At 39.5% G+C, this 70,509-nt stretch overlaps 3 protein-coding genes and 3 pseudogenes across 3 annotated transcripts in view; 5 read left to right on the forward strand and 1 right to left on the reverse strand.

The window, feature by feature from the left end:
* The window catches only part of LOC104445127 (scopoletin glucosyltransferase), a 2,162-nt gene extending 1,299 nt beyond the window's left edge, over positions 1–863 (reverse strand). The window contains exon 1 of the mRNA XM_010058942.3: positions 1–863. This exon is cut by the window's left edge and continues 1,299 nt beyond it. Coding sequence (XP_010057244.2) covers positions 1–659 — 659 coding nt within the window. The 5' untranslated portion in view covers positions 660–863.
* Positions 864–4,508: 3,645 nt separating this feature from the next.
* Positions 4,509–7,208, forward strand: LOC120288496 (annotated as a pseudogene).
* A 1,881-nt stretch (positions 7,209–9,089) lies between these two features.
* LOC120288497 (scopoletin glucosyltransferase-like) lies at positions 9,090–9,812 on the forward strand. Its single transcript, XM_039302516.1, has one exon. The coding sequence runs from the start codon at positions 9,090–9,092 to the stop codon at positions 9,810–9,812; it is 723 nt and encodes a 240-aa protein (XP_039158450.1).
* Positions 9,813–13,273: 3,461 nt separating this feature from the next.
* On the forward strand, positions 13,274–14,925 carry LOC104445126 (scopoletin glucosyltransferase). The gene has a single exon (XM_010058941.3). The coding sequence runs from the start codon at positions 13,363–13,365 to the stop codon at positions 14,812–14,814; it is 1,452 nt and encodes a 483-aa protein (XP_010057243.3). The 5' UTR covers positions 13,274–13,362; the 3' UTR covers positions 14,815–14,925.
* A 16,409-nt stretch (positions 14,926–31,334) lies between these two features.
* On the forward strand, positions 31,335–49,244 carry LOC104420495 (annotated as a pseudogene).
* Positions 49,245–49,511: 267 nt separating this feature from the next.
* On the forward strand, positions 49,512–59,915 carry LOC120288498 (annotated as a pseudogene).
* The last annotated feature ends 10,594 nt before the right edge of the window (positions 59,916–70,509 follow it).

Genomic DNA, 70,509 nt, shown 5'->3' on the forward strand with positions numbered 1-70,509 from the left:
CTGTTCATGACGACTCCGAAGCTCGTCTTCTCTGAATCCTTCACCGCGTTGAAGAACTTGGCGAGCTCGTTCTCTTCCCTGACCAAGTCCTGCATTTGCATCTTGCACAATGTGATTTCTCCGGGGAAGTTGGGAATGATGAAGGGCTCTGAATCGCAGGACACCTTCTTGTGAGGCTGATAGAGCCTCACACATTCTATCCCCGCCATGGAGAAGGCACTCGTCCCATGGAAAACGAGCCTAGGAATGCCGAACTTGGCTGCAATCTCGGTTGTCCAGGGGAGGAATATGTCTGAGATCAGACAATCGGGGGCGAGTTTCTCTATCAGCAGCTCGATCTGTCGGTCGAGCATCATGACAGCTCTCATAAATGTCATGCGCATTTCCATCGTAGTGATCTTGCTCAGACTGCCACAATCTTCTGGCAAGCCGACATCTTTCAGGGGCAATGTCACCGTGACGACATTGATGTCGAAGCCCAAATCCTTGGGTTTCGCGATGGATCTCAAGAAGGTGGGCTCGTCATGGGGGGTGGCGATGAGGGTGGACTTGCAGCCTCTCATGGCGAACATTTTGGCCATGTCGATCATTGGGATCATGTGGCCCGGAGCCATGAAGGGGAAGAAGAAAATGTGAAGCTGATGGCTTTCACTACCCATTTGGCCACAAAGGAGAACTCTCTGCAACAAGAACGTATTCAGGAATGAGGCCGGTGAAGCGCGAGAAGGATTCAGTAGAGACGCTGTTGACTTTTGAAAGCTGAGGTTTGTTTAAAGATTTCAAAGCTGGGACAAATATATAAGGAGGGGTTTTGGGGGTAAAGAATAGAGGGATGAGAGAAAGGCAAGTTCGATTTCTCTCCAGTAAAATATTGCTTAAATGGCGACCAGAAAGATGAGAGGGTAGGACAATCACTGAAAGAGAGAGGCAAGTTCGAGGCATTTACTCACTTGTCGACTTCTGCAGAGACGTCATGCATGACTAGTTGCGCAAAGATGGGCCTTCCTTCAGAATTGGCTACGCGACATCCAATTTAGAAGGTTCCTCACATTTTTTGTGCATGGAAATCTCACTTCGGATAATCAAATACGTGATCGATGAAGCTCGAAACTTGCTCCTGTCTCGTTCCAATTGCAGCGGGAAACGCGGTATCACCTTCAAAATTTGGCGTGGCTCGCCGACTTCACTTAAATGAATGTTTTAAGAAGTTTTTGAATTAAAGCGGTGTTTATAAAGTTTTGGAACTGAATTTATCATTTACAAAAAATTTTGCTCTTAATTTAAAAAAAATCAGAAATTCGACGAAAGAGCAACATGAACCGATAGTTAAAATCATAAGAGAAAAGACCACTAAAGACCCCAAACTTTGTCTAAAGTGACAAATTTATTCCATATTTTTTTGTGACATAAAAAATTCTAAACTTTACAAATTGTGACACATTTATCCAATTAAGGGCATTTTCGTCTTATTCTTTCTGTTTTTCCTTTTTTCTTCTTCTTCTCTCTTCCCTCCGCCGGCCATGGCAGAGGGAAGAGAGAATAAAAAAAAAGAAAATATTTTAAAATGTAAAAAGACCAAAATGCCTTATAATTTAGGGTAAATGTGTCATACGAATGAAAGTAGTTTTTTGTGTCACAAAAAAAAGTTTGGGGTAAATATATCATGGTTGGCAAATTTCGGGGTTTTTCATGTCATAAAAAAAGTTTGAGGTAAATTTGTCACTTTTAGTAAAATTTGGAGTTTTTGGTGGTTTTTTCCCGAATCATAAAGTAAATGCTCCAACTTTGCCATTATTTTTCTTTGTTTCGCTGGTCTCCAAAGCCAAATAATGGAGCAAACGTTCTCTCCAAATAATTTCCTTAAAAATTACGTAAATCTATATATTTCCCTAAAAAGAAAGAGAAGTAAAATTTTGTTCACCTCTTGCAACTTCGCATTTGTTTGTTTCTTTTGGGATTGGACAACAGGGATTGGGGTCTTGTGGAAATGGACTACTTCTATAGCAGAAAATGGACGGATTATGTGACATTCTTCGGTACATAAATTATGCACCGCACAATTTTAGATTATCTTTTGCATGAGAACTTAAAAAAAAAAATCATTTTAGTGCTAAAACTTATGAGATCAATTTAGTCTCAAAACATTTTGGTAAGTCACATCAGATTTTTTCATCACCGCAATAACTTAAGTGATCACTATAAAACTTAAATGATCATTTGAAAAGTTTTAACACTAAAATGAGTACTTTACAATAGTTAATACTGTCCTTATCTTGCATGCAAGCCTCTAATCACATTGACCCAATTGCAAGAGTGGAGGTAAGTTACCTTATGCTACAAAAACAATTTTAAAATTGTTTGGAGTTTCACATTCATTCGTGCAGAGTACGAGAACGCCATTTTTATCGTTAAAGGTAATGGGTCACACACCAAGGATGGTAGGCAACAATGCAGAAAAAGAACATGGTGGCACTCCAAGTCCTGATCCTCAAATACATATCGATTGGAGGGTTCGGACCCATTGTGAGTGGAACTCAACATAAGAAGGAATATGTCACACACCAAATTCTACAGAAGTGAGGGAGTGACAAAGCCATCTATTCCCTAAAGGACGTAATCTCACTTATATCCAAAATATCCAACTTCCAAAAGTTCATGCGATAACACTCTCACTATGAAGGCCACTAACTGAAGAACTCGAAAAACATAATAAGAAGAAGGAATGAGTTACTATGACCTAGTGAGTAATACATTTTTTCTAGCAAATCGAACAATTACTATACATATTTAAAATACAAACGTAACTTACTTCCACCAAATCCGAAATTTAACAAACTTTCAAGACCAAAATTCGATATTTCTTACTTTAACATAATATATTCATAATAATAGTACTCAAGATAATAAAAATCAAACACCAATGGTTCAGCCCATTGGTTGATCTCATAAAAACATATAACGATGGTCCATTTCGTCAGCTAAACTTATGTTCAAGTATCTAGCCATAGTCACGCATAATGCCTTGTGACAAGGTGACCACGATTCTCCCCTAATTAGATCTCCACTTATTATTAGCCGATAGCTTAGTCCACAAGGATAATATAAACTAATATGCTTATATCCACAAAAAGCCCCTTATCGGGCTCACAGCGATATTGAACACCCAATCATCATCCTTCAGTACTAGAAATCAAAACCATAAACAATCTCACATATCAAAATACATTTCATAGATCAATCACCAAAAACTTTTACAACTCAACTCCTTTGCCAGAAATACTTTCATAAAGCATTCTTAAATCATTTCAAGATTCATCTTATAAACTGGTTTTATAAACCGAATCAAACCAAATGCATGTCATAAAACATTTCACAAACACACACACACACACACACACACACACACACACACACACACACACACACACATATATATATATATATATATATATTTTTCTCAACTTTATTTATCAAACATAATATATATTTTCACCAAACAATTTTCACACCATTCACAAATATCAAAACGTAGTAAATGCTCGATCCCAATTTTATGCAACAAACATGTTTATTCATAACTCATTAAATATCAAATCTTTATCATTTTGAAGACATGAATTTAAAAATTCTTAGGAGAATTAGTATCATTCACCTGGGAAAAGCTAAAAGCCAAAGTTGGCACACTTGCATTCCTATCAATTAATCGAAAACGATATTAAGAACTGAGTAATATACAACTCTAACAAACAGCTTGACTAAGCCATGTTCAACCATCAACGAATTGTCCTAAGCGCTTTGAAGAAACTTGGTGCATTTGTCTTTTGTTGTTACATGTATTATATGTTATGCTTAACCCACACGCAAAACTTTGAAATGTCATTCCAAACAAACCATATTTTGAAATCGACTTTCATCAAACCCCACCGCTTCACAACGCCCTAGACTACAATTTTCGCAAAATTTGCAGCTCCAAAAACTCCTTAATCGAATCTTGTAGTTCAAAATTTAAATAACTCTAGATTTGTGCCCCAACTTCCAAAATTACTCCAATTAGATGAAACATCGGCTTCAATACTTACTAGGTATTGCGATTTGTAGTTAATTAGGCTAGTCGAGGTGTTCGGATTGGCTACGCATGAAAAATTTTCCTTCTTCTCTTCTTCCCCCTTTTTTCCTTCTTCACGGTCGACATTCTCTCTCTCTCTCTTTTTTTTCCTTCTTTTGCTTCTTCTGTCCACTGCCTTGACTTCACGCGAGATAAGTGGCGAAGATTGAATGAAGATGGGCTGAGATTGTCTATTAAGACATGGGCCTGGGCTTGATGGGCCCATGTATTATGGAATATGTGATGGGGTGCAGACAATGACCGGGCCCGTGTCATCTGAGCAGTTCTATAGCAACAAGTAGGGGACCGATGTGCTCAAGGTCGGATTGGCAGAGGGGTTAAACTAAAGTGGTCGGAGATAGCTTGAGAGGAGACGCTGTTCAGAAGGCAGTGAAGTCGAATTATGGTGGGTGAAGAGGCCGAGGGAATGGGAAGAAGAGTAAAAGTGCACAAGGAAATGGCAAGAGAGGCTGTCGAAGTAGGTGGATCATCCTACAAAGATTTGACTTCTTTGATTCAAGAACTGAGATTGCATAGAGCAGCTCCTGAACAAAAGTGGTGGCCTCCTCTTATGTCATGTTCGTATTATTATGAAATTGGTCAAAGAGATGAACATGTTCTTGATTCACAAGGGCGCGATAACTGGCCATTCATATGAACTTGTTTCCCTTCTGTCCTGAACAGCACATATTCCTTCCAGCAATGTGAATATATTTGCCCTGCCTACTGTATATGAAAGGCAGATTACTAATTACTTGAGGACGTGCATAAACGAGGGGAAAAACAATTTACGTTAACCAAAATTCCTACTGTATATGAGAGGCAGATTACTAATTACTTGAGTACGTTCATAAACAAAGGGAAAAACAATTTATGTTGACCAAAATTCCAATGTAACTTTCAACTGGATTTTTCGTATTGTGTCTTCTTCTTATTCTCTTGTCAAACTTAAGTAAGAATTTATCATCTTATGGGGTGCTACAAACTAAGCCTTCTATGTTCCTTACCTTGTCTATTAGACAATAATGGAATTTTATAGTCAATAGATTTTAGTTATCGTTTTTCAGGCCGGCGATTGTTAGAACTTTTTTTCTGCTATTCGTTTAAATTATGGGAAATTTGCTGCTGAGAAATTTTCTCTTGTTGTTGGAACTGCGTCGAGTCAAAATGTCAATACATAAATCATGCATTTTCTGGTACTCCACACATAGGCAGGACACGCTGATGGTGATAGAGTGGGTCCTGACTACTTTTTCCCATTTTATATCCTTCAAGACTGAAAAGTCCCAGATCAGAAAAATTACGTAAAACAAGCAAATGATCTTCACGAATCATGCAGGCTTCTCTAGAATTCAGGTCAGCCTATAGAAACTTCAATGCCTTATTTCTCCTCATTGTAACTGTAGAATAAAAATATCCTTGATGAAGATTCTTTTGAAATACCTGACCAGCCACTTAGCATGGATTGCTATGTTCCTTCTGGTCACACCATTAATCTGTATATTTCCTTCATTAGGAAACATTATATTCCCTTGCTGGGTAAGAAATTTTCGGTGCTTCCTCACAGATGTGTACATGAGGATATGTGATTCTGAGAGAGTTGGCTTATCCTTTCAAGGACTTGTCTTCTCATCCGGTATCCTGTGATGCTTTCCTCAATGTACGGTCATAGACACATACTTCAAATTAAAGTACGTTAGCCAGCTTCATAAAACTCTGCAATCTGCATAGACGAAGCAAAGCCTCTATCTTTTTCCCTCTATATAGAGAATGAAAGTAACCGACTGCATATTTTATTTCTCCCATTGGTGCTTCAAGGCCACATGATACCCATGATGGACATGGCCAAAACCTTTGCAACTAGTGGTGCAAAAGTCACCATCGTCACCACCCCAATCTGTTTGACCCTTTTTTCCAGGCAAATTGAAAGAGTCCATCAGTTGGGTCTGGATTTCAACATCCAGACCATCAAATTAGGGTTGCCAGAAGGTTGGGAGAATTTGGATGCAGCCACTTGGAGCCAAAATCAGGCGGAATTGTTGGATAGATTCTGGAAGGTCCTGAGACTGCTCCGGGAGCCGGTCTTGCATATCCTGGAAGAACATAGACCGGATTGTCTAGTAGCAGATTTATTCTTTCCATGGGCTACCAATGTTGCTGCTCAGTTGAAAATTCCCAGGCTAGCCTTTGGAGGGACAAGTTTCTTTGCCATGTGCACGATGAGTCATCGCACTATATCAACCTCACAAGAGAGTTTCATCTGAATCAGAAACTTTCATTGTGCCTCACCTCCCCGGAGAAATAAAGCTGACAAAAACTCAGCTACCGGAATATTTAAGGCAAGAACTTGATACAGATTTTTCCAAGTTAGCAAAAGAAATAGTTGAATCAGAGCTAAAGGGCTATGGAAGCATTTTCAACAGCTTTTACGAACTGGAAAAGGATTATGCCGATTATTACAGGAATGTCTAGGGAAGGAAGGCCTGGCATATCGGTCCTGTCTCACTCTGCAATAGAGATACTGTAGATAAAGCACTGAGGGGTATGGAAACATCCATCAGCCAGCACGAATCCTTAAAATGGTTAGATTCAAAAAAGCCCAACTCATTTATCTACGCATGTTTCGGCAGCTTGACCAAATTCAGTCCTCAACAGCTGGTAGAATTGGCAAAGGGGCTTGAGGCATCTCGACAAGATTTCATATGGATTGTGAGGAAAGATAAAAAATGAAGAACAGGATTGGTTACCAGATGGTTTCGAAGAAAGAATGGATGGGAAGGGCCTAATCATAAGAGGGTGGGCGCCCCAAGTGTTGATTCAAGATCACGAGTCGGTTGGTGGATTCGTGACTCACTGTGGATGGAACTCAGTAATGGAAGGAGTATGTGCTGGTGTGCCAATGGTCACATGGCCGATGTTTGCTGAGCAATTCTATAACGATAAGCTGGTCACTCAAGTGCTACAGATCGGGATTGGCGTTGGATCTAAACAGTACGCCGATTTTGGAACTGGTGCAGATTTTGGAAGGAGACTTGAGGATGTCTCAAGCTTCATTGACCATGTATTGATTATCCAAAGTGAGTTTTCCATGCACAGAAAGTAGGGAACCTTCCAAATTGGAAGTCCCGTGGCCAATTCTGATGGGAGGCCCATCTTTGTGCAAATGGTCATGCATGACGTCACTGCACAACTCGACAAGTGAGTGAGTTGCCTCTTTCGATGATTGTCCTATAACTTGCATGCTTGACGTAAGATCTTGACGAGAAGACATATCTATTCCACTCACCTTTGTGGTCACCATTTAAATAATGTTTGACTAGAAGAAATCAAACTTGACCCCGCTCTTTACTTCCAAGTTGGATAAGTACACTAATCATACCAAAAGACGGCGTTCACTTTGGTGTCAAAGTTTCGCCGGATCACTTAAGTGCCAAATCGGAGAAAAGACGATCGGTTTGGTGTCAAATGAAATTCCGTGATTACGTGGCTTTATATTTTTAAAAAAATTCAATAAACCCTTTAAACGACGTTGTTTTTTGTCCTACTTAAGAAAACGACGTCGTTTTGCCGTCTTATGTGGATGGCTTAGAAATAACGACGCTGTATAGCTCATTTGTGATTGAAATTAGGGTTTTTTTTTGTTCATCCTCGCCAACCTAGCTTGCTCGGCCACGTCGCTTAGCCACTGTGCTCGGCCACCATCGTTCGGCCAAGAAGTGATGGGAAAATAGGAGGCGAGGGCGGAGGAGGAGGAGGAAGAAGGGGGGTTGAAGGTGCAAAGAGAGAGAAGACGAGGAGTGCGAGGGAAACAAGGAGGGCGCAGATGGAGATGGTGGATTGGGCTCTGTTCAGAGAGTGGCTGGTGCTGGTGTTGTTCTTTGGGAAAGAAGACGCCGCTGCCATGGCTTCTCTCTCTGCTAGTGTTGTTCTTCGGGGAAGAAGACGATGCCACCATGGCTTCTCTCTCTCGATTTGGGGATTTAGGGTTTCGACTTGGGGTTTAAGATGCCAAACGACGTCGTTTGGTGGTTTATACGCTAACTGGACTCTTTGGCGAGCCACATCAATATAAGAAATTAATAAAAAAAAAAGCAAAGAAATTAATTAAAAAAAACCACGTCGGATTTCCAGCCGATCAGATCGACCTTGACACCAAAGTTTCAAATTTTTTGGCACTTAAGAGTGATCCGATGGAAACTTTTGGCACCAAAGTGCGCCGTAGGCAACTTATGGCATAATTAGTGTACTTATCCCTTCTAAGCCCCTCCTTATGTATTTGTCCCAAGTTCGAAGTTTTAAACAAACCTCAGCTTTCAAAAGTCAACAGCATCACTACTAAATCTTTCTCGCTTTCAAAAGTCAACAGCATCACTACTAAATCTTTCTGAATCAATCCTGAATACGTTCCTGTAGCAGAACACTCTCCTGAGAGGCCTATGGGTAGTGAAAGCCATCAGCTGCATATTTTCTTCTTCCCTTACCTGGCTCGGGGCCACATGATCCTGATGATTGACATGGCCAAAATGTTCACCATGAGAGGCTGCAGGTCCACCCTCATCGCCACCCCCCATGATGAGCCCACCTGCTTGAAATCCATCGCGAAACCAAGGATTTGGGCTTCGACATCAAAGTCGTCGCAGTGACATTGCTCCTGAAAGAGGTCGGCTTGCCAGAAGACTGACAATCTGAACAAGGTCACCATGGAAATGCACAAGCAATTCATGAGAGCCATCATGATGCTGAACCGACAGGTCGAGCTGCTAATAGAGAAACTCACCCCCGATTGTCTAATCTCGGACATGTTCTTCCCCTGGACAACCGAGATTGCTGCCAAGTGTGGCATTCCGAGGCTCGTTTTCCATGGGACAAGTGCCTTCATGGCAGGCGAAGAATGCGTGAAGCTCTATGAGCCTCACAAGAAGGTGTCCTGCGATTCAGAGCCCTTCGTCATCCCCAACTTCCCCGGAGAAATCACGTTGTCCAGATGCGGTCGCCTGACTTTGTCAGGGAAGAGACCGAGTTCACCAAGTTCTACAACATGGTGAAGGAATCGGAGAAGAGAAGCTTCGGAATCGTCATGGACAGCTTCTACGAGCTCGAGCCGGCTTACGCTGACCTTTACAGGACAATCCTCGGGAGACGATCCTGGCTTGTCGGCCCATTCTCGCTGTGCAATAAGGAGATTGAGGACAAAGCACAGAGGGGCAACCAAGCACTTTTTGACCAGCACGAGTGCCTTAAGTGGCTTGACTCGAAGCAACCCAACTCGGTGATCTACATTTGCTTTGGTAGCATCGCGAATTTCAATGAGGCTCAGCTCCATGAGATCGCTGTCGGGCTAGAAGCATTAGGGCAACAGTTCATCCGGGTGGTGAAGAAGGACCCTAATGTGGAAGAAGGCAAGGAAGAGAGGTTGCCTGATGGGTACGAATCAAGAATCCGAAACAAGGGTCTCATCATAAGGGGCTGGGCTCCTCAGGCACTGATTCTCGATCATGAGGCGATCAGGAGGTTTGTGATGCATTGTGGGTGGAACTCAATCCTGGAGGCGGTCACGGCTGGCTTGCCAATGGTGATGTGGCCAGTCACGGCAGAGCAATTCTACAATAAGAAGCTCGTGACGCAAGTGTTCTGTTGGTATTTGCGGAAGCGTGTGTTTGATGTGTGTGCAAAGGAGTGTTTTGTGTGTGAACTATCAAGAGAGTAAAAGAACTAAGGAACAATGTGAGCAAGGAATGGTTGGGCAAAGTAATAATAGGAATGTGTAAAAGAAAGTGACAGCAAACAAGTACAAAGGAACAAAAAAGAACTATCACATGGCCGATGTTTGCTGAGCAATTCTATAACGAAAAGTTGGTCACTCAAGTGCTAGGGATCGGGATTGGCGTTGGATCCAAACAGTTCGCTGAGTTCGGAATTGATGCAGACATTGTGAGCAGAGATGACATCGAGAAGGCAGTGAGACGAGTTATGGTGGGCGAAGAGGCTGAGGAAATGAGAAGAAAGGCAAGAGTGCCTGGCGAAATGGCCAGGAAGGCTATTGGGGAAGGTGGATCATCTGACTCAGATTGACTTCGTTAATCGAAGAACTAATGCAGCACAAAGCTGCTCGTGAATATAAATAAAGCCTATTCTAGTGTCCCGTTATGTTCGAGTCGTGAATGTTTTATCGATTCTTTCATTGCGCCGATAATATGTGCCATGCTTTCATTTTAGGAGTTTTACTGCTGTTATGTTCCGTTCCCGCATTATTTCCTAGCATCCTTGGTGTATGATGCAACACATTTAGCAATAAAGAGTAGATGCTATTTGGGCGAGAAAAGTCGCATTCTCGCTCTGTGCCTGGATGAGTGTAAACACAAACAATTTTGTCATTAAAATTGTCTTTGTAGCCGAGAACGGCTTACTGCGGCTGTTGGAAGGAGATATGAATTTTCTAGCCAAAAATAAATAAATAAATAAATAAGACATGAATTTGAATGTGTTAGGAGCTTCATTGACCACGAATTAATTATCCAAAACGACTTTTCCTTGCACCGTAAGAAACGAAATTCCAAAACCAATGTTCCCGTTCAATCCTGATGCAAGACCTATCTTGCGTAATTGGTCTTCAATGAACTAGGATCTGTCATTGTATTGTAATGTTCAGATAGTTACCTCTTTGAATGATTGGCCTGTAAACTTGCCACTTGCCACAACTCGAAGGATAATAACATGGATGGGCTCGTTCTAGACCTCACCTCAAAGTTCTCTCTATGTTAGAATATTTAAATAATAAACCACGCTTTATCTAAAAACTTAAGCTTTTTGAGCAGTTGGTAGTGGTCCCACAAATTTTCACATAATATCATAGGAGAAAGTCTTAAATTCAAATCTTTCTAGGGTCCATTTACTTCCCTAATTAAAAATTTTCACGCTTATTATAAGGCAAAAGATTAGATTAAGTGTGGAGGGAAGCGTTAAAATATTTAAATAATAAATCATGCATTCATCTAATTTTTTTTTATAAAAATAGCTTGTAGCAATTTCATAAAATCTTACACTCTACATAGAGAAAGAAGATTCTAGCATGCTTGACGTGAGAGTGTCTGATCTTTGACTAGAAGACACACATTCAACTCATCTTTTTCTTAATGCCTCCAAATCCGGACTCAGTTTTTTGTACTATTTTACGATCCCAAAATTCTTGGCAAACCCGGAATCTGGTCACCATTTGAATGGGAACTTTTACAAGACATCTAAAGCGTAGAAGAGATCAGACTTGTCTTTATCCTATAACAAACCTCGGCTTTCAAAGGGCGACAGCATCGCAACCAAACCTTTTCTTGTGCTTCATCACCATCATTCCTGAATACGTTCCTGCTGCAATAGTTCTCCTGAGAGGCCAAATGGGTAGTGAAAGCCATCAGCTTCACGTTTTCTTCTTCCCTTTCATCGTTCCAGGCCCCAAGATTGCAATGATCGACATGTCCAAACTGTTCGCCATGAGAGGCTGCAAGTCCACCCTCTTTGCAAACCCCCCATGACGAGCGCAACTTCCGAAATCCATTGTTAAACCCAAGGATTTGGCCTTCGACAATGACGTTGTCAAGGTGCAATTGTCCCTGAAAGAGGTCGGCTTGCCAGAAGACTGACAATCTGAACAAGAGTTTCCTCGTAACCATAGTCGGGTTTGAAGGTATTTTCGGGCCCAAAGCAAATTGACGATTTCATTCTGTCATCGACTTGAGTCAACAATCGTTGACATCAAGAAACTTAAAACCTGTTCATGGATTACGTACCTTCATAATCAAACGAGAACCAGACAGGAAATAAAGCCTCCTTTCATCCTCTTCCATTGGGCCTTAAAGGTCTTGACCTGTACACGGTATTGATTTCGCCCCCCGAAGTACGGTATTGATTGCTTGGGCCTAATTACCCTGACCATCACCAGATCAAACCATTAGGTCTTGAGGACTCGTCTGGTAGATGATTTAGAAGGAAATTTCGGAATTCAGATAGGATTCTAGCATGTATTGTTTTGGCCATCATTGATGTAATTCTTAGCATGCTTGTGTTAGAAGCATATGTGGGTGGACCAAACATACTTTTCTCCTTTGTGTCACGGGAATCCATAAACATTGTCAAATTAATTGCTATTTGAGTCATTTGACGATCCATGCACACTCGGAGTCCAATTTTCCTAAGTTTGTTACTTTTGTCTCGATGCTGTATTAAAATTCCCAAGACGAAATTTCTTGGACTCTATCTGGTGAGTAATCCATCAAAAGGCTAAAAGCTGAGGCTGCTCCATGATCTCAACGTCATTCTACATGAACATCGTGACTCAGTATAATAAAGGCAGGATATGAATAAGGATAATGAGTGCTTCCACCACCAACCAAGCATAATAAGCAACTTTTTAGCGTGATTGAATAGATTCAATTGTCCAGTTAAAAAAAATGACCTTTAGGAGACGGAGGCCAGAAAAAAAGTTGGTGCCAATTAACATAACAGATTGGGGGAGTTGTCACTTGTAGCTAGTTTATAGACCGACTTTTGGTAAAGTTGCCTCTCGATGGGAAGGCATAGCATATGCACAAATATGCCCATTTTATGTGCACGACGAGTCATCAATCATGACTGGAAAAGTACTCAACTAGTCGGTAGTTCAAGACCCCCCCTGGTTGATTGGCTAGCATCCCTTTCTCATGACGTCGGACAAGCCACTCTTCTTGACCATCCGCCGCCTAAGACTTACACAGCTGGCATTTCTTGCTTCCCACGTATGACGAGTGACTTCAACACTATTCCTAGAGACTTGAGCTATTTTATATTTTGTTGGTAAAAGATATTTTTAATGCATCCGCACGATTGAACAGCACCAACTCATACTCGACACACCCTGCGTTATTTATTAACGAAAATGCTTCACGTGTCCTTGACCAACGAATTTACCCCCTTCATAATTGTTCGTGCCTAATCCATTTATCAATTTAAATAGGAAGGAGTCAAGTATCTTGGGGACCAAGGCCCCTTTCAGCCCTTTTCACGGTAAAAGTCAGAAAAGTGTCAGATTATCTTGGAGACCAAGTATTCTTTCAGCCCTTTCCGCGAATAAGGCAGACTTGGTGTTCCTATCCTGTATCCTAATGGTGCCCAAGTCTATATATGGCTATAGACGTATGCTCGGAAACAAACACGTTAGCCGGCTTCACTACAACTCTGCTATCTCCATAGAGACGAAGCAAAGCCTGGATCATTCTTTTTCCCTCTCTATGGAGACCGAAAGTAACCGACTTCATATATCCTTTCTGCCATTACCGGCTCAAGGCCACATGATACCCATGATAGACATCGCCAAAGCCTTTGCGACTCGGGGCGCAAAAATCACCGTCATCACCTCCCCTGCTTTTGCGGCCATTTTTTCGAAGCAGATCGAAAGAGCCAATCAGTTGGGTTTGGAATTCCACGTCCAAACCGTCAAATTCCCATCGACTGAGGTAGGGATGCCAGAAGGTTGGGAGAATACTGATGCAACGGCTTACAGCCAAAATCTGCCCAAATTCGCTGAGGCCCTGAGCTTGCTCCGGGAACCGGTCTTGCATATCCTGGAAAAACATAGACCGGATTGTCTAGTAACAGATTTTTTCTTTGCATGGGCTACCGACGTTGCCGCTCGGTTGAAAATTCCCAGGCTAGTCTTTGGAGGGACAAGCATCATTGCTGTGTGCGCGGAGGAAGTTATCGCACGACATCAACCACACAAGGGAGTTTCGTGTGATTCAGAGACTTTCCTTATGCCTCACCTCCCTGGAGATATAAAGCTGACAAGGAATCAGCTGGCGGAGCATATAAGACGACCAGTTGAAAATGATTTTACCAAGCATGCAGGAAAAGCGTTCGAAGCAGAGGTAAAGAGCTTCGGAAGCATTTTCAACAGCTTTTATGAACTCGAAAAGGATTATGCCGATTATTACAGGAATTTCTTGGGAAGGAAGGCCTGGCATGTCGGTCCAGTCTCGCTCTGCAATAGCGATACTGCAGATAAAGTGCAGAGGGGTAAGGAAGCATCCATCAGCAGGCACGAATGCTTAAGATGGCTAGATTCGAAAATGCCCAACTCGGTTGTCTACGTGTGTTTCGGCAGCTTGACAAGATTCAGTTCTCAACAGCTGGTAGAAATAGCGAAGGGGCTTGAGGCATCTCAACAAGATTTCTTATGGATTGTGAAGGGAGATAAAAGTCAAGAACAAGATTGGCTACCAGAAGGGTTTGAAGAAAGAATGGATGGGAAAGGCCTAATCATAAGAGGGTGGGCACCCCAACTGTTGATTCTCGATCACGAGTCGATCGGTGGATTTGTGACTCACTGTGGATGGAACTCGACGCTGGAAAGCATATCTGCTGGTGTGCCAATGGTCACGTGGCCGATGTTTGCCGATCAATTCTATAATGAAAAATTGGTTGTTGAAGTGCTAGGGATTGGGGCCAGCGTTGGATCTAAATCGTTCGCCATGTTTGGAGAAGGTGCCGATTTAGTAAGCAGAGATGACATCGACAAGGTGGTGAGACGAGTTATGGCGGGTGAAGAGGCAGAGGTCATGAGAAGAAGGGCGAAAGTGATTCGCGAAATGGCCAGGAAGGCTGTTGCGGAAGGTGGATCATCTGACTCAGATTTGACTTCGCTAATCGAAGAACTCAAGCAGCACAAAGCTGCTCGCGAATAAAAATGAAGCCTAGTCTAGTGTATCGTTATGTTTTAGTCCTGAATCTTTCCTCCTTTCTTTTGTTGCGTTAGATGATCAATAAAGAATATGTCACGCCATGCTTTCATATTACGAGTGACTGCTGTATTGTTCAATTCCGGCATTATTGCCTAACGTCGCTGGTGTTTGATGCAATACCTTTACCGATAAAGGACGAAATGCTATTTGGGTGAGAAAAGCGGTGCCCTTGCTGTCTGCACGAACGAAAATGGAAACACAGACGGTTCTGTTTAGGAAAATTGTTTATGTGGCTGAGAATTAGCTTGCTGCTGCTGCAGTTGGAAGGAGACATGAACATGTTTCAAGCTTCATAGACCACGTATTATTATTTAGAAATTCTAATGGGAGGCCTGCTTGTGTAAATGGTCATGCATGACGTCTCTACTTGTAACTTTAAGGTTTCCAATGAGCTAGGTTCCCTCGTGCTATTGCAGAATTCGACAAGTAAACTAGTTACCTCTTTCGATGATTGGCCTATGCCTTGCACGCTTGCGGGAGGAGATTATGTGATCTTGAGTAGAAGGCATACACATTCCACTCATCTTTTTCTTAATCCCTCCAAATATTGACTCAGCCTTTTTGTTCTCCTTTGCTACCCCAAAGTTCTTGGCGAGCAAGGAGTCTGGTCGCCATTCAATTCGTGATTTTTACAAGACATCTAAAGCATAGAAGAAACCAAACTTGTCTCTCTCATCACCTTTTTTCTTTATTCCAATACCCCTCCTTATCATTATATCATATCACCGGAAAAGCGAGGCATCTTTTTAAAATGATTATACTTTTTTTTTTTGGCATAATGATGCAATGGTATAATTAATACCTTCTTTACCAAATGAAGAAGTTGCGGTCCATAGTCATAAATAATACTTTTTTTTTTCCCAAAGGAAGAGGTTGTGGATTTTTTTTAAGTACGGTAATATAAAATTGTCAAATCATGTTGGATGCCATGCCATAACTCTTATCTTCTTGATGCAAGAGACAAAATCTTAGCCAACCTAACTTGTATTATCGTAAAAAAAAGAAGAAGAAAACTTGTATTATCATAAATAAATAAAAAATTGTATTATCATCCGACTAAAAAAATGTATTATAAATTATTATAAAAAGGGCAAATAAAACGCCTTAATTATTAATGATCATAATGTATTGGTTTGTACTGATTTGAGCATTTGGGTACGTCCGTTGCTTTTAAGCTAACAAACAGTCAAGATAAAATTTCTCCAGCATTTTTTTTTTTGCTCATATTTTCTAGTTGGAAGCGGGCTCAATTGTCTCAATTAGGGGTGAGCAGCGGTTTAGGGTCGACCCTGGACCGACCCTGGACCGGCCCGACCGGCCCAACCCTGTCGGTCTTGGTCCGGTTCCTAAGGGGACTGGGTCGGTCCTTGGTCTTGAAATTCCAAGACCAACACTGTGCGGGTTGGTTCTCGGTCCTGAGAGTTTTGGGTCGGTCCAATCCTGGACCAACCCCGTATATTATATTATATTATATTATATTATTTATAATTCTTTTATATATTTAAACCTAAGTAAAATTTATGTTATATTATATTATATATAATTCTTTTATATATTCAAACCTAAGTAAAATGATCTTAAAGTTGTTGACTCCTCATGCTCATAGTCATGGACAGACGGCATCCAATTCCAAAAGGCGTGAAGTTTACGTTGTAAAGGTCTTCACGGCCTCCTCTTCCATAGTCTAGACTCCAGAGTACATTCTTCACCGTGAGGACCAAGGACTCCTCATAGTCATGGACTCGCGACATCCAAAATGGCACGAAGTTTATGCCGTAAATCTCCTCACGGCTTTCTTCCCTAAAGTACGTTCTCTTCCATTTTGTCTTCTTTGTTCTTCAATTTGCCAAAATCAAAAGTAGCAACATCCCGCTCGCCTCTAGTTGCCCGCGCCGCTCACCTTTGACTGTGTGCGCTGCTCGTGCCGCTCGCCACTCACCACTCACCCTTTGCTGTCATCGCTGGCCTCGCTAAACGCTCGCCACTCACCACTCACCGCTAGTCTTGCTCAACGCTCGCCGCTTGCTGCTGGCCTCACTAAACGCTTGCCGCTTGCCAGTTGACGCTCACCCCACTCAACGCTTGATGCTTGTGCTTGCCACTCGCGCCGGTCGCCTCACTTATTGCCGAGTAAATCAAAAGGAAAAAAGAAGAAGCCCTAATTAGAAACCCTAATGCTCAACTTGCCCTTGCTTTCCAAACACAACTTGACTAGTGATATCTATTTTGTGCTTCATTTGAGATCTTGTATTGGTATTTATAATTTAGTTGCACAATGCCGCATTATCGATGGATGTGTAATTTGAATTTGTAGATTTACTTTTTTATGGAGTATAAAAAACAAGACAAAATAAATTATCGATCGGTCCCGGATTGACCCTGGAACTGGACCGAACCCATTGGGTCGGTCCGGTCCTTGGTCCCAGGCTCAGTAGGGTCGGTCCTCGGTCCTAAAAATTGAGGACTGACATTATACGGGTTGGTCCTAGGGTTAGGGGGTGGCCCGGACCAACCCGGACCATGCTCACCCCTAGTCTCAATTATGAAGAGAAAATCCACTGTCTTTATTAATTTTGTTTGAATTTGAATTGCTGCTTTTTTGGTGGTCTTAGGTGTTAGAATCTACAACAAGCGGACCGGAGAAGATCGGAACAATTTACCATTTTTGGGGAGGCAATAGAGGATAAGGGACTCCTGCAGAAGTTTGACTAGCTATTTTGCAAACTTGTCATGGCTGAGTTGATCAATCTGAAATCTAAGCAATGGAATGTACGTAAGCTATCAATGCTTTTTGAAGAGAATCTAGTACACGAAATTCTCGGTGTTTCGCTTAGCCCTATTGCAGGAACTGATAAGCAAATATGGACTATGAATAAATCAGGATCTTACACAATCAAAAGTGGATATAACAAAATTTATACAGCAGGCACCCAAAGCAACAAAAGCCATGCCTCCACATCATACCAGCCTCTGAAAACATTATAGAACATGATATGGCATCTCCATACCCACCCGAAGATCAGATTTTTCATGTGGAGTTTATGCAGTAATGCGCTTCTCACAAAGGAAAACCTATACGTAAGAAAAATGTTACCTAACCCAATCTGCCCCGTATGCCATCGATCGCTGGAAACTCTAGAGCATCTCTTCATCTTGTGCAACTAGATGAAAGATATATGATCAGATCTAAGACTTAAAATTGATTCCTCCCCTTAGCATCTAACTAGAATCGACAAATGGATACTAGATATTCTCATCGAAGGCTGTGACCCATCGTCAAAGGAGCTGCTTGTTGGGACCCTTTGGCTAATCTGGAAGAAGCGAAACACCATGGTCTTCCAAGACCGGACAACGAATCCAGGGGATATAATAGAAGCAGCACGTGTAGAAAACAAACTATTCAGAAGGTGGAACCCAAAAGCGAGAAATCAAATTAAAAAGGTAACCGAGCTACCTTTGTGATGGGTTCCACCTGAGAAGGGAGTCCTGAAATACAATGTCGATGGCTCATGGTCCGGCGACTCACTTGAGGGATCCGTAGTTGGAATCTGCAGGAACTCCGAAGGTATTGTCACCGATGGGTTCGCCATGAAAGCTCACGCCTCTTTAGCACATGCAATTATAAAAAAGACAAGCACTACTTACTTAAGAATACAGAATAAGCTCAACTAAACTAAGCCTATTCGGTGACAAACAACTTTGTGAGCCAACAAAAAGCTCGCCCAAAGCAGCCATTTACTATTGTGCACCGAACCAAGGTAGCTCATACAACAAATTTGGTAAAGTCATATCTCTTTATACCGAAGCTCGATTCAAGCCAGCTTCTCAACAAAAGAAAGCTCTTTCGATGTACTATGAAACCCTAAAATTTTCTGACCCGAGATATGGCCAGCTGTTAAATATAAAGGAACAAGAGTTGAAGAAGAAGAACGGCAACAGCACGTGTTGAAAAACAATAAACAAAAGAAAGCAGAGGACCTGGCGATGCAACAAACTACAAAGAAATAATGATCAACGGTGAAGAACTCATGATGAAGACCAACTTGGATCGACATCAATGGAGGAGATGCCTGAAGTGGAGAATGACATGGATCGCCAAGATATATAAAACTAACACGTGTGCTATGAGGTGTAATCTGTTAGTTGTATTCTGTTTTCCTTATGAACTATATTCGGTTTTATCTGTTACTAGGGAAAATAGTACTTCTTCTTCTATAATAAGGAGACGTGAGGGTAGAGTGACGGTAGATAGAGAAAGAGAGAGAGATATCCTCCATGAATGCTCTGCATCACAGTATCAAATGAAAGCTTCGAAGGAATGATCAATGGCTGAAGGTTTCAATGTAGAAGATACAAGTAAGATAGAGTAGAGGAGGTAGAACAGAGGATCTTTATTCATTGTTGTTTCAAATACTTTGTACGACAATGATACTTTGATACAATGAAATACGAAGCACTTCCAGAATTGATTACTCTATCCTAGATTCTATTCTTCATCTCCATCTGCATTTGTTCATCTTCATATTTTCGGCTGGTTCTCCATCTTCACATGGTATCAGAGCTCTAGTTGATTTACTATATCTGATGGAAATTTTTATTCAGAAGTTGCTATTCATGTCAAAATGGAGAACTTGTAGCAACAGCAACTTCAAGTCTTACGGTAAACATGTAAGGATTCATCAGTATCACTGATATCTTCTCTCTCAAGCTGAAAGTTTGTGACAATGGCAATAAGAACACCAAAGTATCCTTTCCCAATACATGTGAACATCTCGAATTTTGTCACAATCAAACTTGCCGAAGATAATTTTCTGTTGTGGCAAGCTCAGGTCCAAAGATTTCTGAAAATCTAAGAGCTCTTTGGTTTCATTAATGGTGATATTCTTTCACCTCCTCGAATGCTGCAAAATGATGTTGAAGGTTGTGAATCTGAACTTGTTAATCCTGACTATGCTGACTGGACAAGAATAGATCAATTGGTATCGTCTTGGATCAGTGGAGCTGTCACTAAGAGTATTTTGAGCCTTAATTGGCTTAGAGACATCTTTTGAAGTATGGCAGACACTTCTAAAGAGATTTACACAGAAATCAATTGCTAGGGAATTTGAACTTAGAGGAAAACTACAATCCTGCTAGAAGCTTGATCAAACTCTCTCTGTCTATCTCAGAGAATACAAATCTATATGTGATCAGTTGAATGCAATAAGCAAACCTGTGGATGAAATAACCAAAATTTTTGGCGTGCTGGAAGGTTTAGGCCCTGAATATGAAAATCTTCGAACTACCATATATTGTTTAAAGCCTCAACCTGATTATGATGAGGTTATTGCTCAGCTAGAAAGGTTTGAGTCAAGGATGAAGACTTATTCTAGAAGTCAGTTCAATCCCAATTTGGCCTATTTTGGGCAGAGACAATCTCAGATGCAGCCTAAAGAGAATACTGATGGAGAATATATTTCTCAAACCTCTAGATTTATAGCTCAAAGAGGAAGTTACGGGGGTGGCCGCGATTATGGTCGTGGCGGGCTAGCTGCTAATGATAGAGGTCGAGGATTTGGTTATGCTGAAAGAAATCAGAATTATAGAGGAGAAGTACCAATTCAAGGGCAAGGAGATCAACATTTCAGACAAAGAAATACCTTCTCTGCAGCTAATCAGGGATTTCGACCCTATGCCACTTACTCTCAAAGGTACAAGAATACCAAATCTTATCCTTCTTTCTCATTAAACTCAAGTAAAAATCTGCAGGATGAGAAAGACACAGGTATTGCTAGATTGGAATGCCAAATATGTAAACGACCTGGGCATGATGCTCTCCGTTGTTGGTATCACTTTGACAACTCTTATCAAGTAGAAGATATTCTAGCAGCTCTGACAGCAATGCATATTGAAGATCCAAAAGGAAGTGAATGGTACCCTGATACTGGTGCTACAGCCCACATCAGTACTAATCTCGGTATTCTTCATACATTTTCTAAATACCATGGACCCGATACTGTGATGGTAGGAAATGGATCGTGTTTACCTGTTACACATATTGGTAACACCTGTCTAAATACAGAAGGTAATAACATTACCTCTTAATGATGTTCTCATAGTACCAGAAATAAAGAAGAATCTTCTTTCTGTTTCTAAGCTCACAGATGACTATCCTTGCTCATTTATCTTTGACAAACTTGGTGTTTATGTAAAGGACAACAATACCAAAGTAACAGTCAAGCTCGGAAGGAAGACTAGAGGCCTCTATCAAGTTGATCCACAGACTACAACAGCTTTCTTTACTCAAAGGCAGAAAACTGTGGATGAAGACATATGGCACCAGAGGCTGGCTCATACAAATTCTCAGATAGTGAAACATCTACAACATCAGAAGCTGATCCACTTTAATTCAACTTCTTCGAATGTTTGCAACAGCTGTCAAATAGCAAAAAGTACAGCTCTATCCTTTCCATTATCAGATTCTACATCGAATTTGCCATTAGAAAAGATTCACTATGACATTTGGGGACCCTTACCAGTTAATTCTTTTCAGAAGTTTAGATACTATGTGATTTTTGTTGACAGTTTCTCACGATATAGCTGGCTATATCCCATGAAGTTGAAGTCTGAGTTCTATGATATCTTTGTTCAATTTCAGAAATTAGTTGAGAAACAATACAATCATCAAATCAAAATTTTCCAAAGTGATGGAGGAGGGGAGTTTGTAAGTAACAGATTCCAATGTCATCTGCAGAATTGTGGCATAAAACAACATCTATCCAGTCCACACACTCCAGAATAGAATGGGGTTTCAGAGAGAAAACATCGACACATTGTAGAACTGGGATTAGCCATGTTATATCACTCCAAGGTTCCACTAAAATTTTGGGTGGATGCCTTTGTCACAGCAAATTATCTTGTAAATATACTTCCAACACCAAAACTAAAGATGGATACACCCTATAACAAGATTCATAATATTTAGCCACAGTATGACCATTTAAGGGTGTTTGGTTGTGCATGTTATCCATGCTTAAGACCATACACAAAACACAAATTTGATCCTCGATCCCTTACCTGTGTATTTCTGGGATACAGTGAACTGCATAAAGGGTATAGATGTCTTGTACTTCCTGATAATCACATATATATCAGTAGGCATGTGGTTTTTGATGAAACACTTTTTCCTTTCACAAAGAGGGTGATCAACGAGTATGGACAGTATACACCTTTATATAGACAATGGATTGGAGAAGTTCAATTGCTCGAACCTCCAAGTACTGACACAACAAACAATAGCTCTCTTCATCAGTCAGCATGCAAAAGTCAGTATCATCCTATTATGGATAGTTATTACAATGAACAGATGCCACAAGCTACTTCATCAGCACCAATGCAGAATGACTTCATCACAGAAACACAACTAGTATCTGGTTCTTCATCTTCACAAAATGTACTACCTACTAATATTAGCCCTGAACCAGAACAACACAATCCTGGCCTATCCTCTTCTCAAAGTAATCATGTTGTTCATCATATGCAGACTCGACTCAAATTAGGTTTTATCAAGCCAAATCCAAAATATGCTTGTTTGGCTGAGTATCGAGTTCCCATGGAACCAAGATCCATTAAGTCAGCATTGGCTGATAAAGCCTGGTACAGTGCAATGCAAGAAGAAATGAGTGCTCTGTATGACAATCACACCTGGACACTGGTACCAAGAACAAACCAGATGAATGTCGTAGGCTGTAAGTGGGTCTTTAAGACCAAACTGGCACCTGATGGTAGTCTAGACAGGCTAAAGGCTCAACTAGTAGCTAAAGGCTTTCATCAAGAAGCAGGACTTGACATTACTGAGACTTTCAGCCCTGTTGTGAAACATGCAACAATTCGCATAGTACTGTCCATAGCTCTAACGAAACAATGGCCAATACATCAACTTGATGTGAAAAATGCCTTTCTTCATGGAGACTTGAATGAAACTGTCTATATGGAATAGCCTCCTGGCTTCATACATCCTCAAAAATCAAGTTATGTATGTCTACTTCACAAGTCCTTATATGGCCTTCGACAAGCTCCAAGAGCCTGGTTCGATAAGTTCAGCAACTTTCTTCTTGAAATTGGTTTTTTTTGTAGCATAGCTGATCCCTCCTTGTTTGTTCTTCATACTGAGTCACATACAGTATTGTTGCTGCTATATGTCGATGCTATCATCTTGACAGGTAGCTCACCTCAACTTTTAACCATATTGATTCAGAATCTCAGTCTTCGGTTCCATATGAAGGACCTTGGATATCTTCACTACTTCTTAGGCATTGAAGCCAAACGCACCTTACAGAATTTATTTCTATGCCAAACAAAATATGCTGTTGACTTACTCAAACGAGCTCATAGGACATATTGCAAACCAATCTCAACACCCTTGCCACTTCAATCAGTTCTCATGGCCAATGCTGAAACTCAGCTAACAGATCCTGTTGAATACATAAGCTTGGTAGGTGGTCTTCAATACTTAATAATAACTCGACCGGATCTAGCTTTTGCAACAAATCTTCTCTGTCAAAAGATGCAACATCCAACAGTGGCAGACTTTCATCAATTAAAAAGAGTCCTTCGATATGTCAAAGGGACTGTCCACCTTGGATTCTATCTCCACTCCAGGAGTTCAACAAGTCTCTATGGTTTTTCAGATGTTGACTGGGCAGGGTGTCCTACCACTTGACAATCTACTACAGGTTTCTGCACTTTTCTTGGCTCTAATTTGATTTCTTGGTCAGCCAAGAAGCAATCCACTATTTCAAGGTCCTCCATAGAAGCAGAGTATCGGGCACTAGCTTCTACAACAGCTGAACTAACTTGGATCAGCTTTGTATTACGTGATATTAGTATTCCTCTTGTAGCAACTACATCTTTATTTTGTGACAACAAATCAGCTATTTCCCTCACAACAAATCCAATATTGCATGCTCACACAAAGCACATCGAAGTTGATTTTCACTTCGTTCGTGAAAAGGTGTCTTCTGGTTCTATTAAGGTCCAACATATTCCTAGCCATCTTCAGTTAGCTGATATTTTCACTAAATCCCTCTCCCGATCAGCTCATATGTCTCTTCGCACCAAATTGGGAATGGGATCCTTCACCCTTCCCAATTTGAGGGGGGATGTTAAATATAAAGGAACAAGAGTTGAAGAAGAAGAACGGCAACGGCACGTGTTGAAAAACAATAAACAAAAGAAAGCAAAGGACCTGGCGATGCAACAAACTACAAAGAAATAATGATCAACGGTGAAGAACTCATGATGAAGACCAACTTGGATCGACATCAATGAAGGAGATGCCTGAAGTGGAGAATGACATGGATCGCCAAGATATATAAAACTAACACGTGTGCTATGAGGTGTAATCTGTTAATTGTATTCTGTTTTCCTTATGAACTATATTTGATTTTATCTGTTACTAGGGAAAATAGTACTTCTTCTTCTATAATAAGGAGACATGAGGGTAGAGTGACGGTAGATAGAGAAAGAGAGAGAGATATCCTCCATGAATGCTCTGCATCACAGTATCAAATGAAAGCTTCGAAGGAATGATCAATGGCTGAAGGTTTCGATGTAGAAGATACAAGTAAGATAGAGCAGAGGAGGTAGAACAGAGGATCTTTATTCATTGTTGTTTCAAATACTTTGTACTACAATGATACTTTGATACAATGAAATACGAAGCACTTCCAGAATTGATTACTCTATCCTAGATTCTATTCTTCATCTCCATCTGCATTTGTTCATCTTCATATTTCCGTCTGGTTCTCCATCTTCACACCAGCAACCTCTTTCTTCTCCCTTCTTTCTCCCCTCCTCGGTTTCTCTGTGTTCACACTCTTTGTTTTTTTTCTTTTCTAACGGTGGCTTCTGCAGGAGAAGAAGAATTCTTGACATTTACTTGGGCTGAGAAGGGGTTGAGTTGGGCCTCTAATTGCTTGCCCAACCACTAGGTCCTTAATTGTATTATTTGGGCCCAAATATTACATACTCAGCAAGCTTTCCTGTGTGACCTTTAATAATTAAAAAAAAAAAAAACGGGAGAACTTTCCTTCGTTATTGGACTTGAACTAACTACCAAAATCCTACTGATACGTCGACCAAGGATCTGGATCGACTGATGCCGATAGCAGGTGGCTTGGCTTGAAGGCATATGTCATCGGAGAAACTTCAAGTGTCCAAGATAAGGATGCCTTCGATGGAAATCCGAAGAGGCTAATCAGCATGAGTTAAAACAATAGTCCGATGTTTTCTAGACCTGACGGCATTGTTAGAAGGAGTGAAGTCAAGGACAGGTGTATTTACGAGGCAAAAGTTAAATCCATCAGAAAGTACTTGAAAGACGAAGAATCATCCGGATTCGGCAAGAGGAGTCGCTAAGCCTTTCAACATTATTCAACTTAGCTAGATCATTAGTTTCTTCGGGAAAAAAGGGACTAAAAAAGACCCTAGGTTTTTTCTCATGCATTGCTAATTGTGCATTAGTAATAGCCCTGTAAAGAGTGGAGGGGATCACGATACCTAATGCCCCAGACCAGCCATCGACAAGGAAGGAGGCCAAGCTTATGGAGTCCCTAGAAACCTTTATGGAAGGATGACAAAAAATAAATGGATAATAACACAAACGATTCATGAATTTTGATTTAATATGTAACATGGTCCCTAAAATTTTAATTTATTTATCTAGGAACTTTTTATATTTGTTCAACTTAGTTCTTAATTATACGAAAACGTCCAATGTTATCATTCCATTAAACATAAACAACATCGTACATTTTCATATAGTTTAAGGACTAAATTAAATATGTGTCAAAAGTTCAAGGCTGAACAAATCGAAAGATTATAAATCATATTGTACATTTGGCTAAAGTTCATGAATTATATTATACATTGGGTCAAATTTAGGGATTATTTATGTCATTTTTTCAGAGGTAAACTGAGAAAGTCAATATAATAAAAGGGTAGTATTATCCTAAGACGAACTATAAAGATCATTTGGACGACAGATTATCAAAATGGTTCCAACGTGGCATGAGCATCCTTAATATAATGGGAAATGCCAGCAATTACTATAAGATCAGAGAGAGTAATCCACACTGGCCACCTAGAAAAAAGAAGCTCCTATTAGGCCAGGTTCAAGTTTCAAGTCAAAACAACAAAATTCCAGAGCAAAATAAATTCGAATTTGCTTCCGGAGAGGAGCCATTTGGGGTTTCATCCTCAATTGCCACTAAGGAGATTTGGCATGTAAATTTGGGAGGGCCCTAATTTCTTTTTTCCTGACCAAGTACGCTCCAAAACAAAATCCTCATGATCAGAAAGTTTTTCTTGTTGAGAACGAGGAAAGCAAACGGTGAAAGAGTAAGGAATGGGAGGGGATTTGAAATATGGTCCAAGAGTAAATTGCCGATTTGTTGAGAAATTGAATAGAAAGCCTACCGTATTCATCCAGCTCCTTGAGTTTGGTAAAACGACTCAGCTAATATGTCTTGCAATAACATTCAAAGCATCATTTAACCCTGACAACAGCAGCCATGGAGATTGAGGATGTGTTTTTTCCATGAAAAATGAATGAATTGAAAAATATTTTCTTAAAATAATTGTTTATATCACTTACAAAAGATGAATAAACGAAAAATATATTTTCATGGATGAAAATATTTAGTTATAAATTATTACCAATGATAGAAAAATTATTAATTAATTATTTTAAGCGATATAAGTGATCAATTAGGAAAATGATTTTCAAATCATTTATTTTTTATAGAATAAAAGACAATTTGAAGAAAAATTTAAGTTTAGGGAAAATTTGAACTCTAAAGATATTGAGATTTGAGCAAGAGGTTGAGAACAAAATGACTAAGGATAAAAGTAAAGTACGACTTGGTTGGAGCTCATTTATTGATGAAATTGAATTTGACACCTAGTTAGCAACGATCTTGACAATTCATTGGGAGCTTATCGAAGAGAACTACTTCAACAATGAGTTGGAAGAGTTGTTGATGGAAGGAAGGTGTTTCAACAATGATCCAATATTGTCGATTTAACTAGTTTTATCTATTTCGCGAAAAATGAATGATTTGAAAAATATTATCTTAAAAATGAACAAACAAAAAATATTTTTATCATCTACCAAAATATTTAATATAATTTGTTGTTAGTAATAAATATATCTTTCATTAATTAATTATTTCATTTATGAAAAAATTGTTTAAATTATTTATTTTTCGTGAGTTAGATGACATTAGAACTAAAGATAAAAGAAGGACACCCCTGACTTCTCGGATGACAGCAATAATTGTATCCGACTTGTGTGAATGAGCAATGTATACCCACTATAATCAAGCCCCTTGATACACACCCGATTGCGAACTTTTCAGTTATCTCAATTCGTGCCTGTTATCATTTCATCTTGTTTCATGCTTATTGGTTCCTAAAAAAGTACTATTTCTTGCATTTTAAATATAACCAAGACTTCGGATACCTTTCCTTCACTAAAAACATTAGGATAATGGTATAAATTATCCTTAAACTTTAACTCAATGTGCAATATGATCTATGAACTTTACCTTAATGTGTAATGTGATTCATGGACTTTTGATTATTTAATGTGGTTCCTAAATTTTTGACATATGTTCTATTTAGTATTTAAACTCTATGAAAATATTGAATATCGTCGTTTCACTAATTCAAGTTTAGGGACAATATAAAAAAAATTATATAGTTCAAGAATTAAATTGAACATATACAAAAAAATTCAATGATCACAATGAACAATTAAAATTTTGGGGACCATGTTACACATTTGGTCAAAGTTCAAGGGGACCATTTATGTCATTTCCCCAAAACTTTATGATAAAGAAAGTATTTTTCCTAGAAACTTTTTTTAGAAAATTATTTAGTTTTCATTTGTTTGGTAATTTAGGGAAAGTGATTTCTTTTTTATCAGAACGACTAATCTAAAATTGTTATCAGTCCATAGACAACGTTTTCCATCAATTGATAAGTTTTCTATCGTCCAAGCATCGAAAAGTTGGAAAACCATATTCTGAAAACAGTGTTCCTTCAAACAGACGCACCCCTTCATTTATCTCTATTTTCAAAGCCACACAAAAAAAATCCTTATCTTGAATCTACGCAAAAAAGATCGAAGTCATCCTTTTGGTGTGTATTTACTTTCTGAATGAAGCACGAAATGGGTTTATACGCATAACCATTTCCAATTTTGTATGAATATTAGAACTATCTATGTCTAAAGTCCTAAAAGTTGCGATTGTTCATCCCCATGTTGTAGGAATGTTGTTTCAGTGTTTAGCTTGCAAATTGCATTATTTAATAGCTTATAATCAATTAGCAAGGTTTATAAAAAGAGTAATCTTCTTTGCAATGTTTCAAATGTGAAGCACTGAATGAACCTAAAATAGTATCTCAACTAATGAAACGGTATGATTCCCAATTTATAATATTTTGCATGAGAGGAAACTTGCTGCATTCTATTTTCCACTTTCATACAATATGTAAAAAGGGAAAAGATAAATTGAGGCTTCATTTGTTTCACGAAAATTAAATGATTTGAAAAACATTTTCTTTTAAAACAATTGCATGTATCACTTGAAATAATTAGCAGACGAAATATGTTTTCATAATGGAATGCAATTTATATTTAACCGTTTTTGTGAACTTTGAAAATATCTTATATTCATTCATTTTTGTAATTCATACAAATGATTATTTTTAGAGAAATATTTTCCAGATTATTCATTTTTTGTAAAATAAACGCACCCTAAGTAAAGTATTAAGGATTAGAAAACTTGAAGTGGTCAAAAATGCATATGTACATAACCTGCAAATACCATTTAAGATATCTCTTCATAGATCAAGTTATCAATGTTAAGAGAGTGTAATCCACGATCGTACACCTAATTCAGAACCTTGTTTTAGTTGCTTACCCTGATACAGCTCATGATACCGACACTGAATTTCCCATTGATGACATTAGTTTTAGTCGAAGATCGCAAACCGAAAGTGAATCTTATCAGCTCTTGCACGGAAAGACAACGCTCTGGTCGTGCTCGTGGCTGTTTGGAACCATCATTTCTTCAACATGCCGTCAGGAAAATGACGATAATGCCCCGTGCTTGGTTAGGAGATTTGGAGTTCGATGAGACGTCACTCTCACAGTCCGCGATCAAGATCCGCACGATCAAAGGGGAGATGATTTTGGAATTCGATAGCTATTTCTTTTTTAGCAAATAGAAATAGTTGGTAACGACCTTTTTTTATATTACGCGAATCAATTCTAACGCTTTTTCCCCCCTAGAAACATGAATGTTGGAGATATAATTAATTTTTTTAAATCTAATTAATGTAGAAGGTAATGGTTCTTTAGTATTGTGAAGAGAATTGGAAGAGAATGAAGGTTTGTGATTATATGCTTCAATTACAAAGACGGGTTCTATTCACCCTTCTTATTATATATATATATATATGTGTAATTTGTGAAAAATTACAAGTCATATTTGAAAATCTGTCATCCTAGCTCACAAATTTTTGAAGTTTTCATATGTCCACTTTTAGTTAGTCTCTTTAAACACAACAAATTTTTTAAGGTACCTTAGCGTACTATACCTCAACTTCTTTATGATTATTTCATACTTAATTACGTCTAAATTGATTTTACGGTGTTTTCTATATCTAATGAAGATAAATTGACAATGTATGGTACATGTACATCCACAATCTTGAAATTGCTCTCTCAAGCATGCTATATCTTATATGACCAATTAAACAGATGGTCTAGGTAGTCGGACTTGGGTTGATAATGATAACTAATTAGCAGCTTCATTTTTTTTATGACCTGGGAACCCCCGTACAATTAGCAGCTCCATTTGTCAACAAAGACTATAGAAAATAGGTTAATACCCCGAAAAATCTCAAACTGGTACATTTATGATAAATTTACGCATAAACTATTTTTTTGACCACTAAAAACTCAAAACTAGTATACTTTTGACAAATTTACCTCAAACTGATACACTTGTGACAAATTTACCTCATGTTAGTTTTCATTAAATTTTACTATCAAATTATTAAGTTAAATGACACGTGACAATTGACTAGTATAACAATTTAAAATTTTACGCTCCGTTTATCACAGTTGATTTTTTTGTGATATTAATCCAATTTAACGAAGAGTATATTCATCACAAATTTACTAGTTTGGGGCTTTTTACAGTTAAATAAATTAGTTTGGGGTAAAATATCAGTTTATGATTTTTTATGGTCAATCGAGGTAAATTTATCACAAGTATACTAATTTGAAATTTTTCACGATCAAAAATATAATTTTGAGTAAATTTATTACAGATATAAAGTTTTTAGGATATTAAAGTTGCTGAAGTCAAATTAACGGATACTCTTGTTCCTAGTAGAACCAAGTCTAGGTCAACAGATGTAACCGCCATACACCATTAGCATATGTGTCGGGGCCAGCGCGCACGGAGTGAGCTTTTGGAAATGACGTCACAGTGGCCATCACCCTGATGTGACGTTTTCCTTATCATCCGTCATTTCGCTCGTTATTTTATCACGATTATCGCGAAGAAAAAGGACGACCTTCTCTGCGATTATCAATGAAAGATGTCATGTGCGCACTCTCCAGTCTCAACGATGTGAATGCTCTCTATAAAAGTCCTTCAAAATTTCTTTTTTGCGGGCTGCGTGCCCGGCCGCAATCGGCCTCTTTTCCCCCGTTTCCACTTGAGCTGCAGGCGTGTTAAGATACCGGATAACCAGTTTTTAATCCTTCTCGATCCTGTTATTAAATTGAGCATCGTATCGACTAGGACCCTGCGTTTTTTTAGGATCTTGGAACGGTGATGCGTTTGTAGATCCATGGATATATAGAAAATGCTGAGCATGTTTTTGAAATGTCTGATCAAATAAAAAAAAAGTTAAAATATTTTGATATGACTTTTGTTGGCATAATGAAATTGAATATGGTTAATGAATTTTTTGAAGACATTTGTTGGGAAACTAGTCAAGCGAGTTGTTGAGTTTGGAAGTACTAATCTTTTGATATCAAGTAAACTGAAGCTTGTAAGATCTGATTTTCTTTTTATCGCAATTCGTTAACGGTTAGTCGTCAAGCAGTTAAATAAAAAATACTTATCACTTTCAAAATTTCTTTTTTTTTTTTTTTACGGTTAAATCGGAGACAAAATTATTATCTTATTTTGTACAATTGATAAGTGCACTGAGGGTACCCGTTGATAAGATTTTTTTTTTTTTTGGTTAAGCATGTTCAATAATTTCTCATTGAGATGATGACCATTGAAGAATTTTGAGTATGTGCATTAAAAAGGAAAAGAGAACTGAAAAAATAAACATGAATTCCTGTAACGTGCCTATAAAAAGATGGGAGAATCAGATGTTCACTCTCAAGCTGCTTGCACCACATCCTAAATCCTCTCTCTCTCTTTCTCTCTCTCGCTGGTGCATTCATCAATGGCGGACGAAGTGGAGATGTTCTTCTTTCCCTTCATGGGAGGAGGCCACCAGATCCCCATGATCGACATCGCCCGCCTCTTCGCCTCCCACGGCGTCAAGTCCACCATTGTTGCTGCCCCTAACAACGCCCTCTCCTTCCAACGCTCCATCGCCCGAGACCAGGACTCCGGTCGACCAATCTCCATCCACCCCCTCGACTTGCCCCCAGGCTCCGAGCTGCCCGACTCCGACATGTCCGCCGCCCACTTCACCGACACCTGCATGCTCTAAGAGCCCCTCAAGCTCTTGCTCGTTGAGAGACGACCAGATTGCATCGTCGTTGACACATTCCACGGCTGTTTGGCCGATGTCGTCGACGAGGTGGGAGTTCCCAGGATCGTCTTCATTAGGAACGGCTGCTTCTTGCGGTGTGCTCAAGAACCCGAATCTGTTTATCATGTTAAGTTCGGGCAACTGAACAAGTTTACCCCGAAACAGTACCTTTGCACGGCAGGTCTTTGGGCTTCCGGCTATTCGTACATTCAGGTGCATGGGAAAACCTTGGATATGGTTGAATCCGAATACGACCCGTTTGAGAGTGTTGAGAAGGGCACCGCCTCTCTCTCTCTCTGGATTTTTCCAGAGTACTCTCTCTCTCTATTACTCTAGATCTCTCTCGTTACTCCTCCAGATTTCTCTCCCTCTCTCCAGACAATTCTCAGCCGCAATTGCTGACCCAAGTTGCAATAAAATAATGAGGAAGAAGACAAATTTGGTGTGGGAAGTCGGTGGATGTGTGCCGACTTTACACCCTATAAATAGGGGTTCTTGCCCCTTGTGGGAGTGTGTGTGAAGTAAGTGTGAGGGGTTTTGTGTGCGTGAGTGAAGTGTGTACGTGAGTGTGTGAGTGTGTGGAGTAGGTGGCGTGAAGTGTAGAGAAATAGAGAGTAAGTGGGTGTGTGAGAGAGTTGTGTCCGTGTGAGGTTTGTGAGGGAGTGGGTAAGTAAGTACAATGAGTTGTTGTGAGAGGATGATAAAATAGAGAGTTGTAATATTGGTTTATAATAAAAGTAATTATTTTACTTGTACATCCACTTACTTCTCAACAAGTGGTATTAGAGCAGGTCGTCGTAGACCGTGTGAAAACAATGATTGGGGACCATTGTAAGTGAGCCAAGGAGTGAAGAAGTGAAGGACGTCGGAGTTCTGCCAGTGCACAATCTAGGATTGTGAAGTCGGTTGGTCTGGGACCAGGCTTACTTGGTATAGTGCGGGGCATTATACTCAAGTCACCATGGTGGATTTCTCGAGTCCGGTGAACGGGATGGAGAAGGTCAACGACTTTAATTATAATCATTGGAGTACTCGCATGCAGTATTATTTGCTTGGACAAGATTTATGGGATATCGTTGGCGGCAACAACACCACACCACCCACAAATGATAGTGATTTAAGAAAGTGGAACGTCAAGTCAGGTAAGGCTCTTTACGTTCTTGCCGTGACTGTTGATGATGAATTATTGCAACACATAAAGAGTGCGAAGACCCCGAAGGAGGCCTGGGATAACTTGGCGACGCTGTTTGCGAGGACAAACGATACCAAGTTACAATGCCTGGAGAACGAGCTCCTCTCAATCTCGCAACAAAGTATGACGGTAAGTCAATACTTTTCTAAAGTTAAATCTATTTGCGAAGAAATTTCAAATTAGATCCTCAAAATGCCATCTCTGAGACAAGAATGAGAAGAATAATAATTCATGGGTTAAGGCCGGAGTATAACGGTATTGTTACGGCCACTCATGGATGGGCAAATGAGCCAACTCTAACTGAGTTGGAAAATATATTGGCCAATCAAGAGGCCTTAGATAAACAAATGCCTAAGGTCTCAATTAAGGAGGATGAAAGTGCCCTCTTCGAATAAAAGAGGGTTCAAGGGCCAGAATAGAAATAGAGCAGGTGCAAGAGATGGCAAATCATGGAAAGATCATGGAGATTGGTGGAGGCAACCCGAAAAGAAGGGATATCTGTGGCATCCCAAAATTCATGGCAACCTCTAGTCACATTAAGGTCTATGAATAGGAGATGGAAGTACCATTAAGTTATTTTATGGCCATTTAATCCATAATTTGCAATAAGATATATGGCCAAACTTTTAAGGGATAATTATGTGATAGGAAAGAAAATTCTATCATTGGCCATGTGCATCATAAATTGGAATTTATGGATTTGTGACTATAAGTTTAATGGCCTTATTATTTATGCAATTAGATATTATTTAAATGATGATTAAGATATATTATAAATAAAATAGAATAAAATAAACTTGGGCCATTTAAGTTTGGGCTTTAGGCCCAAGTGAGATGGGCCTAGAGTGGGCCATAAGCCCGGCCCATTGTCGCATGGAGGGGTAGCCGCATGGCTTCCAAGTGTCTTCAACCAAGGAGACACTTGTCTCCTTCTTAGGGACAAGTGTCCCCCATGCAAGAGAAGATTGCATGCATATATAAAGATACAACCAAAGAGAGAGAGAGAGAGAGAAAGGGAGAGAGAGAGCATTCGGCCAAGCCAAGTGAGAGAGAGTGAGTTGCGAGAGAAAAGAGGGAGGCCGAGAGAGGAGGAGCTCGCCCGTCGCCGCCCGCACGCCGTCCGTCCGTCGCCGGTGTGCCGTTCGTGTGTCGATGTCTGCTTGGTTCTAGAGGCAAGTTGGGGTCCTTTGCTGCTCTTGCATGTGTGCCTTGCATGTATGATTTGTTTGTGGTAGGTTTCGGATCATAGGGAAGGCAAAAATCGGAGCTAGAATGTGGCTGTTCTTGACTTTGCATGCTGATTTCGTGAGATCCGCCTGAACCAGAATCTTGTGAAGGCTTGCATGTATGTTTAAAGTTGGATTTTGACTTCTATTTCTTCATAAAAGTTGTAGATAACATCTTGAGCTACAACATACTAAAATTTCGTGGAAAATTATGGAGATTTGAGGGGTCAAACTCTCATCTTACGGAGATGTCAGATCTGGAATGTTTTCGTATGAATCCGCTCGAGTCAGAATGTTGTGAGAGCTTGCATGCATGTTTAGAGTCATATTTTGGCTTTAATTTTTTGATAAAAGTTGTAGCTAACGTCTTAAAATAAAACATACTAAAATTTGGAGGAAAATGATGGAGATTTAAGGGGTTAAAGTCTCATCCTACCGAGACCCCAGATCTGGAAATATTTTACTGACCTTTGGTTTGATTTGTGGTTGCATGTTGGTTTGTGTTGAGAATCTCACTTCAATTCCTTCATGGAAGTTATAGGAGACATCTTAAAATACAACATAGTCAAATTTGAAGTGAAATGAACAAGTATAGCCTAGTAAATCAACTAGATCTTGAAGACGATGATTCTGGTGATGTATTCCGAGATACCCGAGACTTCAAGGACATAGATGATGACTATACTCTGGTTATTTGACCTAGATCTCTTCATGAAACTTGTAGAGGAAACCTTTATGTATAACATATCCTAATTTCAGAGGAAACGAAAGAGAATAGGTAGGTAAAATCTCAATATTTCGGAGATGTGTACACTGGATGATGCGGTAGTGGATCCAGAAGCTTCATGAGACTGTAGAAAATAATCTAGGAAGAATCTGGCTTGAAAGTCTGCATAACAGATGTGCGAAAATGTCTTGGCTATAACTCGGTAAAATTTCGTAATTTTTGGAGGCCGTATGGATATTTTAATCGAATTTCTTCGAAACCGTGCATTCTGGTTTCATCCGAAAATTATATGAGGTTTGTGAAAATTGGGAAATTGTGTGAAATGCTATTTGGCCATGTATTTTGTATGAAGTTATCATCCTATTGGCTTGTTTAATATTTTTTGTAATTTTTATAATTTTGGGAATTTGTTGATATTAAATTTAATATTTATGGAAATGACAAAAGTTGGAATTTAAATAAATGAAAAAGGGCATGAAAAATGGATTATTTTATTGGCCATAGATTCCATTAATTTTATAAATAATTATACCATGTTGCATTGTATGATGAGGTCTTGATGTATGCATGACATTGAATTGAGATGCATGTGTGAATTCCATGCCAAGTATAACTTGTTTGATGTCACGTCATATGCCATGCTAAATTAAGACCGAAATTGGTGAACATGAATAATGTTAAAAGAGGAGATTGTTGTGGTGGATGATGATGCTCGGTGGCCTAGTGGCGTAATTCCGGAGATTCCCCGGGAGTGTTGGGATGCCCGGTGGTATACGGTACGTAATTCCAGGGGAGGCCTGGTGGTATGTCGGTACATAATTCCGTAAGCCTTGTCGGAGGTCTTTGCCCGAAAGGAATGCCTTGCGATGCCAGGATTGGGGTGCGGGATGCCCGGCTAGGGAGTGTAAATGCCGGAAGCCCTGTCGAAGGTTTCTACCCGAAGGGAATGCCTCGTGATGCTAGTTGAGATGCGAGATGCTCGGAATGTGGGGGGCCGGATGCCCGGTGGCCTGGGAGGCTGAATGTCGGAAGCCTCGGAGGTCTTTGCCCGAGGGGATGATGAAATTGATGATTTAAGGAATGGGTGATGTGGTGATCAAATTGAAAACTAAAAGTGGAAATTAAATCATGGCATGATGATGATGATGATGATGATGATGATATGTGATGAGAAATAATGATGATCACCCATGGCATGACATGCATGATAATGATGATGATGATGATAATGATGATGATATATGATATGCATGATGATGATGATGATGATGATGATGATGATGATGATGATGATGATGATGGTGATGATGATATGTGATGTGAAATAATGATGATCACCCATGATATGATATGCATGATGATGATGATGATGATGATATGTGATGTGAAATAATGATGATCACCCATGATATGATATGCATGATGATATGCATGATGATGATGATGATGATATGTGATGTGAAATAATGATGATCACCCATGATATGATATGGATGATGATGATGATGATGATGATGACATGTGATGTGAAATAACGATGATCACTTATGATATGGTATGCATGATAATATGCATGGTAATGATAATGATGATGATATATGATATGGCTCGATGACATGTGTAATGATGACATGTATGATGAAATGATATTATGATGATGATGATGACATGTATGTTACGATGATGATACACATGAATGTGTTATGTATTGGTATGATGATGCATGATAGTATGCGCCTGGCTTCAAGGTAAGTAATGCCTGCAATGCATGTATGATTGCATGATGCATTGAGTTGTTATTGGATTTCTCTATATGCTGAGTGGTTGTACTCACCCCTTTTGGGGACTAACATTTCAGATTAGTAGATGGTTTGAACGGTTGGATATGACCGTGAGGAGAAGGATAGCAAAGGAGGGAACCTTTGGATGCCGACACTGGTTGATGGACCTTAAGCATACAATTGTGGGAGGAGATGTCGGTCATCTTTTAAAGTATAGCTGAGTATAGAAACATCGGCATTTCGATGTACCGACTAAAAATGTCCATCTGCTTTATGTAAATAAAAGTGTACGACTTTAACTTATATAAGATGTTTAGTAGGTGTGCATCGTTTTCTGAACATAGGGAAGGGAGTTGTTGGATGTGCTTCCGTATTTAAATTGCGCAAGGGATTGATCTAAAAGATGTAAACCCACAGGTTGTATGGATCCGTTGCAATTGAAATGGTATCAGAGTGACATGACATAGAAATAGTGAATGGTAAGCGAACTGTGGTGACCCTAATCGGATCGGGGGCCGTCGAGGGGTGCCACAATATCAGCCAGGGGGAGCTCTTCTAGATTGTGACGATGACGACAACGAAGATAAGAGCAACAAAAGGCGTAGGAAACGATGCTACGTTTGTGGCAAGGTAGGACATATTGCCAGGTTATGTTGGAATAGGCGAGAAGAAGGAAATGTCGTCACTTCTTGCAAGAAGGAGATTGAAAGCGAAGAAGAATGAGACTTTCAAGTGCCTGTTGCAATGAAGGAACGAGAAGAGCTTGCAACAGCTTGTATAGTTGAGTTGGATAATTCGACAGGTTCCATCACGACCCCGAATAAGGGCAAGCCAAGGGAGAACTCGAAGAAGCAAATGCCAACAAGCAGTCGTGAAAAGAAATTGCATGAGATGCAAGATATGATAAAGAAGCTGAAAGTTGAGAAGGCAAAGATGGAGAATATGTTGAAGAAAAGGGATGAGATGATAAGGCAGAAGGATCGAGAGCTCGAGGTAAAAGAAAGGGAGCTAGAGAAGTTCCAATGTGAGTTCAAGAAGCTACAGAAGCTTCAGGATCTCAAGCCCACTATGATGTTCCCAATTGGTTATGCTGAGAGAAATATCAAACACATGAAGGAGAAGAAGAAAGGTTTCTTTGAGGAAAGGAGGCCATCTACATCCTACATCCCGTGGTGTAAGGATCGGTGGAATAAGATCAAGGGGAAGACATTTTATGAGGAAAAGGATCAAGAGGTCTACATTGAAGTGCTTCGGATGGGATTGGATCGATTGAAGCACGAAATAAAAGTCACAAATGAGAGGGTTGACCGGATGAGTTCCAATCTCAAAATTCTTAGAGGAGATATGCTGAATACGAAGACTGAATTGAGTGAGAAGAAGGAAAAGGAGATTAATGGGCAAAAATGAATTGGCATTGCAAAAATTTAAGGATCACAAAACTCAATGGAAAGTCGGAGCAAGAGAAGCAATTGGAGATGGAACCATAGAGCCATCCACATATGAGGAAGCTTCGCAATATGCTGAATGGAGGGAGACAATTAAAGAATCTAAAAACAATATCGGCACGGCTACCATATCTAAATTAAGAGAGAGTAGTCGGTGAGGGGGAGTGTTGAGAAGGGCACTGCCTCTCTCTCTCTTTGGATTTTTCCAGATTACTCTCTCTCTCTATTACTCTAGATCTCTCTCATTACTCCTCTAGATTTCTCTCCCTCTCTCCAGACAATTCTCAGCCGCAATTGTTGACCCAAGTTGCAATAAAATAATAAGGAAGAAGACAAATTTGGTGTGGGAAATCGGTGGATGTGTGCCGACTTTACACCCTATAAATAGGGGTTCTTGCCCCTTGTGTGAGTGTGTGTGAAGTAAGTGTGAGGGGTGTTGTGTGCGTGAGTGAAGTGTGTACGTGAGTGTGTGAGTGGGTGGAGTAGGTGGCGTGAAGTGTAGAGAAATAGAGAGTAAGTGGGTGTGTGAGAGAGTTGTGTCCGTGTGAGGTTTGTGAGGGAGTGGGTAAGTAAGTACAATGAGTTGTTGTGAGAGGATGATAAAATAGAGAGTTGTAATATTGGTTTATAATAAAAGTAATTATTTTACTTGTACATCCACTTACTTCTCAACAGAGAGGCCGGGCCTGCCGAAGGAAATCAAGATGGCAAGGTCGCAGCTTCCGCATTTTCACAAGAGTCAAGGCGGCGGGAAGCCGCGGGGTCGGATGTGAAATTTGGAGGACAGGAGTCTCGGGGTTGTGGTGAATAGCTTTCTTGATCTGGAACCGGCTTATGTGGAGTGCTTCAAGAAAGAGATGGCCAGGAAAGCTTGGGTGGTCAGACCAGTGTCGCTGTGCAATAGGAATGTGGAGGATAAGGCCGAGAGAGGGCAGCAAGCTGCCATTGACGAGCAGAGTTGCTTGAGTTGGCTCAATGCTAAAGAAACCAACTCTGTCCTTTATGTTAGTTTTGGGAGTTTGGCCAGGTTGACCTCGAAACAGCTTCTCGAGGTTGCATACGGTCTCGAGGCTTCGAGCTGTTCGTTCATTTGGGCGGTTAGAAAAATCTTCAAGCCGTCGGAAAATGGAGAGGGAGGCCGAGAGGATTGGCTTCCGAGTGGCTCTGAAGAGAGGTTGAAGGAGTCCAGGAAAGGGTTGATTATCAGAGGATGGGCACCGCAGCTGTTGATTCTCGAACACCCTTCGGTGGGTGGGTACATGACACACCGTGGGTGGAATTCGACTCTGGAGGGCATGAGCACTGGCGTTCCGATGGTCACTTTCCCACACTCGGCCGAGCAGTTTCTCAATGAGAAGTTGATCACTGATGTGTTGAGGATTGGGGTCCAGGTTGGTGTTGGAGAAATCTTCTTGAAGTGTTTTGAAGTTGACAAAATGTTTCTATCGAGTCTAGTCTCGAAGGCTTGCGACTCTACTTTGTTTAAAGTCCGAAGACCTCCTGGACAGCCGGACTCAAGACTCAAAGTCTATCCTCATTGACATCTCTAATCCGTTGAAGAAAAGTTATCCGAACTGGATGTTTTGTTAAAGATTTAACTTTATCAACCGGAGAAGATCTCGTGGCTGGAGAAGACATAACGGAGTCCTTTGATTGATCGAAGATTGACTCGATAATTGAAGATCCGGTGATTGCCTAAATATTATTGGAAGGTTCTCGCTTATGGAAACCGAGATCCTGATTGTATGGGCGAACATGATTGATGGGCTATTAACACGTTCCTTTAATAGCTTGAACAATCTTCCTAATTGATTCTGTCCAACGGGTAGATTGGAGGAATTCCTTTTGTAAGTGCCAACGGGTATGATGGCATAAAGGAGTATATAAGGAAGACGGTCTTAGTTGTTCAAGGTGTGCGCGATAGAAGAATTCCAAAGTCTGAAGCTCTTTTTATTTAGACAAATCCTTTGAACGAATACTTGTATACAAAAGAGAGTCTATATTTGTGAGAAATCTTGAGGAGGTGTGGTAGAACATCTACACCGTGGAATCAAGGCAAAGCTGTGCTGTAACTTCTCTTTTGTTCATAGTGGAATCCAGCCAATAGGCTGTCGGTGAAGAAGAGTGGACGTAGGCTTGATATAAGCCGAACCACTATAAACCGCGTGTTCAATTTTCTCTTCTCTCGCCTTACTTTGATTAACGTCTCCTTCTACTGTCTAGTATTGTGCAATTGTTGAAGAAAAATCTTTTATATACCTATTCACCCCCCTCTAGGTACTCATACTAGTAATATCAATTGGTATCAGAGCCTGTGTACTTACTTTATTTGAAGTGTTTTACTTCGTAGTAAAAGATCCATGGCTAGTATGCTAGCACCGGGGGGGCGATGGAAGGGCAAAGCAATACCAGACCACCCTACTTTGATGGAAAGGATTACAACATCTGGAAGAACAAGATGAAAGCTTTCCTTCGATCAAAGGATCCTTTGGAATGGGACGTTGTAGAAAAAGGAATTACTCCTATCACTGCTTCAGTCTCTGAAAGAGGAAAAGAAACTGATGAGACCAGCGGAATGACTCAGGAAGAGATAATCAAGAGACAAGCACTCGATGCAAAAACAATTTATTCCTTATATTGTGCTTTATCACCGACTGAATATAATAGAATATCTTCTTATGTTATAGCAAAAGAAGTTTGGGACAGATTGCATATCACCTATGAAGGAACAGACCGAGTGAAGGAAACAAGAATCAACATTCTTCTCGGTCAATACGAAGCCTTCAAAATGAAACCATGAGAATCTATATCTGACATGTTTAGTCGTTTTACAGATATTGTGAATGGTCTTGAAAATCAAGGTCAACCAACTTCTGATCCCATGAAGGTAAACAAGCTACTGCGTGGACTCTCCAGGGATTGGAATCACATAAAGACTTCGATAAGAGAGACGCAAAGAATTATGCCACTATCTGTCGACGAGCTAATTGGAACTCTTCAGTCTTATGAAGTGGAACGGATCAATGAAGATGAAGATCCAAAAGGTAAGAAATCCATTGCATTAAAATCAAATGATGATTCGATGATATAGATTCGAAGAAGAAATGGACGATGAGGAGCTTGCTCTCATGATAAGAAGATTCAGAAAACTGAATAGAAAAGGAAGAAGGTTCAACTCAAAGAAACAAAGCTTTCAAAGACAGCAGACCAAGTCTGTTGATGATGAGGAACCAAACAAAGACATAGTCTGCTTTGAATGTAAGAAAAAGGGACACATCAGACCCAACTGTCCTCTTCTGAAGAAGAAGAGAGGAAAATCTGAAAAATTTCGAAAAGCTCTCAAAGCCGAAACCTGGAGTGATACAGAGTGTGAAGAAAGTGATGATGAATATGCCAATCTATGTCCGATGGCACAATCGGACTCGGACTGGATCGACTCAAACAAAGTGAATTTGAGGCAAGTAATTTTAAAATTCCTGTCAAAGTTTCTAAATACATTGATGAACTGTGTTTTAGTCTTAAGACTTATCTCAAAAGAATTTCCGAACTGAAAAAGGAAAACTCAGCTCTAAAACAAAAGGAAAATGTTTTAGTAGAAAGAGTTAAAAGTCTAGACTTGACTGTTTCCACTCTTAAAGAAAATGAAGATAATCTTTTAAAAGAAAATGCTCTTTTAAAAACAGACTTATCAAATATTTCAAAGAAATTTTCAATAGGGTCTGAAAAACTTGAGAAAATTCTTTCAGCTCAAAGACCTTACTTCAATAAGTCCGGTCTAGGTATGACAGCGAAACAATTCCCTTGATTGATTTTCCTAAAGTAAAAGAAAGAATTAAGAAAAGACTCTCGAGAGAGGCTTACAAAAATCACTTCAAGAAAGTTTTTGTAAAATCTGTAGGTAGAAATGCTCTAAGATGTTCAAAATGCAACAGTCCGGATCACTTTGAAAAAGAGTGTCCTATGGTTTGGAAACCTGTTAAGAAAATATGGGCTAATACTGCTTATGTTACTAACACCAAAGGACCCAAGAAAGTTTGGGTACCAAAGAAAGCTTGAGACTCTATTTTAAATGCAGGTCACCGTCAAGAAAAAGGTAAAGTGGTATCTTGACAAAGGGATGCTCAAGACACATGACAGAGACTCAAATTGTTTTATAAAGCTTGCTCAAGTAAATGGTGGAAAAGTTTCATTTGGAGGAAACAGCAAATGAAGTATTGTGGGATTTGGAACTGTGAAAATTGGAAATCTCACAATAAGTAATGTTTCCTTAGTGGAAGGACTCAATTACAATCTTCTCAGTATTAGTCAACTGTGTGATACTGGTTTCAAGATCTTCTTTCAAGAAGGAATATGTTCTGGAATCAGTCAAGACTCTACTCAGTCTTTTATGGGTCGAAGACATGGAAACATCTATCTTCTGGATGTAAAACCAAATGAATCGCAATGTTTTATCTCAATTCAAGATGAAGCAAGCTTATGGCACAGAAAGCTTGGTCATGTCAACATGAAGCAATTAGCCAAAATCTCATCAAAACAGCTTGTTCGAGGACTACCCAAATTACCTTATCAAAAGACCGATCCATGCACTCCATGTATTCGGGAAAGCAGGTAAGAAATTCATTTAAGCTAATAAATCATGTCTCTACTAATCATGTACTACAGTTGCTGCATATGGATCTCTTCGGACCAACCAAAACACAGAGTATTGGAGGTAAGAAATATTGCTTAGTAATTGTGGACGATTACTCCCGTTTTACTTGGGTGTATTTCCTTGCAAGTAAGTCCGAAACCTTCTCGTATTTTGAAAAATTTGCTAAAAAGGTTCAAAATGAAAAAGGATGTGTCATCTCAAGTATAAGAACAGATCATGGAGGTGAATTTGAAAATCAAGATTTTATAAAATTTTATGATGAATCTGGATTTAATCATGTGTTCTCCTCTCCATATACACTTTAGCAAAATGGAGTTGTGGAAAGAAAGAACAGATCTCTTCAAGAAATGGCTAGAACTCTTTTAATTGAAAGCAAGATTTCTTCACGATTTTGGGCTGAAGCTGTTTCAACAGCATGCTATATAATCAATAGAGTCTTCTTAAGACCTATTTTAGAGAAAACCCTTATGAGTTATTCAAAGATAAGAAGCCTATTGTTTCATACTTTCATGTATTCGGTTGCAAATGTTTTATATTGAAAAATGCAAAAGATCGAGTTGGTAAGTTTGAAGAAAGATCAGATGAAGGTATCTTCCTTGGATATTCTACATGAAGCAAAGCCTTCATAGTCTATAACAAGAAGAGCCAGTCTGTAGAGGAGTCAATGAATGTCAAATTTCAAGACTCAACACAAGATGAATCAAGTCAGACTCATCAAGAAGAGTCTGAACCTGCTCCAGACCTTCCAAAGCTTACAACTCAAGAAGCATCTCAGACTCTGAAAAACCAGCATCTGGATGTTCGTGAAGATCCAAACAAAGAAAGAGATCATCATCCAGACAAATCAACAAGTAACTGGAAGCATAAGTCCAGTCATCCCAAAGATCTTATAATCGGCGAAATTAATGAAGGAATTCGCACCAGATCCAAAAGGCGAGAAGAGTCTAGTCTTTGTGGCTCTCGTTTCTGAAATTGAACCAAAGAGCATAGAAGAAGCTTTATCGATGAAAGCTGGATTGAAGCTATGCAAGAAGAGCTCGAGATAGTTCAACATTAATGATGTCTGGAATTGACATCCAAACCAAAAGGTAAAACATTATTGGAGCTAAATGGGTGTTCGAAACAAGATGAATGAGAAAGGAAAAGTCGTATGAAACAAAGCAAGACTCGTAGCCAAGGGATATACGCAAGAAGAAGGAATAGACTATGATGAGACTTATGCTCCAAAGAGTAGCAAGGTTAGAAGCTATTCGACTATTACTTGCGTTTGCTTGTTATAAGAATTTCAGGTTATTCCAAATGGACGTCAAAAGCGCCTTCCTAAATGGATTTATCCATGAGGAAGTTTATGTGGAACAACCACCAAGGTTTGAAGACCCAAAGAAGCCGGACTCGCCTTGGGGAAAAAGGCTTTGTATGGTTTAAAGCAAGCACCTCGAGCTTGGTACGACAGATTGAGTAAGTTTTTAATACAAAATGGTTTTGTCAAAGGTAAAGTAGATACGACTTTATTTATCAAAAAGGAAAACAAAAGTTTCTTAATGTTCAAATATATGTGGATGACATTATTTTCGGATCCTCTAATGAAAATCAGGCAAGAAATTTTCTAAGTCTATGCGGGATGAGTTTGAAATGAGTATGATGGGAGAGTTAACATTCTTTCTTGGTCTTCAAGTAAAACAATTGAAGGAAGGAACTTTTATTTATCAAGAAAAATATGTTAATGATCTTGTCAAAAGATTTGGACTGGAAAAGTGCAAAAAGACCGACATACCGATGTCAAGTTCTTTGAAGATAGACAAAGATGAAGAAGGGAAGAAAGTTGATCAAAAGCCGTACAGAGCATCATTGGTTCACTCCTTTATCTTACCGCTTCTAGACGACATCTTGTTGAGTGTTTGCATTTGTGCTAGGTTTCAATCGGATCCTAGAGAATCCCATCTCGGTCTTTGCGAAACGCATCATTAAATACGTTGCTTCATCATCAAGCATCGGTCTTTGGTATCCTAAGAAGGGAGACTTTAATCTTCCGGGATATTCGACGCGATCTGGCCGGTTGCGAGTTGATAGAAAGAGCACTTCGAACTTGCCGCTTGCTTGGAAGCAGATGAGTGTCTTGGTTTTCAAGGAAACAAAGCACCGTGTCCCTTTCAACAACGAAGCGAGTATGTAGCCCCAGGAAGCTGCTGTTCGCAAATTCTATGGATAAAACAATAGCTAAGAGACTTTGAAATTGAAGACTCATGCACGGAGATTAATTGCGACAACACCAGCGCTATCAACCTCACCAAAAATCCAATTCTCCACTCAAGAGCAAAGCATATAGAGATTCGACATCACTTTATTAGAGACTATGTTCAAAATGAAGATGTTTCAATTCAATTTGTTGACTCAAAGAATCAACTGGCGGATATATTCACAAAGCCTTTGGAGAAAAATCAATTTGAGTCTATACGTTCCAGACTCAACATTTTGAGGTATGAGAATATCAAAGTCTAAAGACCTTCAGACTCAGTCTTACAAGACTTTATCTGAAAGATAGTCTTGGTACGACCGTCAGATTGTAAGTCTCTCTCTCTTGAATCTCATCTTGAAAAGGTACGATCGTCAGACTGTGTTTAAATTGTTGCTATATTTAATTGTCGTAAATATTGCATCGTTTCATTTTCAAAAAGGAAGTTATTTTTGAAATAGCTATTTTTGCAGAAAAAGACAGTTATTTTGAAAAGGCATTCTTTTATTTCCTTTGTGACGGTTCATTTATCCCTCTTTTTAACCGATCGTGCACTGTCGATTCCTCTTCACTTTTCTCTCAAAAACCCTAGAAAGCATCGATCCTCTATTCCCGTTTGTCTTCTTCGCTTAATCCTCAAAAAGTTGTCATCTTTCCTGGGAAAGTCAAGCAAGGAATCTTCCAAAAACTGAGAAAGATGTCATCTTCAAGAAAGTCTTCGAGAATTGCAAGCAGGGGACCATGGCGAATGAGTGAGGGGCCTACGCACTTCGATCTTACAAGATGAAGTGACTCCCAACAGCAAGCGAGCCCACAACATTCTCAACAGCGTCATTCTCCTCTATCTAGTCCTCAAGGCGTTGATCATCAACAGGAAGAAATTATCGAGGATGCAGACCTTGTAAGAGTTTAAAAGCCCGCTTATATTTACCAGTTATATCGTGCCCTAAAAGGAATTTGTACTCCTTTGAACTACATTGATGATTTTCTTAAAGACAAAGGACATGGGAACGAATATATCTTTCTGCGAAAAATGGAAAGTTTGGGAATTGCTCGAAAAGGGGTGGCTGAGGAAACCCTTGCAAATATCCCAAGTGATCCTCGTGACTGGGGGCCGAATCCTGTAGATGGGAATGATGATGATAAATTATACAGTCAATTTCAACCAAAAATGGGTGTTGCGGTTGAAAATCAAGGAAAAATGGGAGATTTGTTCAGATCAAAGGAGCAAAAGGATCTGTACTCAAAATTGCTGAAGCGTGGGGAAATAAACCCTAGGAGTGTGGATTTTGATTTTCTGGATGCTGTGAATGTGAACTTGCGGGAAAAGTTCAGTTATCTTCAACTTGAAAAGTTCTGCTCTGACTCTACAGAGGCCTATGCTGAATTAACTGCATATTTCTATTCAAATCTAAGCTTTTTGGATGTGAATAAATTCTCTTTCAGCGTTAAAGACCAAGACTATGTTGTGGATATGAATATGCTGGCAGATGTGTTAGAAGTCGAAAGAGGAAGATATCAACCAATCAAAGTTTCCATTGCTCGGGCCACACTTGAACTGGTGAAGGATAGGAGAACAGATGAAAATATCACCTACTTAAGGATGGGTGCATTCAACATCTTGCTTCACAAGATTGTGATTAATTGCCTCCGACCGAAATCAACTTCCAAAACTGATGTTTCAAGTTCAGAGGCCAAGCTGATGTATGCCATTCTCTTTGGAAAAAGGTTTTCTCTCCCTCACATTGTGATGTTTCACATGTATAGAGCAATGATGAAGGACAGAGGTCAACTCCCTTACCCAAGCCTTGTTACGAAGTTATTTAGACATCTGAATATTCAGCCTCCACAAATCTTTTGTGTTCGACTATGCGATCATATGGTGGTAGGACTGAAAATGGTGACCAAAATGCGTCTGAAGGAACTGAGCAAGGAGTTGGAGAAATTCAAGGAGAAGACTCATGCAAAATCTCATCAAATCTCTTCACGGCTAAAAGAAAAGGGAAGGAGCCCATGGTTGCTCCATCCAAGAGAAGAAGAGCTCTCCTCGTTGAGGATGAAGATGATGAGGAAGACATCACCATCTCTCGCATTGGCTTTGAAGAATTTAAGTCGTCTGTTCCACGAAAGAATCGGAACAAATGACGACAGAAGCAGAGGAGAAGGAAGATGAAGAAATAGAAGCTGAAAAAGAAACAGAGGAGGAAAGACTTGAAGAAGAAAGAAGAGAAGAAGGAGAACCTGAAGAACACTCTTCTCCACCTGTAGGCATGGAAAGAGGGGGAGATCAGGAGAAAGGAGTAAAGTCTTCATATCCTGATGCAAGTGAATGAGTCAGTCGCTCACCAGCAGACCTAGAGGATGTTTATGCATCTCAGTTTCTAGAGGAAGGTCATGAAGTTTAATCGCCAAACCTGCGAGATTATGCTGATCTACCATCGTCTGCATTTACTCCATCAGATCGAGCCGAAGCAAGTACTCAGATTGATAATGGAGCAGATTTTCGCAGAATCATGGATATTCTCTTGGAGATGCGAGGTCGATTTATGCCTTGGGATGCGAAGTTCAAAGCTTGAAGAATGAAGGTCAAGCTTCTTCCTGTTCATTGAATGATAAAATGCAAGCCCTCTCTGTTCGAATCAGGCCAATGCCAAGAGTGAGGAGATTGCACAGGCTAAAGGAAGACTTTAAAAGGCCGGAAGGCATCGTTCGATCTATGGAAGATTTCCAGCTTATCCGCGTTTCCAAGCAATCTTGACTTCATCTCATCCTTTTTAATGATGACAAAAATGGGGAGAGATGCAAGATTTGAACAAAAACTTTTCATTCATTAAACTTTTAATCGTTTGTTGGATTGTTTTGAATTCTGTTTGACTTTGACTTGTTTTGTGTCTGGATGAGAACTGAACTAGACTTGGACTTGACTACTTCTATTAACTAATATTGATATCTTATGGATGGCTTCATCATATACTTGGACTAACCTATTTTCTGTGGTTGCAGATTCTAGTGTTATTCTCATTAAGCCATTTATCTCTATAAGATATGCATATGTGTTTGAGAAATGTTTTGCGGGTCAAAGATATCCAAATCTGCAGGAAAGTTTTGTCACCATCAAAAAGGGGAGATTGTTGGAGAAATCTTCTTGAAGTGTTTTGAAGTTGACAAAACGTTTCTATCGATCTAGTCGAAGGCTTGCGAGACTCTACCGTTTAAAGTCTGAAGACCTCCGGACAGCCAGACTCAAGACTCAAAGTCTATCCTCATTGACAGTTTCTAATCCGTTGAAGAAAGGTTATCCAGAACTGGATGTTTTGTTAAAGATTTAACTTTATCAACCGGAGAAGATCTCGTGGCTGGAGAAGACATAACGGAGTCCTTTGATTGATCGAAGATTGACTCGATAATTGAAGATCCGATGATTGCCTAAATATTATTGGAAGGTTCTGCTTATGGAAACCGAGATCCTGATTGTATGGGCGAACAGGATTGATGGGCTATCAACACGTTCCTTTAATAGCTTGAACAATCTTCTTAATTGATTCTGTCCAACAGGTAGATTGGAGGAATTCCTTTTGTAAGTGCCAACGGGTATGATGGCATAAAGGAGTATATAAGGAAGACGGTCTTAGTTGTTCAAGGTGTGCGCGATAGAAGAATTCCAAAGTCTGAAGCTCTTTTTATTTAGACAAATCATTTGAGCGAATACTTGTATACAAAAGAGAGTCTATATTTGTGAGAAATCTTGAGGAGGTGTGGTAGAACATCTACACTGTGGAATCAATGCAAAGCTGTGCTGTAACTTCTCTTTTGTTCATAGTGGAATCCAGCCAATAAGCTGTCAGTGAAGAAGAGTGGACGTAAGCTTGATATAAGCCGAACCACTATAAACCGCGAGTTCAATTTTCTCTTCTCTCAGTCTTACTTTGATTAACGTCTCCTTCTACTGTCTAGTATTGTGCAATTGTTGAAGAAAAATCTTTTATATACCTATTCACCCCCCTCTAGGTACTCATACTAGTAATATCAGTTGGGAGCATGGAATGGACATCCTGGAACGAAGAGCCTGGCCCGCCAGTTGGTAGGGAGAAAGTGGAGGCTGCTGTGAGGAAAGTGATGGACGGAGGAGAGGAGGCAGCGGAGATGAGGAGAAGAGCCAAGGATCATGGAGAGAAGGCCAAGAGAGCGGTCGAACAAGGCGGATCATCGTATGAAGATGCCGAAGCCTTGATTCAAGAGCTCAAGTCTCGCAAGAAGGTCCGAGGCTGAAGTGGACAAGTCATTAATGACAAGCTGAGTTAAAATTTCGTGGCTTTAGAATTGAATTAGCTTTTTTACTTTTCTCGTTCATATGCTTACGCTTGTGGGTGTTCAATGGGTGCCGGATTTGTTATCTCATTATGTATCTTTAATAAGTCAAGCCACAGGAGATTGCGTGGTTTAGCCATTGGATTTAATCTGTTATTATATATATAAATAATATGTAAAATGTATTAAATGTCATGGCATGGCATTGGCAGCGACCTACATGCTTCGCGATCGATAGATGTATAACTATATGGCAGCTTCAAATTCGTTCTCCCGTCTCAACCATCGCCATTCCCGTTTCACAAATATTCACGCCGGTAAATCCCCACCGTTCACGTTGTCGACTTCCTCCACCGGTTGCGCGGCCGCCGGCGCCTCCTCCGAACACTCCGGCACCACCAGTGCCAGATGCAGCCGCCCCACCTCTTACCCCTCTCCCCGACCTCCCTTCTCCGGCGTCTCCCTGCCGCCTACCTACCACCCCATCCACGCTCCCGCCGTCAATCTGCTGCCGAGGTCTCTGCACTTTCAGCAACAAGCGATCATTCTGGCACCAGTCCCTCAGTTGCAGAAGGTCCTGATCATCTCTCTGCCCTATCAGTTCCATGTTCCGGTCAAGAGAATCTACTCTCGGGACGATACCCGCCGGTTCCACGGCTCCGACGTCTCTGAGAACTTCCTTGGCGTCGCCATCGCTCTCTCTGCGTCGGTTCCTGGCCACAAGATTTCTGACTCGTGCCACGAATCATCCACTGTGTCCGCGATCGCGTCCATTGTGTTGGAGAAATCCTCTTGAATTGTTTTGAAGTTGACAAAACGTTTTCATCAGTCTAGTCTGAAGGCTTGCAGACTCTACTATTTAAAGTCTAAAGACCTCCGGACAGCCAGACTCAAGACTCAAAGTCTATCCTCATTGACATTTCTAATCCGTTGAAGAAAGGCCATCCGAATCGGATGTTTCATTAAGGATGTAACCTTATCGACTTGAGAAGATTTCTTGGCTGGATATGACATAATGGAATCCTTTGTTTGATCATAATTGATTCGAAGATTAAGGATCCGATGATTGGCAAAGTATACTTGGAAGGTTCTACTTATGGAAACCGAGATCCTGATTTTATGGGCGAACATGATTGATGGGCTATCGACATGTTCCTTTAATAGCTCGAATGATCTTCCTAATTGATTCCGTCCAACGGGTAGATTGGAGGAATTCCTTTGGTAAGTGCCAACGAGTATGATGGCATGAAGGAGTATATAAGGAAGACGTTCCAGTTGTTCGAGGGTGTGCACGATAGAAGAATTCCAAAGTTTGAAGCTCATTGTTCTTAGTCAATTCATTTGTTGAGCAAAATCATGTAAACAAAAGAGAGTCTATATTCGTGAGAAACATTGAGGAAGTGTGGTAGATCATCTACACTGTTGAATCAAGGAAAAGCTATACTGTAACTTCTCTTTTGTTCATAGTGAAATCCAGCCCATTGGGGGTCGGTGGGAAGAGTGGACGTAGGCTTGGAATAAGCCGAACCACTATAAATCTTGTGTTCAATTTTCTCTTCCCTAACCTTTACTTTACTTTACTTTGATCGTATTTTCCTTTCTATCGTTTGCCTAGAATCGCTTCTGTATCTCGAGAATTTGTTTGTGCACCTATTCACCCCCCTCTAGGTGCTTATACTAACTGTCTCAATTGGTATCAGAGCCTGTGTACTCACTTTGTTTGAAGTGTTTTACTTCAGAGTTAAAGATCCGTGGCTAGTATGTTGGCTCCAGGGCTGGTAGAAGGGCAAAGCAATACCAGACCACCTTACTTTAATGGAAATGATTACAACATATGGAAAAACAAGATGAAAGCATTCCTAAGATCAAATGATCCTCTGGAATGGGACGTTGTAGAAAAAGGAATCATTCCTAAAGCTGCATCTGTCTCGAAAAGAGGAAAAGATGCTTTGTTGAGTCTAGCAAAATGACTCGGGAAGAGATAATCAAGATACAAGCTCTTGATGCAAAAGCAATTTATTCCTTATATTGTGCTTTATCCCCTATTGAATATAACAGAATATCTTCTTGTGTTACAGCTAAAGAAGTCTGGGATAGATTACATATTACCTATGAAGGAACCGATCGAGTGAAAGAGACTAGAATTAACATTCTCCTCGGTCAATATGAAGCCTTCAAAATGAAACAAGGAGAATCTATAACTGATATGTTTAGTCACTTTACAGAAATCGTGAATGGTCTTGAAAATCAAGGTCAACCAATTTCTGATCCCATGAAAGTAAACAAGCTACTGCATGGACTCTCCAAGGATTGGAATCACATAAAGACCTTAATCAGAGAGACCCAAAGAATTATGCCACTATCTGTTGATGAGTTGGTTATGACTCTTCAGTCTTATGAAGTGGAACGAATCAATGAAGACGAAGACCCTAAAGGTAAGAAATCCATTGCATTAAAATCTAATGATGATTCGATGTTACGGATTACAAGACGATATGGATGATGAGGAACTTGCTCTCATGATAAGAAGATTCGAAAGCTGAACGAAAAGGAAGAAGATTCAATCCAAAGAAACAAAGTTTTCAAAAGCAACAGACTAAGTTTGTTGAGGATGATGAATCAAACAAAGATGTAGTCTGCTTTGAATGTAAGAAAAAGGGACACATCAGACCCAACTATCCTCTTCTGAGGAAGAATAAAGGAAAAACTGAAAAGTACCGAAAAGCTCTTAAAGCTGAAACCTGGAGTGATATAGAGTGTGAATAAAGTGATGATGATTATGCCAATATATGTCTAATGGCACAATCGGATTCATATTCAAATTCCGAGACAGATTCAAATTCAGAAAGCGAATTTGAGGTAAGTAACTTCAAAATCCCTATTAAGGTTTCAAAATACATTGATGAATTGTGTTTTAGTCTTAAGACTTCTCTTAAAAGAATTTCCGAACTCAAGAAGGAAAATTCTGCTATAAAACAACATGAAAATATTTTGAAAGAAAAAGTGAATTGTTTAGACAAGAATGTTTCTTCTCTTAAAGAAAGTGAAGATAATATTTTAAAAGAAAATGCATTCTTGAAAAGTGATATCTCAAATATTTCCAAAAGATTTTCTATAGGATCTGAGAAACTGGAAAAAATTATCTCTGTTCAAAGACCTTATTTCAATAAATCTGGTTTGGGAACGACTGCTGAAACTATTCCTTTAATTGATTTTCCTAAAGTAAAGGAACGAATCAAACAAAGACTCACAAGAGATGCTTACAAAAATCATTTTAAAAGGATCTTTGTAAAACCAAAGAGGTCGCAATGCTCTCAAATGCTCAAAGTGCAATAGTGCAGATCATTTTGAAAAAGAATGTCCTATGATTTGGAAACCTGTTAAAAAGGTATGGGCAAAAACCGCATATCATACTAACACCAATGGACCTAAGAAAATATGGGTACCAAAGAAGGTTTGAGTTTCTTTTTTAAATGCAGGTCATTATCAAGAAAAATGTAAAATGGTATCTGGATAGTGGATGCTCAAGACACATGACATGAGACTCAAATTACTTCATAAAGCTTGTTCGAGTAAATGGTGGAAAAGTCTCTTTCGGAGGAAACAACAAAGGAAAAATCGTGGGATTTGGAACTGTAAAGATTGGAAATCTCACAATCAGCAATGTTTCCTTAGTGGAAGGGCTTAATTACAATTTGCTCAGTATTAGTCAGCTATGTGATACTGGTCTCAAAATCAACTTTCAAGAGGGAATATGTTCAGGAATTAGTAAAGATTCTACTCAGTCATTCATGGGTCGAAGACATGGAAATATCTACCTCTTGGATGTGAAACCAGATGAATCACAATGTCTAATCTCAATCCAAGACGAAGCAAACTTATGGCACATAAAGCTTGGGCACGTAAATATGTAGCAAATAGCCAAAATCTCAGCAAAGAAGCTTGTTTGTGGTCTACCCAATTTATCATACCAAAAGTCTGATCTATGTACACCATGTATATTGGGAAAACATGTAAGAAATTCCTTTAAACCAATAAATCAAGTTTCCACTAACCGTGTACTGCAGCTTTTGCATATGGATCTTTTTGGACCAACCAAAACACAAAGCATTGGAGTTTGAAGAAAAGTCAGATGAAGGCATCTTCCTTAGATATTCAACCACAAGCAAAGCGTACAGAGTCTACAACAAGAAGACTCAAACAGTGGAAGAATCAATGAATGTTAAATTCCAAGACTCTATGCAAAATGAATCCATTCGACTCATCTTGAAGAATCTGAACTGCTCCGAGACTCTACAAAGTCTAAAATAGCTCGAGACTTTGAAGGACCGGCAACAAGTGACTCAAGATTCAAGTGAAGGAAGTGACCATCAATCGACAAATTAACCAGCAACCGCAAACATAAGTCCAAATCATCCCAAAGATCTTATTATTGGCGACATCAATGAAGGAATTCGCACAAGATCCAAAAGGCGCGAAGAGTCTAGTACTGTGGCTCTTGTTTCTGAAATAGAACCCAAAAGCATAGAAGAAGCTTTATCTGATGAAAGCTGGATTGAAGCTATGCAAGAAGAGCTCAGGCAATTCAGCATTAATGATGTCTGGGAATTGACTCCTAAACCAAAAGGTAAGTCTGTTATTGGAGCTAAATGGGTTTTCAGGAACAAGATGAACGAGAAAGGAAAAGTCATAAGAAACAAGGCAAGACTCGTGACCAAGGGATACACACAAGAAGAAGGGATAGACTATGACGAGACTTACGCACCAGTAGCAAGGTTAGAAGCAATTCAATTATTACTTGCTTTTGCTTGTTATAAGAATTTCAGGTTATTCCAAATGGATGTCAAAAGTGCCTTCCTAAATGGATTCATCCAAGAGGAAGTTTATGTGGAACAACCACCTGGGTTTGAAGACCCAAGGAAACCAGACTCAGTATTCAGACTCAAAAAGGCTTTATATGGCTTAAAACAAGCACATCGATCTTGGTACGACAGACTGAGTAAGTTCTTAATTGAAAATGGATTTGTTAAAGGTAAAGTAGACACTACTCTTTTCATTAAAAGAGAAAGCAAGAGTATTCTACTTGTTCAAATATATGTCGATGATATTATTTTTGGATCCTCTAATGAAAGTCTGTACAAGAAAGTCTCTAAGACTATGCAGGATGAATTTGAAATGAGCATGATGGGTGAGTTAACCTTCTTTCTTGGACTTCAAGTGAAACAACTGAAGAAAGGAACTTTTATTCATCAAGAAAAATATGCTAATGATATTGTGAAGAAGTTTGGACTGGACAATTGCAAAAAGGCCGATATACCAATGTCAAGTTCCTTGAAGATAAATAAAGATGAAGGAGGAAAGAAAGTCGACCAAAAGTTATACAGGAGTATCATTGGTTCACTTCTTTATCTTACTGCTTCTAGACCTGACATTTTGTTTAGTGTTTGCATTTGTGCGATTTCAAGCGAGACCCTAAAGAATCACATTTAAATGCTACAAAGCGTATTATCAAATATATTGCATCAACTTCAAGCTTCGGTCCCCGGTATCCTAAAAGGGGAGACTTTACTCTTCTTGGGTACTCAGACGCAGACTTAGCCGGATGCAGAGTTGATAGAAAGAGCACCTCAGGTACCTGTCAACTACTTGGAGGCAGGACAGTGTCTTGGTTTTCAAGGAAGCAAAGTACAATAGCTCTCTCTACATCAGAAGCAGAATATATAGCTCTCGAAAGTTGTTATTCACAAATTCTGTGGATAAAACAACAGCTAAGAGACTTTGGAATTAAAGATTCATGCACGGAGATTAAATGTGACAACACCAGCGCAATCAATCTCACCAAAAAATCCAATTTTTCACTCAAGAGCAAAGCATATAGAGATTCGACATCACTTCATTAGAGATCATGTTCAAAATGGAGAAATTATGATTCAGTTTGTTGACTCGAAGAACCAACTGGCGGATATATTTACAAAGCCTTTGGAGAAAAATCAATTTGAAATTATCCGTTCCAGACTCAACATTTTGAGGTTTGAAGAAGTTAAAGTCTAGAGACTCTTAGACTCAGACAAATAAGACTTCAACTGCAAGACTTTGACTGTAAGTTATTCTCACTCTAATCTCATCTTGAAAAGGTACGTTTGTCAACCGTGTTTGATTATTGTTATCTCAACCACTATCTTTAATTGACGAGATTATTGCATCGTTTCCTGTAAAAAAAGGAGTTATTTTGAAATGACCATTTTTCGAAAAAGGCAGTTATTTTTTTAAAGGCATCTTTTCACTTTCCATTACGACGATTGGTATCCCCTCATTTCGACTGTCTTTATACAGTCAGTCTCTCTTCGCTTAACTTCAAAATCCTAAAAAGCACCAATCTTCCAATCCTGTTTTCTTCTCTTGTTTAATCTTCGAAAAAGTTGTCATCTTTCTTGGGAAAGTCAAGCAAGGAATCTTTCAAAGACTAAGAAAGATGTCGTCTTCAAGAAAGTCTTCGAGGATCGCAAGCAGGGGACCACATTGAATGAGTGAGGGGCCTACACACTTCGATCTCACTGAAGAAGAAGTGTCTCCAAATCAGTAGCAGAGCCCACAACATTCTTAGCAGGGTCATTCTCCTCCATCTAGTCCTCAAGATGTTGATCATCATCAAAATGAAGAAATCATTGAAGATGCAGACCCTGTAAGAGTTCAAATGCCCTCTTTTATTTATAAGTTGTATCGTGCTTTAAAAGGGACTGGTACTCCATTGAACTATGTCGATAATTTTCTTAAGGACAAAGGATATGGAAATGAATACATCTTTTTGCGAAAAATGGAAAGTTTGGGAATTGCTCGTAAAGGGGTGGCAGAAGAAACTCTTGCGAATATCCCAAGTGATCCTCGTGATTGGGGAATTAATCCGGTAGATGGAAATGATGATGACAAATTATACAGCCAATTTCAACCAAGAATGGGAGTTGCGGCGGAAATTCGAGGAAAAATGGGAGAGTTGTTTAGATTGAAGGAACAGAAGGATCTATACTCAAAATTGCTGAAGCGTGGGGTGATAAACCCTAGGAGTGTGGATTTTGATTTTCTGGATGCTGTGAATGTGAAACTTAAGGGAAAAGTTCGGTCATCTTCAACTTGAAAAATTCTGCTCTGACACCACAGAGGTCTATCCTCAACTAACTGCATATTTCTATTCAAATCTTAGTTTCTTGGATGCGAATAGATTTTCCTTCAGTGTCAAAGATCAAGACTTTGTAGTGGATATGGATATCTTTGCCGCAGATGTGTTAGGAGTTGAGAGAGGAAGATATCAACGGATCAAAGTTTCTATTGCTCGTACTACACTGGAACTTGTTAAGGACAGGAGAATAGAGGAAAATATTTCCTATTCAAGGATGAGTGCATTCAACATCTTGCTACACAAAATTGTAATCAATTGCCTCAGACCGAAATCAACTTCCTTATCCAGGTCTTGTGACGAAGTTATTCAGACATCTGAACATTCAGCCTTCGCAAATTCTTTGTGCTCGATCGTGTGATCATATGGTGGTAGGACTGAAAATGGTGACTAAGATGCGTCTGAAGGAACTAAGCAAGGCATTGGAGAAATTTAAGGAGAAGACTCCAGTCAAATCTCATCAATTCTCTTCTGCAGGAAAAAGAAAAAGGAAGGAGCCCATGGATGCTCCATCCAAGAGAAGAAGAGCTCTCCTTGTTGAGGATGAAGATGATGAGGATAACATCACCATTTCTGCAATGGCTTTGAAGAATCTCAGTCGATCTGTTCCAGAGAAAGAGTCGAACAATGGAGACGAAGAAAGAGCAGAGAAAGAAGCAGAGGAAAAAGAAACGGAGGAAAGAGAAGAAGAAGAAGAAAGAGATGCTGAGAAAGAGAGAGTTGAAAAATAAGAAGAAGAGAAAATAGATCAAGAAGAAGGAGAACATGAGGAGCACTCTCCACCCGAAGGCATGAACACGGGGGAGACCAAGAGAAAAGAGGAATGTCCTCAAATCCCGCAACCGAGTGAGGGAGTCGGTCGATCCCCATCGATCCAGAGGATATTTATGCCTCTCGGTTTCTGAGGAAGGTCATGATGTTTCTTCGCCAAATCTGCGTGATTATGCTGATCTACCATCGTCTCGCATTTACTCCATCGATCGTGCCAACGCCGATGCGCGACCGACAATTTAGCCGAGACTTTCGCGAGTTATGGATATTCTCTTGGAAATGCAAGGTCGAGATATATGCATTGGGATGTGAAGTTCGAACTTGCGGAATGCGGGACAAGTTTCTTCGGGTTCATTGAATGATCAAATCCAAGCCCTTTCTCTTCAGATTCAGGCTAATGCTAAGGGTGAGGATGTTGCACAACTGAAGGAAGACTTGAAAAGGCTGGAAGGCATCGTTCAGTCGATGGGAGATTTCCAGCTTGTTCGTGTTTCCAAGCATTCTTGACTCCACTCCATTTTCATCTCAATCTTTTTTATGCTGACAAAAAGGGGGAGAGTTGCGAGATTTGAAAAACTTTAAACTTAAATTTGTCGAATTTTTGGCTTGTTTGGTTTGTGGTTTGTTTTGACTTGACTTGTGAGTCATGTGTGTCTGGATGTGGACTAAATTTGGGATTTGGATTTGACTGCTTATTGTTAACTACTATTGATATCTTATGGATGGCTTTATTACATACTGGACTAACCTATTTTCTGTGGTTGCAGATTCTAGTGTTATTAGTTACTCATTTAGCCATTTATCTCTATAAGATATGCATATGTGTTTGAGAAATTTTTTGCAGGTCAAAGTTTTCCAAATCTGCAGGAAAGTTTTGTCACCATAAAAAATGGGGAGATTGTTGGAGAAATCCTCTTGAAGTGTTTTGAAGTTGACAAAACGTTTCCATCGATCTAGTCGAAGGCTTGCGGGCTCTGCTATTTAAAGTCCGAAGACCTCCCGGACAGCCGTGACTCAAGACTCAAAGTCTATCCTCATTGACAGTTTCTAATCCGTTGAAGAAAGGCCATCCAGAACTGGATGTTTCATTAAGGATGTAACCTTATCGACTGGAGAAGATTTCTTGGCTGGATATGACATAACGGAATCCTTTGTTTGATCATAATTGATTCGAAGATTAAGGATCCGATGATTGGCAAAGTATACTTGGAAGGTTCTACTTATGGAAACCGAGATCCTGATTTTATGGGCGAACATGATTGATGGGCTATCGACATGTTCCTTTAATAGCTCGAATGATCTTCCTAATTGATTCCGTCCAACGGGTAGATTGGAGGAATTCCTTTGGTAAGTGCCAATGAGTATGATGGCATGAAGGAGTATATAAGGAAGACGTTCCAGTTGTTCGAGGGTGTGCACGATAGAAGAATTCCAAAGTTTGAAGCTCCTTGTTCTTAGTCAATTCATTTGTTGAGCAAAATCATGTAAACAAAAGAGAGTCTATATTCGTGAGAAACATTGAGGAAGTGTGGTAGATCATCTACACTGTTGAATCAAGGAAAAGCTGTGCTGTAATTTCTCTTTTGTTCACAGTGAAATCCAGCTGGTGGGCTGTTAGTGCGGAAGAGTGGACGTAGGCTTGGAATAAGCCGAACAACTATAAATCTTGTGTTCGATTTTCTCTTCCCTAACCTTTACTTTACTTTACTTTGATCGTATTTTCCTTTCTATCGTTTGCCTAGAATCGCTTCCATATCTCGAGAATTTGTTTGTGCACCTATTCACCCCCTCTAGGTGCTTATACTAGATGTCTCACATTGTCGAGACTCCGGCTCGTCGGATCGAGGAAATTCCTCCGGCCCAGCAAGCAGAGAGTTACGGTAATGTCTCGTGCAAAAGCTGGTGTGAACGTTTGGTGCAAAACAGCGAGTCCCTGATGCTTACATTTCTTCCTGCTGATCTGCGATCTGTGACGGTTGACATTGTACCTGAAATTACCGAAAGTTTTGGCAATTCAAGTCGAATTGATTATAGGCACTTGGCATTAGACCAGTTTTGCTGCATGGTTGTGTCGCTTTGCGAGGATGGGAGTTACTACGGAAGAAGATTACTAAGCTGTAGCGGCTAGGTTTTGGTGCTTAGTATTTAGAGTTGATGAGAAAAATTGCAATTGGTGTGTTCTTTGGAGCCTGCTGGTTCCCATGGTGTTTGGGTCTTGGTGATTATTATTTCTCGCCTTTCATATTTGGACCATCACAGTTGATTGGCCATAAGTACACGAAACCCAAGTCAATTTTCTGCTGATCTGCGATCTGTGACGGTTGACACTGTACCTGAAATTACCGAAAGTTTTGGCAATTCAAGTCGAATTGATTATAGGCACTTGGCATTAGACCAGTTTTGCTGCATGGTTGTGTCGCTTTGCGAGGATGGGAGTTACTACGGAAGAAGATTACTAAGCTGTAGCGGCTAGGTTTTTGTGCTTAGTATTTAGAGTTGATGAGAAAAATTGCAGTTGGTGTGTTCTTTGGAGCCTGCTAGTTCCCATGGTGTTTGGGTCTTGGTGATTATTATTTCTCGCCTTCCATATTTGGACCATCACAGTTGATTAGCCATCAGTACACGAAGCCCAAGTCAATTTTCAATGAAGACATATTGGAGAACTTCTCCAATGAGTACATATATTTCATTTTATGGTGATATATGTTGGAGAAATCTTTCTGGAATATTTTGAAGCTGACAAAACGTTTCTATCAGTCTACTCTGAAGCCTTGCAAACTCTTCTATTAAAGTCTGAAGACCTCCGGACTACCAGACTCAAGACTCAAAATCTATTCTCATTGACAGTTTCTAATCCGTTGAAGAAAGGCTATCCAGAACTACTTTATTAAGGAGTTTGGCCTTATCGACTGGAGAAGATCTCTTGGCTGGATAAGACATAACAGATTCATTTATTCAAATCAAGAATGATTAAAGATCCGATGATTGACGAAGTATTCCTAGAAGGTTCTACTTATGGAAACCAAGATCCTGATTGTATGGGCGAGCAAGATTGATGGGCTATCGACATGTTCCTTTAATAGCTCGAATAATCTTCCTAATTGATTCTGTCCAACGGGAGGATTGGAAGAATCCCTTTGGTAAGTGCCAACGGGTATGATGGCACAAAGGAGTATAAAAGGAAGACGTTCCAGTTGTTTGAGGAGTGCACGATAGAAGAATTCCAAAGTCTGAAGCTCTTTGATTCTTAGTCAATTCATTTACTGAGCGAAATCTTGTACACAAAAGAGAGTCTATACTTTGAGAGACCTTGAGGAAGTGTGATAGAATATCTACACTGTGGAATCAAGGGAAAGCGATCTTTGTAATATCTCTTTTGTTCATAGTGAAATCCAGCCGGTAGGTGTCAATGCAGAAGAGTGGACGTAGGCTTGGAATAAGCCGAACTACTATAAACCTTGTGTTCAATTTTATCTTCCTTACTCTCCGCTTTACTTTGATCATAGTTCGATTTGTTAACTAAAGGAGAACTTCCTTTCTGTTGTTAGTCCAGTATTGCTTTCATATCTCAAGAAATTATTTTTACACCTATTCACCCCCCTCTAGGTGCTTATACTAGCTATATCAATTGGTATCAGAGCTTATGTACTCACTTTGTTTGAAGTGTTTTACTTCAGAATTAAAGATCCATGGCTAGTATGCTAGTTCCAGGGCTGGTGGAAGGACAGAGCAATACCAGACCACCTTACTTTGATGGAAATGATTACAACATCTGGAAAAACAAGATGAAAGCGTTTCTACGATCAAATGATCATCTGGAATGGGACGTTGTAGAAAAATGAATCACTCCTGAAGCTGCATCTGTCACAGAGAGAGGAAAAGAAACTGTTGAGTCAAGTGAAATGACTCAGGAAGAGATAATCAAGAGATAAGCTCTTGATGCAAAAGCAATTTATTCTTTATATTGTGCTTTATCACTTACTGAATATAACATAATATGTTCTTGTGATACAGCAAAAGAAGTCTGGGATAAATTACATATCACTTATGAAGGAACTGATCGAGTGAAAGAGACCAGAATCAACATTCTCCTCGGTCAATATGAAGCCTTTAAAATGAAATCAGGAGAATCTATAACTGACATGTTTAGTCGTTTTATAGAAATCGTGAATGGTCTTCAAAATCAAGGTCAACCAATTTCTGATCCCATGAAGGTAAACAAGTTACTACGTGGACTCTCCAAGGATTGGAATCACATAAAGACCTCAATAAGAGAGACACAAAGAATCATGCCACTATCTGTTGATGAGTTGGTTGGAACTCTTCAATCTTATGAAGTGGAACGAATCAATGAAGACGAAGATCCTAAAGGTAAGAAATCCATTGCATTAAAATCCATTGATGATTCTGATGTCACAAATTTTGAAGACGATATGGATGATGAGGAGCTTGCTCTCATGATAAAAAGATTCAGAAAACTGAACAGAAAAGGAAGAAGATTCAATCCAAAGAAACAGAGCTTTTAAAAGCAACAGACCAAGTCTGTTGATGATGATGAATCAAACAAAGATATAGTCTGCTTTGAATGTAAGAAAAAGGGACACATCAGACCCAACTATTCTCTTCTGAAAAAGAAGAATCGAAAGGCTTTTAAAGCAGAAACCTGGAGTGATACAAAGTGTGAAGAAAGTGATGATGATTATGCCAATATATGTCTAATGGCACAATCGGATTCAGATTCAAACTCCGAGACAGACTCAGATTCAGACAGTGAATTTGAGGTAAGTAACTTTAAAATTCCTGTTAAAGTCTCTAAATACATTGATGAGCTGTGTTTTAGTCTTAAGACTTTTCTTAAAAGGATTTCCGAACTTAAAAAAGGAAAACTCTGCACTAAAACAACAGGAAAATATTTTGGAAGAAAAGTTGAAACATTTAGACACGAATGTTTCTACTCTTAAAGAAAGCAAAGATAATCTCTTGAAAGAAAATGCATTTTTAAAAAATGACTTATCAAATATTTCAAAAAGATTCTCAATAGGATCTGAGAAACTTGAAAAAATTCTTTCAGCACAAAGACCTTATTTCAATAAATCAGGATTGGGAATGACAGCAGAAACCATTCCTTTAATTGATTTTCCTAATGTGAAGGAAAGAATTAAGTAGAGACCTTCAAAGACATTTTACAAAAATCATTTAAAAAAAGTATTTGTAAAACCAGTAGGTCAAAATGCTCTCAGATGTTCAAAATGCAATAGTGCAGATCATTTTGAAAAAGAATGTCCTATGGTTTGGAAATCTGTTAAGAAAGTATGGGCAAAAACCGCATATCATACTAACACCAATGGACCCAAGAAAATATGGGTACCAAAGAAAGCTTAAATATTTTTAAATGCAGGTCACTATCAAGAAAAATGTAAAATGGTATCTGGATAGTGGATGCTCAAGACATATGACAGGAGACTCAAATTGCTTCATAAAGCTCGTGCAAGTAAATGGTGGAAAAGTCTCATTTGGAGGAAACAACAAAGGAAGAATTGTGGGATTTGGAACTGTAAAGATTGGAAACCTTACAATAAGCAATGTTTCCCTAGTGGAAGGACTCAACTACAATCTGCTCAGTATCAGTCAGTTGTGTGACATTGGTTTCAAAATAAATTTTCAAGAGGGAATATGTTCAAGAACCAGTAAAGACTCTACTCAGTCATTCATGGGTTGAAGACATGAAAATATCTACCTCTTGGATGTGAAATCAGATGAATCGCAATGTCTAATCTCAATTCAAGATGAAGCAAGCTTATGGCACAGAAAGCTTGGGCACATCAATATGAAGCAGATAGCCAAAATTTCAGCAAAGAAACTTGTTCGTGGTTTACCCAAATTATCATACCAAAAGACTGATCTATGTACACCATGCGTATTGGGAAAGCATGTAAGAAATTCCTTTAAACCAATAAATCAAGTTTCCACTAATCGTGTACTGCAGCTTTTGCATATGGACCTTTTTGGACCTACCATAACTCAGAGTATTAGAGGTAAGAAATATTGCCTAGTAATTGTGGATGATTACTCACGATTTACTTGGGTATATTTCTTGGCAAGTAAGTCTGAAACTTTCTCTTACTTTGAAAAGTTTGCAAAAAAGGTTCAAAATGAAAAAAAAGGGTATGTTATCTCAAGTATAAGAACAGATCATGGAGGTGAATTTGAAAATCATGATTTTACAAAATTCTGTGATGAATCTGGTTTTCAGCATATGTTCTCATCTCCATATACTCTAGAGCAAAATGGAGTTGTGGAAAGAAAGAATAGATCACTTCAAGAAATGGTTAGAACTCTTTTAATTGAAAGTAACATCTCTTCACGTTTTTGGGCTGAAGTAGTTTCAACATCATGTTACATTATAAATAGAGTTTTTCTAAGGCCTATTCTGGAAAAAACCCCCTATGAGTTATTCAAAGGAAAGAAGCCTATTGTTTCATATTTTCATGTGTTCGGATGCAAATGCTTTATATTGAAAAATGCAAATGATAGAGTTGGTAAGTTTGAAGAAAAATCAGATGAAGGAATCTTCCTTGGATATTCTACCTCAAGCAAAGCTTACAGAGTCTATAACAAGAAGAGTCAATCTGTGGAGGAATCAATGAATGTGAAATTCCAGGATTCTATGCAAAATGAATTTGCTCAGACTTATCTTGAAGAATCTGAACCTGCTCCAGATTTTACAAAGTCTAAATCTCAAGAAGCAACTCAGACTCTGAAAGACCATCATCAAATGGTTATTGAAGATTCAAATGAAAGAAGTGATCATCAACCTGACAAATCAACCAGTAACCGGAAGCATAAGTCCAATCATCTCAAAGACCTCATTATTGGCGACATTAATGAAGGAATTCGCACAAGATCCAAAAGGCGCGAAGAGTCTAGTGCTGTGGCTCTTATTTCTGAAATAGAACCAAAAAGCATATAATAAACTTTATCTGATGAAAGTTGGATTGAAGCCATGCAAGAAGAACTCAGACAATTCAGTATCAATGATGTCTGGGAGTTAACTCCTAAACCAAAAGATAAATCTATTATTGGAGCTAAATGGGTTTTCAGGAACAAGATAAACGAAAAAGGTAAAGTCGTAAGAAACAAAGCAAGACTCGTGGCGAAGGGATATACGCAAGAAGAATTGATAGACTATGACGAGACTTACGCACCAGTAGCAAGGTTAGAAGCAATTCGATTATTACTTGCTTTTGCTTGTTATAAGAATTTCAGGTTATTCCAAATGGATGTCAAAAGTGCTTTCTGAATGGATTTATCCATGAGGAAGTTTATGTGGAACAACCACCTGGTTTGAAGACCCAAGGAAGCCAGACTCAGTATTCAGACTGAAAAAAACCTTGTATGGATTAAAGCAAGCACCTCGAGCTTGGTACGACAAACTGAGTAAGTTCTTAATTCAAAATGGCTTTGAAAAAGGTAAAGTAGACACTACTCTGTTCATCAAAAGAGAAAGCAAAAATTTTCTGCTTGTTCAAATATATGTTGATGATATCATTTTTGGATCCTCAAATGAAAGTTTGTGCAAGAAATTCTCTAAGTCTATGCAGGATGAATTTGAAATGAGCATGATGGGTGAACTAACCTTCTTTCTTGGACTTCAAGTGAAACAATTGAAGGAAGGGACTTTTATTCATCAAGAAAAATATGCTAATGATCTTGTTAAAAAGTTTGGACTGGAAAATTGCAAAAAGACTGATATACCAATGTCAAGTTCCTTGAAGATAGATAAAGATGAAGGAGGAAAGAAAGTTGACCAGAAGCTATACAGGAGTATCATCGGTTCACTTCTTTATCTTACTTGCTTCTAGACCGACATTTTGTTTAGTGTTTGCATTTGTGCTAGATTTCAAGCGGACCCTAAAGAATCTCATCTAAGTGCTGCAAAGCGTATTATCAAATACATTGCTTCAACTTCAAGCATCGGCCTTTGGTATCCTAAAAGGAGACTTTACTCTCCTTAGATATTCAGATGCAGATCTAGCCGGTTGTAGAGTTGATAGAAAGAGCACCTCGGGTACCTGTCAGTTACTTGGAAGCAGGACAGTGTCTTGGTTTTCAAGGAAGTAAAATACAGTAGCTCTTTCTACAGTAGAAGTAGAATATGTAGCTTTCGGAAGCTGTTGTTCACACATTCTGTGGATAAAACAACAATTAAGAGATTTTGGAATTGAAGATTCATGCACGGAAATTAACTGTGACAACACCAATGCAATCAATCTTACCAAAAATCGAATCCTTCACTCAAGAGCAAAGCATATAGAGATTCGACATCACTTCATTAGAGATTATGTTCAAAATGAAGAAGTTACGATTCAGTTTGTTGACTCAAAGAACCAACTGGCGGATATATTAACAAAGCCTTTGGAGAAATCAATTTGAAATCATTCGTTCCAAACTCAACATCTTGAAGCTTGAAGAAGTTAAAGTCTAGAGACTTTTAGTCTCAAACAATCATGGTTCTTAACTGTAAGTTTTTTTTATTGTGGCATCCCAAAATTCAAAGTCAAAGTATAAGGTGTGTTAAAGTCTCTAATTAGGTAATAAAATTTCCTATGGCTTATGCTTTAGCCATTAGTCTTTTTAAGATTAGGTGATTTGTGCATGTGCTTGTGAGAATTTAAATTTGATAGATTAATGATAATAATCTATGCTTGGCCATGCACTTTATAAATTAAATTTCAATAAACAAAATGTCACAAGACTTGGGCCATGTGGAAATTTAAATTTAAAAATTTATGGAAGAGATTATAAAAAAAAAAAAAAGGGTAAAATTTGATTGGGCCTTAAGCCCAAAAGTGGATCTTTAATGGGCCAAGTTGGCCGGCCCATTGAAGCCCACAAGTGGGCTGCCATCGACCAAGAGGGAGGTCCAAGAGTGGCCGGCCCAAAAGCCCAAAAGCCCAAAAGCCCAAGCCCAAAAGCCCATCAAGACAAGTGGCAAGAAGTCTTCATGCATTGGCCTAGACAAGGGTGGCATGCATTGGCTAGTTGGGAGGCAAAGTAATGATTACTAATGATGAGGATTAGGGGGGATAAAAGGGAAGAGAGAGAGAAGAGTGGCCAGTTCATTCAGCCGAGAGAGAGAGAGGGAGATCGTGCGAGAGAGAGGGAGAGCGGCCGAGAGGGAGGAGGAGCCGAGGAGGAGTCGTCGCCGTCCGTCCGTGCTCGCCGCCGTGTGCCATCGTCCATCCGGTCTAGAGGCAAGTGGGAGTCCTCTAGCTGCTCTTGCATGTGTGTATGTTACTTGCATGTTGAATTTTTGGGTGTTTAGGTGAGAAAAACCGAAGTATGGGTGGTTTATTCTTGAATGGTATGACCGTTTTCGCTTGAACAGTTTGAGTCAGAATGTTGTGTGAGCTTGCATGCATGTTTAGAGTCCGATTTTGGCTTTGATTTATTCATGAAAGTTGTAGCTAACATCTTTAACTTCAACATAATAAAATTTCGTGGAAAATGATGGAGATTTGGGGGGGTTAAACTCGCATCCTACGGAGACCTCAGATCTGGCAATATTTCACTGACCTCTTGTTGGATTTGTGGTTGAATGTTGATTTGTGCTAAGAATATTGCTTTGATCTCTTCATGAAAGTTTTAGGGGACATCTTAAAATACAACATACTCAAATTTGAAGTGAAATGAACAAGTATAGCCTAGTGAATCGACTAGATCTTGAAGACGGTAATTCTGGAGATATATTTTGGGACACCCGAGACTTCATGGACTAAGATGACGACTATAATTTGGTTATTTGACTTAAATCTCTTCATAAAAATTGTATAGGACATCTTGATGTATAACATATCCAAATTTCAGAGGAAACGAAAGGGAATAGGTAGGTGAAAACTCAGTATTTCGGAGAAACATGTACTGGACGATGCGGTAATGGATCCAGAAGCTTCGTGAGATTGTAGAAAATAATATAAAAAGAATATGGCTTGGAGTTTTTCATGAAAGATGTACGAAAATGTCTTGGCTATAACGCGGTAAAATTTCGTAAATTTTGGAGGTCATATGGATATTTTAATCGAATTTCTTCAGAAACTGCGCATTCTGATTTTACCCGAAAATGACATGCCATTTTGTGAGAATTGTGAAATTTTGTGAAATTCTATTTGGCCATATATTTTGCATGAAATAATTATCCTATTGGCTAGTTTATAACTTGCCTTAATTTTTATAATTTTTGGGAATTTATAGATATTAAATTTAATATTTTTGAAAATAACAAAAAGCTGGAATTTAAATAAATGGAAAAAAAGGGCATGAAAAATGGATTATTTTATTGGCCATAAATTCCTTTAATTTTATTTCATAAATAATTATACCATGTTCATGTATGGTGAGATCTTGATGTATGCATGACATTGAATTGAGATGCATGTGTGAATTCCATGCCAAGTATGACTTGTTGGATATCACGCCATATGCCATGCTAAATTAAGACTGAAATCGGTAAACATGGATAATGATAATTAAGGAGGTGGTTGCGGTGGAGGATGATGCCCGGAATGTATAGAGATGCATTGCCGGATGGCCCTAGGAGATTCAGGATGCCCGGAACGTGGGGGTGCCGGAAGCTCTGTCGGAGGTCTTTGCCCGAAGGGAATGCCTCGCGATGCCAGGATTGGGGTGCGGGATGCCCGGCCAGGGAGTGTAAATGCCGGAAGCCCTGTCGGAGGTCTTTGCCCGAGGAGAATGCCTCGTGATGCCAGTTGGGATGCGAGATGCCCGGAATGTGGGGGGCCGGATGCCCAGTGGCCTGAGATGGCTGAATGCCGAAAGCCTCGGAGGTCTTTGCCCGAGGGGATGATGAAATAGATGATCTGAGAAATGGGTGACGTTGTGATCAAATTGAAAGTTAAAAATGGAAATTAACCCATGGCATGATGATATGCATGATAATGATGGTAGATGATATGCATGAAGATATGCATGATGATGATGATAATATGTGATGTGAAATGATGATGATCACCCATGGCATGATGATATTTATAATGATGACGATGATGATGATGATGATCACCCATGGCATGATAATATGCATAATGATGATGATAATATGTGATGTGAAATGATGATGATCACCCATGGTATGATGATATGCATGGTGATAATGATGATGATATATGATATGGCATGATGATAATGATGATGATATATGATATGGCATGGTGACATGTGTGATATGATGATGCCATGATGATGATGACATGTGTGATGTGATTATGTCATGATGATGATGACATGTATATGATTATGATAATGATGCATGATAGTATGCGCATGGTTTCAAGGTAAGTAATGCCTGCAATGCATGTATGGATTGTATGATGCATTGAGTGGTTGTTGGATTCCTTTACCTGCTGAGTGGTTGTACTCACCCCTTTTAGGGACCAACATTTCAGATTAGCAGCATGCCGCTTCCTGCCGTTGCGCGGGGCGCATTTTACGGTTTACCATCCGATGTCGAGGTTGAGTGCGAGGAGTTTAGCTGTCCTTCTGTGCCTGGATTGACATATATTCGTGTGCGCTGTTTTGTCATGTACGACATAGGCCTAGCTGGGGGCTCGATTGTCCAGGAGTTCGTCTCTGTCCACGTTCGTCGCGACGGGGTGATGAGAGGGATGCTACCACCGCCACCGCCTGACGCATCGGATTGGGTGTGAGGCCCGTGCGTGACGAGTAAGAGCTGGTATTTTTTTTTTTTTTTTTGGGAAATAGTTAGCCGACACTTATGATGGGGGTTGTGCACGTGAGATGTAGAGGGTCGAGGGTTCTTTTTGGGGTTTTAGGTGGACATGGCTAACTCCTAGCTTTTCCTTTTGATGTACCGACCCAAAGAAGTCCCATCTTGAAAATATATGTAAATAAAGTGTCGTGGCTTGTCTATAAAATCATGATGATTAGTGGTGTGTATTTGTATCATGGTTGGTAGGGGGAGAGATGGAGATGCTTTATTTTGCTTCCGCTAATGAGTCGCGCTGGGACCGCTTTAAAAAAAAAATCAAGGAAGAATGCTTGTGAATAACGACGCTTCTTCTAAGTACTAAGGAGAAAGGTAATAAGGTGTAACATTGGTGCCTGTGGCGACTTCCGAAGGGTTTGGGGTGTCACATTTATTAAATCTCGTAAAGTTATTTTTTAAAAAGGTATCTTTTAACCTTCCTTTACGACGTTTGGCATTCCCTCATTTCGACTAAGCTGTATATAGTCGGTTCCTCTTCACTTAACTCCAAAACCCTAAAAAGCATCGATCTTCCATTCCTGTCTTTCTCCCTTGTTTAATCTTCAAAAAGTTGTCATCTTTCTTGGGAAAGTCAAGCAAGGAATCTTTCAAGACTGAAAAAGATGTCATCTTCAAGAAAGTCTTCAAGGATTGCAAGCAGGGGACCACGGCGAATGAGTAAGGGGCCTACTCACTTTGATCTCACCGAGGAAGAGGAGTCACCAAGTCAGCGGCAGAACCCACAACATTCTCAGCAGTGTCATTCTCCACCATCTAGTCCACAAAATGTTGTTCATCAACAAGATGAAGAAATCGTCGAAGACACAGATCCTGTAAGAGTTCAAAAGCCCTCTTTTATTTATAAGCTCTATTGTGCTTTAAAAAGCATTGGTACTCCATTGAACTATATCGATGAGTTTCTTAAGGACGAGGGATATGGGAATGAGTACATCTTTTTGCGAAAAATGGAGAGTTTGGAAATTGCTCCTAAGGGGTTGGCAGAAAAAACCCTTGCAAATATCCCAAGTGATCCACGTGTTGGAGGTTTTAATCCGATAGATGGAAATGATGATGACAGATTGTACAAAGAATTTCAACCGAGAATGAGTGTTGCGGCGAAAATTCGAGGAAAAAGAACAGAATTGTTTAGATCGAAGGAACAGAAGGATCTATACTCCAAATTGTTGAAACGTGGGGTGATAAACCCTAGGAGTGTAGACTTTGATTTCCTTGATGCTGTGAATGTCAATTTGAGAGAAAAGTTCAGTTTTCTTCAACTTGAATAGTTCTGTTCCGACACCACAGAAGCCTATGCTCAATTAACTGCTTATTTCTATTCAAATCTTAGTTTCTTGGATGCGAATAGAATCTCCTTCAGTGTCCGAGATCAGGACTTTGTAGTGGATGTGGATATGTTGGCAGATATTATTGGGGTTGAGAGAGGGAGATATCAACCCATCAGTGTCTCTTTAGCTCGTGCCACATTGGAACTTGTTAAAGACGAATGACGAG

The sequence above is a fragment of the Eucalyptus grandis genome, chromosome 9 (genome assembly GCF_016545825.1).
Source record: "Eucalyptus grandis isolate ANBG69807.140 chromosome 9, ASM1654582v1, whole genome shotgun sequence".
In the NCBI taxonomy this organism is placed as follows: domain Eukaryota; kingdom Viridiplantae; phylum Streptophyta; class Magnoliopsida; order Myrtales; family Myrtaceae; genus Eucalyptus; species Eucalyptus grandis.

Excerpts from the sequence above, each read along its gene's own strand:
- LOC120288497 (XM_039302516.1), top strand. The coding sequence starts at position 9,090 with ATGCGGTCGCCTGACTTTGTCAGGGAAGAGACCGAGTTCACCAAGTTC.
- LOC104445126 (XM_010058941.3), top strand. The coding sequence starts at position 13,363 with ATGGAGACCGAAAGTAACCGACTTCATATATCCTTTCTGCCATTACCG.